This window comes from Quercus suber, unplaced genomic scaffold, assembly GCF_002906115.3.
Source record: "Quercus suber isolate HL8 unplaced genomic scaffold, Cork oak 2.0 scaffold_23, whole genome shotgun sequence".
NCBI lineage: Eukaryota > Viridiplantae > Streptophyta > Magnoliopsida > Fagales > Fagaceae > Quercus > Quercus suber.
In genome coordinates this window covers 1,939,263-2,011,351 of record NW_027069488.1, presented here as the reverse complement: position 1 = coordinate 2,011,351, position 72,089 = coordinate 1,939,263, and the positions used below count along the sequence as shown (strand labels likewise).

General features: G+C 35.0%; 4 protein-coding genes across 4 annotated transcripts; all 4 read right to left on the bottom strand.

The window, feature by feature from the left end:
• Positions 1–454: 454 nt before the first annotated feature.
• LOC112035631 (magnesium-chelatase subunit ChlD, chloroplastic) lies at positions 455–11,481 on the bottom strand. The gene is made up of 15 exons (XM_024068463.2): positions 11,089–11,481; positions 9,609–9,787; positions 8,993–9,077; positions 8,600–8,916; positions 8,390–8,513; positions 7,726–7,818; positions 6,533–6,628; positions 4,520–4,657; positions 4,155–4,355; positions 3,762–3,917; positions 3,416–3,523; positions 1,889–2,023; positions 1,309–1,470; positions 792–912; positions 455–714 (listed from the first exon to the last, which is right to left on the bottom strand). The coding sequence occupies exons 1-15, from the start codon at positions 11,392–11,394 to the stop codon at positions 629–631; spliced, it is 2,307 nt and encodes a 768-aa protein (XP_023924231.2). The 5' UTR covers positions 11,395–11,481; the 3' UTR covers positions 455–628.
• A 1,973-nt stretch (positions 11,482–13,454) lies between these two features.
• LOC112035616 (DDT domain-containing protein PTM) lies at positions 13,455–26,384 on the bottom strand. Its single transcript, XM_065765501.1, has 10 exons — positions 24,475–26,384; positions 23,763–24,377; positions 21,816–22,929; positions 20,992–21,280; positions 20,767–20,891; positions 19,769–20,229; positions 19,148–19,176; positions 17,000–17,614; positions 16,567–16,778; positions 13,455–13,866 (listed from the first exon to the last, which is right to left on the bottom strand). The coding sequence occupies exons 1-10, from the start codon at positions 26,169–26,171 to the stop codon at positions 13,810–13,812; spliced, it is 5,214 nt and encodes a 1,737-aa protein (XP_065621573.1). The 5' UTR covers positions 26,172–26,384; the 3' UTR covers positions 13,455–13,809.
• Positions 26,385–35,641: 9,257 nt separating this feature from the next.
• On the bottom strand, positions 35,642–36,787 carry LOC136064319 (uncharacterized). The gene is made up of 3 exons (XM_065765922.1): positions 36,735–36,787; positions 36,192–36,594; positions 35,642–36,113 (listed from the first exon to the last, which is right to left on the bottom strand). The coding sequence occupies exons 1-3, from the start codon at positions 36,785–36,787 to the stop codon at positions 35,829–35,831; spliced, it is 741 nt and encodes a 246-aa protein (XP_065621994.1). The 3' UTR covers positions 35,642–35,828.
• Positions 36,788–37,958: 1,171 nt separating this feature from the next.
• On the bottom strand, positions 37,959–59,007 carry LOC112035630 (nuclear cap-binding protein subunit 1). Its single transcript, XM_024068462.2, has 19 exons — positions 58,757–59,007; positions 58,535–58,594; positions 57,902–57,958; positions 57,299–57,370; positions 54,418–54,480; positions 53,109–53,285; positions 51,879–52,004; positions 49,874–49,940; positions 49,248–49,447; positions 46,940–47,010; positions 45,965–46,049; positions 44,130–44,198; positions 43,850–43,968; positions 42,686–42,824; positions 41,987–42,487; positions 41,077–41,376; positions 40,082–40,257; positions 39,848–39,959; positions 37,959–38,302 (listed from the first exon to the last, which is right to left on the bottom strand). The coding sequence occupies exons 1-19, from the start codon at positions 58,838–58,840 to the stop codon at positions 38,192–38,194; spliced, it is 2,589 nt and encodes an 862-aa protein (XP_023924230.1). The 5' UTR covers positions 58,841–59,007; the 3' UTR covers positions 37,959–38,191.
• Positions 59,008–72,089: the final 13,082 nt, after the last annotated feature.

Genomic DNA, 72,089 nt, shown 5'->3' with positions numbered 1-72,089 from the left:
TCTCTTCAAATTACATTCAAAACCATACCATGTCATATTTGCAATTACTGTTAACTACGTCAATGGCCGGGCATTTTGAGGGTTTTTTTTCCCCTATGAAAGTGAATATCAAATGAAAGCATTAAAAGACATAAGCATGTCTAATCTATGGGGCAATCTGATATTAACATTTTGGTTAGAGTTCTAATCAATCAGTAAGAATGTGAGCCTGGTAAGTAAGCTTTTGAATGATGCTCCTATATGATTCTATATGTAAATGGTAAAGATTTTTGCTTCAAAAGAATAGAAATCAGGATCTTACCCCACTTCTAAATTCTTCACTAGAAATGGCACCGCACCACTTTTAGCAAAGTTGCCACAATCACTCAGAATGGCAAAGCTTTAATAGATTGCTCTGACAGGACCTCTTCTTTTTGGGGTCAGTGCTTGGACGAATAACATTTGGAATTTAACATAAAGAAGGAAAAATAAGAAAAATTTTATTTCGCTTTGTAATGACATACACTGATACATGTGGGATAGATTACACCATTATAAGGACAAAGAAGAAAAAAAATGTTTGGTAGTAAAATAAATCAGTTAAATTTTGTCAGATTTCAGAGGCCAAAGTAACACACTTTTTAATGGTTCATGAGCTTTTTAAGGCTGATAATGCTTCCTTGGTTGTAGCTGAGATAACGGCATCTGAAGCATTTGGCAAGTAATAATATTTTCCTGCAGAACCAGGATTTTGAATGAGTTTACGTTAGTCTTCACAGAATGAAGAACAATGAGTTTTCAAGTAAACCAACCTTGAGCGACTCTTGCAATTTCCTTGGCAAAACCAGTTGAAACAAACTTATTTTCTGTGTCAATGACAAGAAGAGACATCCCTGCTTTGTATATTTTCCCAGCCACTTCCAGAATCTCATCCTTTATTGAGCACGTAGAGATAATCATTACCACTTAGGCCAAATTTATCACAAAATTCTTAGATTCAAATATGCAAAATTTGTAAGCACCTTACCTATTCTGCACGAGATTTGCAAATGAAGCATTGGAAAGTTAATGGGTTTGACATGCAAGTTAACGGGTTTGACATGAAAGTTAATGGATTTGCGGAAGCAGGGGACATTTGATACTAGCCTATTCTTTTGAATAATCAAATATTCTCTACACAAGTTTTATGCAATCTCAGAATAGACGGACCATTATCAGACAATGATAAGAAGTTTGACCAAAACAACCTTCCAAGTAAGCCATCTATTAGCAGGTCCAACACTGTCATTACTAATGCCATGTGTCGAATTAAAGTATCAAAAAATTTACCTTCAACTCTTGTGATGAAGGTCTTGGGGCATCAGTAGCTGCAGCAGCTTCAGGGTCAGTGGATCTTTTCAGTGATATATTGGCTCTACCATCAGTTATTGCAACAATCATTATGCGGCCAACATCACCACTCTTCTCTGCATTCAGCCCAACCCTGACAGCCTAAGCAAAATTAAGGCAAACGAAAGGTCAGTTAACATTTAGGAACCATAGCTCTAATTACTGGGAGAGATTAGGAAATTGGAAATTATACTGTGCAAAAAGTCAAGAAGCCAATGATAAAATTAAGTGAGAACTTAGAATTGGAGGTTCTTTTGCCATTAATTAGAGACAGAGAGAGGAAATATGTAAATAGAGTTGTGTGATAGAGAACAGGGACATGTCGGTCACTTTGGAATTACAAGGACAAAAATGGTTGAAGGCAAGGGTGGAAGTCATTCACAATATTCAAGAAACAAGTTTCCCGATTTCCACTACAGAGATGCCTAACTAGAATTTACCATTATGGGGTAAAAAGAGGAACAAGATTGAAAAGTTTTTTCAAGATGCCTTTAGTCAAAAAGATACCAAATTCACATACCACGGAAAGGCCATGAGCCAGGGGAGAACCTCCCCCACATGGAAGTCTCTCAAGACGTTTCCTTGCCATTGCAATTGATCTAGAAGGAGGCAGGAGAACTTCAGCAGAATCTCCACGGAAAGGGATGATAGACACCTATTTAAAATCATAAGTTGATACATCATAAAGGTTAATATCATGGAAATTCAAAGAATCTTATTATGTATCTTTTTATGGTTTGCTAATTAGCTGAATGCTTAAGTACATAAATATATTTTAGATGAAATAGTTGCAGGCAGGACATTGGCTTCAACAATATATTTATATTTCCATTCTGTAATGATTACTCTAGAAAAGGGATTTACGGTAGTCATGGTATATACAGCTGTCGTTATAATATGTTTATAATAAAATGGTATGTAAAATGGGATGTTATGTTGTACCCCTGCCTTTGACCATTCAAAATTACTTCCCCATCTTGTCCCATTTAAATATTCTATCATTCACTATACTGCTTTCCATGACTTGCATATACACTATGATGTATATATGCAAGAGCCCACTATTTGACTAGAATGTTAGTTTGCTTCACTCTTGTTTCCTTTCAATTTTATTTTCAGCATGAACTATGTCAATGAACTGAAATCACCATCCTAACCAATTTCTCTTTAGTTCAATGCTGTTGTAGAACACTAGAAGCCTCACATCATATTTTGTTGTGTGTGAAGGCACGCCCAACTTGACATCCTAGTGCCTTGAGCAATAACACAAGATTTATGAACCTAGCTTTTTGGCCTCTACCCACAGGAAGTTGTCACAAGAGGACATTCATTCTCTCTCTCTCTCTCTCTCTCTCTCTCTCAACACAACCCCAAATACCAAATCAATCAACCACCCCATGAGCCATTGCTAAAACCTCAACTCATTGCTCTCCGAATCCACTCTAGCTCCCACAGTTGAAGGCATTGGTGATGCCAGTTATCACCATAACAAACATTGGTGATGCCAGTTATGACCATAACCAACAGAGACCAAGACCAAGACCATCTAATTGATGCCACATCCCATAAGCACTGTTCTATACTTGGGGATCCCACTCTTGAATGATATATACTGAGAACCTTCTCTTGAGAATACTTTATAATAAGCAAAGACTTTTAGAATTAAGCAAATAATTATTTCTATACTTGCTACTAGCTGATCACTGATTTACAAATTCTTTAAAGTAATTTATTATTAGTGCAAAGCAATCAAAACTTTAAAGTTTCCTTTTCTTCATAACTTTACGTCTGTGTTTAAATTTTTTGGAAAAAAGAAAAAGGGACTCCTATGCAGTATTTACATGTCAATTATTTCATAGTTTAAACTCTGTTCATCCCTTTACCAAATAAGGAAAATCTTATCAAGAAATTAGAGTCATAAAAAAATCTAAGTTTAAGTGTACAGAAACTTTTGCTTTAAAAAAAAAAAAAAAACAAAAACAAATGAGAAGCCTTTAATTTATGCAACCATGAAAGCTCATAAATTTTGTTTCCCATTTCAAGTCACCTGATCCCTGCTTGTATAACTTTCTGCAAGTAGCTTAAGTGCTGCACCTTTTGCATTCTGCATTCTATTCAGAGCCATGCTTCCACTTGCATCAACCAAAAATATAACCTGCCATAATTTTTTTTAAAAAATTCAACACAAAAAAAGATTATAAGTGTTCACAGTAGAAAATTTTAAATCAATCATCATTAATAGTTGAGACTATCTGTAAAGAAGGTCCAATATTCTGAAATTGAACCGGACTCTTTCAGTATGATATACTAATACCAAAAGTGATACGAAACAGTTTCAATTCTTTCAAAAAATTGAAGGACAAACAAATGACACAAGACTACAGTTTTACTACCAATGCTCCTGCTTTTCGTGCCATTCTCTTTGCCCTCATATCAGTTTTCTCCACAAAAACTTTCCTATTGCTTTGAGTGTTCTTCTCCCTACGCAACTTCTGATATGGTGCAGCTGCTCTAAGGGTTGCATCAACAGCTAATCTCTTTACAGGGCCCTGTTAAAGAAGAAGAAGCTTGTTAAGAAAAAATGGACGAGTAGAGGAAAATTTCATTGAAAAACACAATTTAAGATTTTTGAGACTCTACAAAGGACTGAAAATTGAATGCTTATTTTTGAAATTTCAAACACACAAAACGAGAATAGGTTGAAAATGGCATAAAAAGCAAAGAGTAGATGTTATGTCCCTGTCAGCAAAAAAAAAAAAAAAAGGTGTGTGGGAGGGAGCGCCAACCTTTGGGAGCATTGGCTTTATATATCGGCCTCTATCCTCGGAAAATATGACATTCTTTGCTCTCCCAGCCTTCCCCCGGCGTCTCTGTGCTTGTTGTGCAAAGAAGAGAAGTTTCTCATCCACTAAACCCCCTTCTGCATCAAAGATAAACTCTTCAGGTATTTGCTCCTGCTCCTGTTCATTTTCTTCATCATTTTCATCCTGCTTATAAAGAGCTTCATGTTAAAAACAAACCTATACTTCACTTTCAAACAATTTTGGAATACAAGACAAAGGGAAAGAGATTGAATTTAGGAGTATGGTAAAGTTAACTTAGCAATAATCAGCCAAAAAAAAGGCAAACCCTAATTTTTTATTTAATAAACCTCTTGTTCGTCCTCCTCATTCTGCTCCTGCTCAGATTCTTGATTTTGTGGAGGGGGTGGCGGGGGTGGAGGCTGCTGATTTTGCTGTTCTGGTGGATTCTCATTGATGATTGAACGAGGAAGAATGACCAATTCTACCTGTCTTAGATAATTATTAGAAAAGAAAGTTTGTGCATGTTACTATGATGCAGATATGAAAAATCGAAACTGTTATGCAGTTTACTTTAATGCAAATGATTTAAGGGAAATGCTTTAAGCCCTTGTTTGCCAGTCTCAAAATAGGATTCCAACTGTATTATTCCTTATGCCCTATCATGTTTCTTTTTCTTCATTCTGTAGATGCAACAAAATGACCAGAGGAAGACACAGCTATTCTACAAAGAACAGAGACAAATTCATCTACCATTAACAGCAGTCTAGAGTAAAATACTATGCACAAAGAATTGCAAGGGAAGCAAAGGTTGACATTGACATGCCCAGATTGTAATATGGGTCTCACAAGAATTTAAAGCTCAGGTTTGAGCGTTTTACATTCAAATGATGATAACGATATGCAGCATATGATTTCCATTTGTTCTAAATATTTGTTATTGTTTTGCCCATTTCAGCAAACTAACTATCAGATTAGCAACAACACTAAAGCTATTATCTATCTTTCACAGCTCTCCAGAACTCACACTAGCCCTTTTTTCCCATGTTTTTTGTGAAGTACACAATCTTAGAAATTATACTTTATTTATTTATTTTAATTCCAAATTCACCACTGAAGCTGGTTATAATTTTGAATGAAAAACCAGTGATTAGGTCGTAGTAAGACTACCGATGTAGCCCCAGTATCTGGATAACTCCTAAAAGAGATTGTTGTCTTTATTAGAGATAGTTTTAAAGTCTTCCAACTAAAGGTATGTGTCCAAGTTACATCTGACGTCAACTGCAATTTGCAAAGGACTCAGCTTTGTAATGGCTCCAGAATTTGTTTTCGGCAAGCTTAGTGATAGAAAATGTATGGTGACCAGAATTTGGTTGTAGCACTAAAAATTCTGTACCAAATAAAAAAGGTTGAAATTGCTAAAAAAATTTACTTTTGTAATTCTTTAAATGGACCAAAATCATTAGTCAACGCATCACAGAATTTGCTCTAATGTTTTCCCTGCCTTGAATTGATGGAGAAATCCAAATTTATTTCATAACTTTTTAATCTTTCCATAGGCAAAGCCTATACTTAATCGTCTATTCCCATTATGAAGCCACTGTAAAATTCAGAATTAAGAACATTCAGAATCTTTTTTTTTTTCCTCTAAAACTTTTAGGACCTTCCTGATGTCCGATATTATCATCATATCTCCCTATTGCATAAACCAGCTCTGCATACTTAATATGGTTTTCCATCCCATCTATTCATGTCCCACCAAAAATTAAGTCTAGCAATTTATATCTTGGCTGACACAAACTACTGACCTACATTTTGATGTGTAAGTTGAGACAAAGTGGATGCTTAATGTTGCAGGCCAGAATAATTGACACTTGTATTGTCGCTTGTAGTAATAATAGCTCAAGATCTTAGCAAAGGAGTTTTGGTAGAGACTGAGCATATGAGCATAAGTGCATTAAAAAAGGCATGCTTTGTTTTCTTTGATAAATAAAAAGTACAAGATATGTGCTACACGATTTTTTTTTTTTTTTTTTGAGAATAAAATAACTTTTTGATTTAATAAAACACAACTGGGCAAAGATTAATAGAGATTTCAATAACAAATGTCCAGTGCTACCATACACGATATGTAGATGAAAAGAAAAACAGGAAGGCAGGAACTATCACGTTATATCATTTCCCAAAGAAAACAAACAAACAGAAAGGAAAAGAGTTTTAAGGCCACCACTCATCAAGGTTGAGAAATTACTATAGCACATATGTTCCAGAGAAAAGATCCAAAAAAATCCAAAGCCACTGGTGCATGCACATAGCTTAAGATAGAAAATCATGTTTGTTATTTTTTCAGAAGAATACTTAACAGCTTTTTTCAGGTCGTCGACATTGACTTTTTCTCGTCCCTCTAGCGCAGCTAAGCATTTTGCAACACGGGCAGCATATAGCTCAGCTCTGTGTCCCTGTAATGAAAAAACATTCATTTAATAGATATGTAATTGTGGTCCAGATTACAGAATCAGTTCAGTATGCAAAAGCTTATATTCATGCACATCCATATATACGTATACATCTACAGACATGTAGACACCACATTTTGTACCCCCTATGACTCAACATGTGCATGCACACACACACACACACACACACACACACACACACACACACAATGGTATCATGATTAAGAAGAGGTAAAAATGTGCTTTCTAAACAATGGTATTATGTTTTGTTGTAACCATTATAATCAGCACCCTTGAATGTTGAGACGTATTTTTCTAAATGTTTGCCAATGAGCTCTAGCTCAATTGGAAATTTTTTATTAAAAAAAAAAAAAAAAAAAAAAAAAAAAAAAAAACCTTTTTCTACATATATATACATGTGTGTGTGAATTTATTTTTAATCACTGTGACACCTTTAACTAAAACCAATGCCAATGTTTTACAAAACTTTTAACTCAAAAGGCAGATGATCCATGTCTCCCACAACATCCATTGGTACATGAAATCCCCTGTTGTCAGTCCCTCCATTCAACATCTAATCCTGAACACTGCACACCATGGAATACCCCCAAGTATAGGAAAAAATGCTCACAATTTCCTCTATATTGCACTATGGAAAGCCAAACTACAATAGAATATTGTTAGAGTTGGATCTTTTTAGAAGAGTTGATTGATTGTTAGTACTTAGTGGTGAGATTTTGGGATAATGTGCAGTATGGATCCACTCTGCTATTTATGCAAAGACAAAACTAGTGCTACCGTTGTCACCAAAAGACTAATGGCAGAACTATGAGCCCAAATGGTGCTACAAAAAAGAAGAAAATCAGCTTGAATTCAGGCATTATTTAATTTAATTGGGTATTGGTCATAGAGCTTAGTAAAACCAGCTTCCTCCTCAATATGGATGATCCTGAATGCAAGTCTTCAAGTCTATTAGCAGCTCAAATTGAGTAGGATGCAAGATTGACATTTGGGCTTGACTTAATTTTATTTTGTCAAAGGAAGTGAATGAAAACCATGAAAAATTTACAAAAACTAAGAAAGGGTTTTACAGTCAGAACCTGGCAACCACCTCGAAGGGCTTCCATTACAATGTACTTCAATTGTTCTCTGCTGATAGTAACATCCTTCAGATACTCTCTCGCCAAAATAATCTGCAATGTGTAAATAAGTACATAAATCAATTTGTTGTTTAATAAAAGAACTAACCTATAAACTGTCAACATTATATATTCCATAACAACAAAAAATAAAACATCTAATAAACATCAGGATAATAGAAAGCTTTGAAATTAAATTATATTCCTGCAAAAACTATGGGTAAATATGTTATGAACATTTACATAATTATATCAGAGTCATCAAATTGTTCAAGTAAATTAAGCACCATGGTTATCAGAAAATAAAGTTAAAAAACTTCTTTATTATATGTGAGAAAAACCTTCTCCTTGAACTGCTGATGTCCAAGTCCAATAAAAAAAGAGGAATTTGTCTTACAAAAGAGAGACATCAAAGCCATTTAACTATCCTTTTTTAATGTCCAAGTAATACCGAACAAGAATTTTATCATCCTTCCAACATAAATAAGTGATGATAAATATAAGATAATTGTTCTGGAATCTGTACTATTTTTGCTTTTCCTTCCCACAACAAAACACCATGTTCTTATGATGGTGATGGGCAGAACCCCTCCCTGTTCTCTGATTTATTTTATTGCATACTTGCCTGAGTTTTTGCCAAGTCTGTTTCTTCCTCAACCATTTTGAACACTTCATTACTACGCTCCTGAAATTGTGTTGCAATTCCAACAGCTGCAACACGATCTTCAAAACTCATTGGAAGATCTGCACTGCAGAAGAAGTGTATCATTAGTAGAAACGGAAAGAGAATCAAGGATAGCTAACTTATTCAATAAGCTAATTACAAGGTTTGTACCTCAAATTAATTGCAATACGATCTAGCAAGTGCTCACGTACGGCACCCTCTTCTGGATTGTAAGTAGCAATAAGGAGTGGCTTGCACGGGTGCCTAAAGCTGATTCCCTCCCTTTCCACGATATTAACTCCTTCAGTTAATACATTAAGTAGCAAATTACTAATACCCTCATCCAACAGATTTATTTCATCAACATATAGAACACCTCTATGAGCTTCAGCAAGAAGGCCTGGCTGGAAAATAGTTGATCCTGTTTTCACAGATTCCTCAACATCAACAGATCCAATGAGTCTGTCTTCTGTGACTCCAAGTGGAATCTGTGTCACGAATTATCTAAGGTGATTAGGCAATGAATATAATCTAAATATGCATGCCTTCTCTCATGAAAAGTACCTGAACAAAAGGAGATCTGACTATTTGAGTCTTAACATTACCAGCAGAATCATATTCTACACGTTCACTTAGGCCATCTTCCCACCTTCAAAAAATTTCAACAGTCACTATTTTGAAAGGAATAAATGTTCATTACCGTCATCACATCATATAGAAGAAAATAAACACAAGAAACATTATTAGGTCAAAATATTATTTTTTTAAATAAGTCAAATAATTTTATTCAGAAAATAAACGAAAAAAGGTACATAATACATGTCCTAACCTGGTCCTGAAATTTACTTTTTGAAGTTCAAGCTATCTAAGAATTCTATAAAAAAAAAAAAAATTATAAAAAAATTATTAAAAAAAAAAAAAAAAAACCATGAGGCAATATTTCCTAAAACAAACTTCCAAATGTTATCATATTTAAATAAGTTTAACCTGAAGAATAATAGCATTTCAACATCTTATCTTAATGCCACGACTCTTTTTACAACTTTACTTGCTTCTCAACTGAAATATGACCACAAAAGTGCACATATTTTATAAAAACACTCTTCCATTTTTCTTGATAATTGGGTCACTACAAAACTTTGTAGCTAAATGGGGAAGGCTAACAAATGTGTAACCTTACTCTTCCGGGCAGGCTAGATCTGCATTTGCTATTGAACCAACAACTACATCAATTGGTGGCAAAATTGCATGTAACCCACGTGCCATTACTGTCTTAGCTGTTCCTCGCTTTCCAGATATAGCAATGCCTCCAATCTCACGGTCAGTTGCTCCAAGCAAAAGAGCAGTTTTTATAGCATCCTGTAAAAATAATTAGTTTCACAAAAGTCAAAAAACAATGTAACTATGTAAGTAACCAACAATAGTTTTTTTTTTTTCTTTTTTGGATCCCAGGTTAACTGATTAAGAAAACCTGTACAGAAGTACCTAGCCAAGTACTTCCCAAACAGAAATGACTTGAAAATTTTTAAGACATGCTGACATAAATTCCCAAACCTGTACAGAAGTATTCTACAATGCACAAAATAATCAGTGTTAGCCCATCCTCTCCAGATAAAGGCCACGTCTTCAATTGAAGCATGAATCCTATCCTTCAACATCTCTCTACTAATGTTATATTGTCATTTTTTTTTCTCTTTTACACATATTACCATCTTAGCGCCTATGTAATTTACAGTTAGATTACATTGAAGGCCTCATGCAACAACAACAACAACAACAAAGCCTTAGTCCTAAATGTCTCAAAATTATGTTTTTTCACTTAAAATTGTAACTTCATCAACCAACATTACCGCACATGCTAATAAAGCACATGAGTTATTCTCATCCTAATAGATCCAAAAGGATGAAGCTCAAAGTCAAAGGCTAAATTAAATTTACCTGAAAGTAAAAAGCTTGTGTTTGCCCACTAAAATCATAGTACTAGTTAGTGGTTACCAAACCACATAGGCAGCATATGATTAGTTACCAAACCACATGGACAGCAAGTAAGCGCAGGAAAACGAAATTATACAAATCATAACATTATAACTGAGCTCGGCTTCAGATTTTCAATGTTAGCAATGAGTAATAGAAATAAATGCCTATTGATAATATACACACATGATATTTAGCATACATGGTTACAATTGAATTTGGTAATAAAATTACCAGTTTATGACTTTTTTTTTTTTTTTAAAATAATTTGATAGTTGGGGGAGGGGGCATTGAACCTTGGATGGCTTCGTTCTCTTGGCATTTCATAATTTGCAAAATACCATGTGGCACTTTGTTTTCTCATGTGGTGTAATCAGAGAGAGTGTGTAATTTCAGGCCTGAGCAATTCATATAATTAAACCCCACCTTCAGTACCGTAAAAAGAACAAAGTGTCAAACCCATTAACTAATCCAATGAAACATAACAAACTAACAAACCCCATTTCCAAAAGAGAAACTAAATAAAACCCACTTACAGTTCAACCACAAAAGACCAAACAAATGGAACCTTTACCAAAAAAAAACAAAAACCCATTAACCAATTCATTCACAAACACAAAATTAACAAACCCAAGACACCATTTTCGAAAGGCACAAACACATAGAGAGAAGAAAAAGATTAGTACTTGGCCAACAACAGCAGCAAGAGGAAAGTAGACCCTTCCAGAAGGAGTAGGAGTATTGGAATCGGGCTTATCAGCAGTGAGTACGGCACCATTGCCGGAATCAACAGCTGCTTCTGCACGCACAACGCGAGACCGAGGACTCCGAAGCCGTCTAATTGGGCTCAAAGAAAAAGAAGAAGCAAAGGAGAAAGGAGAGAGAAGAAGAGGGTGTGATTTGAAACTGAATGAGACAACTACTCTAGAAGAAGAGGATTGAAGCTGAGAAATATATGTAGTAGGAGCTGAGCTTGAGATCCTTAATGCCATTGGAAATTGGCAAATACAGTGAGAAACAGAGAGTGAGAGAGAGAGAGAGAGAGATGTTGAGCTGAGCTCCTTTCTTATCCGTTACTGTTACTGAATTCAGTCTGTTATACGTTGTTCTGATTCCTTTGGATGGCCACTGCTACTCTGTATGCACGCGCTGTTAACTGCGCGTGGACTCATTTTCTTGACCAAGCCACTAAAGTTCGTGTCTGCAGGTCGGGTTTGGTCAGATTGTTTGCCACCTCAATATTGGGTCTTAGAGCATTCGCATCAGTCCGTATAAATTTTCTATCTATTTAACATGGAAAAACCTATTTTTTCTATTTTACACATCTAATTTTACAAAACACACACATCAATTTATCTATTTTACATATTTATTCAATAAAATATTCATTATTTTACATTTTTTTTTATTACTCACTCATTCATTGCCCCTCTCTCTCTCACAGACCCACGGCCACCATCACCACCATCATCACCACCGAGCCACCATCATCACCACCCAACCAGCATCATCAAAAGGAAAACCCACTCAAACCAAGCCGATCAAGATCAAAACCCATTTCATATGGAAAAGATTTGAACAATGAAGAGCAGCAGATTGATGTTAATCGTTTCGGATGCTCTGCACCCGACATTGATTGCCGCACTACACGAATTGACCAATTTTTTATTTGAATGACTTTGGATAAGGCATTTTTGTTGGGTTCAAGTATGACTTGGACAATCCTAAATGTTAATGTGTTATTGAAATCCTAATAATTTTTAATTGGATTAATTGTTTAAATTTTGGGGCTCATATTCTTCATGGTTTTGTTCTCTCTTAAAAGACAATGTGCTTCCCTAAGCAATGTGGAATTCTATAGAATGCAAAACCTTCTTTTGGGTCACTACAATGAATAAAAGAATGTCATTTCTTATAAGCACATCTCCATGTACTTTCCTAAGCAATGTGGGATTCCATGGGGTCTTGCATTCTATGAAATCTCACATCGTCTAAAGAAGCACATGGAGATGTGCTTGTAAGGAATGGCCTCCCTTTAATGCGTAAATGCCTTTTTCCCCATTGCTATGTGCTTTGGGAGAAAACAAAACCGTGAAGGATATGGACTCCAAAGTAGACAATATCTAATTACACTCCATGTAAGATCATTTAGAATGACATGTTTTACGGATCATAAACTTACAATTAATAATCACATGATTATAAATTTGCTGTTATTTTTGTAATTGGGATACATCATTTTTTGATCATTTATTTATTTATTTTCATTGAACCTCTACATTTGAAAAAATTAATCTGGTTTGTATTAATAATTAGTACATTATAGCAATACACTCGTTCATTTTTAAGGGCATGTTCCGCAAATAAACTCTTGATGAATCTCTATTCAACTTCGACCCCGTCAACTCCATGCAAAATTATTACCGAAGGAGACAAACACGAGTGATTTTTAGGGGGGATATTCACACCCCAGGATTTACAATGAGTGAATCCCGCTGGGAGTATATGCAAGATCCATTTCTCTTCTTGATTTTATTCGAAGTTCCTATGCTCATTACCGACTGATCATTGGTAATAATTCCATGTAAAACCCATGATTTGAAAACAAATGGTTAAAAATCAATAATTTACCACCATATTCATATGAGACTATTACATAGTAGTCATTAAATAGATTCTTTTAGTTCTTTTTACTTCTCTGTTCCTTCGTGATGATGAAATTCTTGATAACCATAATCCAACAAGCCCACCTCCATTTTCAACACATCATACCTACACATCAGACCTCAATGTAACCCAGGTTGACACGACTAGCTTTGAATGACATTTTATCAACAAGGAATTTTTTTTTTTTTTTTTTGGGAGAAGTTTATCAACAAGGAATTAATAAGAGAAAATTGTGCTCTCTCTCTCTCTCTCTCTCTGTTAGACCTGTAAAACAATATCACAACCATTTAAAAAAGAAAAGGCATTACTAAAATTTCAACTACCATCCTCACGTCCTAGTCCAAAAATGAAGATTTTTTTAACAAGCTTGGAAGACAGGTATTCATTTTCTGAGAATAATCTAAAGCTTCTAAACTGAAGCACTATGATGATTGATGTCGCTGGGTAGGAACAAGAATATCCAGTAATTGATCAGAAATATCTAACATCCTTAAATGAACTAATTCTATCTTTACCTTTAATTGTTTTTTTTTTTTTCCCAATCAATTGTTAGCCTCAAATTTGAACTAAAACTAAACCAAGTCACTCTTCCAAGTCAGTATTTACCAAAACCCCTCCCAACAAGATAAAGAATGTTAAAAATGTTCTAGGATTTGAATGTAACAATTTTGGACAATACCCATCAGGAATAACTTAGGGCCGAACAGGATACCCAGCATCTGGTGGTGGCACCCGGCCTTTTAGGCCTTCTTTGACTTAATATCATTGATAGCTCTTTTCTGAAGATCACTGAAAACCTGCAAAGATAAAATTTGAATATCTTATATATGTCTCTATAAAAAGCAAAACCCAATAGATTTGTAGTATCAAAGATGGTATTTCCACATTTTAAACGACCTGGAAAACAACAAATACCAATACTTTCTAAGATATAACCCCAAAATGAAAATCCTGAAATAAATTTTTTTTTTTTTTAAAAAAAGGGTAAAGGAGAAATATCAAGAAAATAGAATGTAGTCTTGGGATTAGGTACAAAAGATACCTTTTACATATATTTTCAAGAGCACAGGGTGATTTTTGGAGATGATAATCTGGGCTAAATGTGATGTCACTTAATTTACAAAAAATACCTTCTACATATATTTCCAAGGGCACAGGAATTTTTGGAGATGATAATCTGGGCTAAATGTGATGTCATTTAACTAAATAGTCTGTATAAGTAACCATAGAAAATCACAAAATTTAGGGGCCATATGCCACAAAACAAAAACCACCTAAAAACATATATATTTTATGAGTATGAAACTCACACACGGCATAGGACTTGAACCCAACAGCCCACTCTAATAAGGGTGAAGGTGCACAGAACCTTAAGATGTCACAAAACAAAAACCACCTAACCACATATATTTTGATGGGTAAGCAACTCACACTCCATGGGACTTTTTAGCCCATAACCTCAACCAAGAACCCATTCTCATGAAGGCAGAGGTGCAAATTTCTAAAGATGTTTTTTCTTATGAATTTTATAGTAAAAGACTGTATACTGGATTCTGTACAATAAACATAAACAGCCTTTATTGTTATTATTATTTTTGTTGTTATTATATTATTATTTTATAACCTTTCTGGTGTATCAATGGATTGGAACAGAAACTCTAGCATCAAATGACATACCTAAAACAAACTTTGCTTGTAAATATTATAATGTTTCTATTTCTTGAGCAGAATAATAACTTTTTCAAGGCGTGAACTATATACCTCTCCTTCCTTTATAAAGCAGATTCATTTCCCCACTTGTAATGGTTTTCAATAAACTGCTTTGCTGCCCCGCAACCTTCTGCTTGGTTACACTGCTTTACCCGCTAGCATATTCAATGTTTCTTTTCCTAGAACAAAGAGTTCTTCTTAGTTGAAGATCTCTAGCTATCTGCAGTTGAATCTTTTGAAACCCGCTCATAATTATCCATTCCTTCACTGTTTTTATCCAATGGATATCTCAATAAATAACAAGCATCCCTCTTTACAAAAGAAAAAATGAAACTGAGTCCAAATATGTAGAGGTATTCCCCACTGAATACCAAGAGAATTCAATTGCAAGCAATCTGCAAACAGATTATCAAATCAGAAACCCTTTTTTTTTTTTTTTTTTTTTTTACCCCCCCCCCCCCCCCCCCCTCTTCTCTCTCTCCTTTTTCTTTAAATCAAAACTCACTGTTAAAGATGAGATGGCTTATTTTGTCAGCATCAAGCAGAGTCTATGAACTGCTGAATACCATAAGACTCAACTAGGACAATACATACAATAAAGAAAACATCTAAACAGCATGTTAAAGACGTGAATTTCTACTTCCCAAGCCCTATAAAATATAAAACCTCCTAGTATTTGCTTGGAGAAAACTTTTGAAGTTAAGGGATGAAACCATCTCTTTTATCAAGCATTCAACTGGGGAAGGTAGTTCTGTGTTCCTCTGGCATTCAGATGGACCTTTTATCCCAAGTATGGGTGTAAGGTGATTATGATACACACAAGAAAAACATTAGTTCTTTTCATGCTAAAGTGGCTACTATCAAACAAGGAGCCTGTTGGAAATGTAACAAAGCAAGGACACAAGATCTTGTAATCATTGAAAGCAAATTTTTTCAGTTGAAAATGGAGGCTAGTGATTAAGTTTCAAGGCTTCTTTCTAAATCAGCTAGGTTTACTAGTGCTTCTGCTTGGGAGGCTATTAGATTTATGAAAACTTTTGTTCCCTGCTGGAGTTTGGTATTACCTACGTATGACAGAATTGTGCATTGGGGTTATAAGGGTATTGGTTTATGTGTGTTCCTCAGAAATTTCATTGATAGTAGGTATCATTTGTTTTTTTCAATTGCTCTTTTTCTCGAAGAGTTTGGCTACAGATTTTGGATTGGTGTTTCATAGAGCAACCTGTTTACTGCTGAAGTGAGGTAATTTAGTGGTGTGCCAGAGATCTCAAAGTTGGGAGCTTCAATGTTAAAACTTTGTATGCTCTCTCTTTCTGCTGCAACATAACATTTATGATTGCAAAGAAACGTTATGAGTTCACAATGGCCTCATCAGACCTTAAGAACTTATTTTGAAGTTGATCAAATTGGATTTCAAAGCTAGGATTGTGTTTTGCAAGTGACTAAAGAAGCTTATAGTAAAAAAGTTCTGCGCTGCAATTGGGGAATATCCGATGCTGTCTTTACCAAGGATGCATATGAATTAGCAAGTTATTGTTGATCCAGGGTGTACTTGTTTTAGCTGCAGGGAACAAAAATGGGGACACATAGTGGGGGATCTGGCTGTCAGGTGGATAAGTGGCTGCCTTGGGATTTTTAGGCAACAGTTTGTAAAGGGCCCAAATGGAAAAAATAGTTGATCCTCCATAAAAATGAAAATCTAATGAACCAATAGTTGGTCCTCCTGAAAAACAAAAAAATATATGAAAACTTTGTACAGGTATTAGAGCCAAGTTGTTTTAATATACCTCGCTCAATGGTGGGACATTATTAGAAACTTCATCATTACATTCAACCACAGCATTACTTTGGGCCTCAACCAACTGGGACACATCACTCTTCACATCTAGCACATGGGGGCAGACAGGAGGGGTTCTTTTGCAACATATGTGGCACCTAAATCCGATAAGTTTATCAATGTTCTCTGGAGTGAGTCCAAGAGCATCTTCATGAAACCACTCTGCACAATATCATGAAGAAAAATATGTTATGATAAATTTATGTACAAAGGAACTCAACAGAGCAACAAAATCTTATGTTATTAAAGATTAATAGCAAAAGGATAAGATCTTTCAGCATGCATTCTGTTCCTTATCAGCATCAAATAACTAAATACACAATTGAAATATGAAAGAGTTAACCAAAACAAGAAGAAATAAAGAACTGAGAAAAGTAAAGTACCTTTACAAATTTCACAAGCAATATAATTTAGTGTAGATGAATATCTTGCTTCACAACAAATAAGGCATTTGGGCTGACCCAGAGTTACAGACAAATTCTCAGAAGAGGAATGAATATTTTTCTCCCTAAAATGAGTCACTCGTTCATCATTCGGCTTTCTAGACAACCGGAGACCATTAAGCCAGTAACTATGGTAAATATGAGTTCTTTTCTTCCGCCAAGAAGCTGTTCTTTTCGGTTTCTGAAATGTCTTCTTTTTGGATTTAATCTTTTTCCCTTTCTTGCGTTGTTCAAGTTTTTTATTTTGTAATGACAAGCCTTTAGCTTTCCTTGGTGAACGACGCAGAGGTACAGAAGCTGGAGCTTTTTTACTATTTTGAGATCGTACTTGTACAACCTTTGTTACTTTTTTTCTACTTTTTAGTCGCACTGGTCTGCTAACTTTGGAGGCTTTTTTACGCTTTTGTGTCTGTAATTTCCCTCCTTTGGTGCCAGTTTTCCCTCTTTTTGCAACAACCTTGGTAGACATCCCATTCTGGCATTGGTGGCATGTGTATGTACATTCAGCAGTGATGGCCCCAGCAGATTTCCTGACATGCCTTTTATGAAAAAATCCTGAAATATGAAAATAATCAGGTCACTCACTAAACTCAAAATGTAAAAAGTAACTCCATGACATACATCAACCTTGAAGCTATCACATTAAAAGGTAACAGAAGATAAACACAAGTTATATATGTAAATTATCAATTTATCTGTAATGAACCACACAACAATGTTAATGAAGGAAAGTTTGCAACTCGAAATTATATTTGCTAAAATGAGAGCAGCAGAGGCAGCTAAGCTGCATAAAGAACCTTTAAAAAGAACGTTAATACCACTAACAGGAGCAAAACTGTTGACCAAATCAGTAAAGCTTAGGATTACAAATAGATTCCACTAGTGACATCATTCAGGAGCCTAAGCAAGATGGAGGAAAATATTGGGCTATTTACAAAATGAATAATCTGGAAGGCATACACTTCTTTCTAATGTGTAATTAAATAATCTGGAAACATAACGAGATGATTTCATTATGGCATACACAAACCATGGAGTAACAATGAAATTTTCATTCAAAACCATGTCAACAATTAAAGAATTGGATTTTGGAAAAAACATGTAGGGTAGGAAATCAAACCCGAAGAAATATGTTATCAGAATGGTTAGGCATTTCCAATTATTATTTTGAAAACAGGCTGAGTGTACTAGTATCAAAAACCTCTTCTCAAGCTTCTATAGGTCAGCGGCTAATTATAACACATTGCCCCATAATTTTAGTAATCATTATATATACAATTTGATCATATTGAGTAAATTTCACAGCTTAATATATAGTTGTCCTTTCACTTTTCCACTCCCGCTTCAGGTCTCTCCTTGACTTACCTCAAATAGTCACATTTTAGCAGTGGTATACATCTTTTACAACAAACAAATAAAATCATCTCAACAGACAGTACTTACCAACTATCTATGCCACCTAAGTGTCTAAAGTAAATAATTAAAGGGAAACTAAATTAACAATCTTTTATGGTACAACCTCAGAGTTTACCTCTTGCTTTATAGTCAATAGCAGCTATTTAATAAAGAAATTCTATAGTTCCACAGAAATTTTCTTCAAGACTCATCATAGCTTATCAAAGCCAACTAGGATACAACATAACCAGTGCCACACTGTATTAGTGACTTAGATGTATAGTGCCAAACTAAAAAAAGGTTAAATTCGCTACATTTCTTGTGCCCATTTGATACAGTTCCTGTCCTCAGCTATAAACTAACAACTACACACTAGAACACAATAATTTGTGCTATTACAATACACATTATGCAAGAGACAAGTAAAAATTGAAAAGAAAAAAATATCTAATCCAGTACAAAGAATAAAAAGGGCAACATAAATTTGATCACCGAGCTGATATGCAAAAACATACCCATATCTTCCAAATCCCAATACAGTTAAGCACAATCCATCACAAAAATAATGGAAGAAATTAAATTATATTAAAAAAAAAAAACATAAATAAACTCTCATTAAATTGTACCCAAACCACAAAATAACATAATAGTTACAAAAGGAAAAGGTCGTAGTACAAAAATTCAAAAACTCACCTTTACAATGCTGGCAGCTCACAGCTTCCCTGCCAATATTAAAAACAAATAAATTCATCATATGAAGAAATGAAGCCAGTAAGATGAAAAATTAAAATGGAACTGAGAAAATACTTAACAGGCAAGAAAATCTGAGCATATTTTAGCTCAAACAATGAGAGACTAAGAACATAAGAATTCTTGAGCAAAAACTCTAATCACAAAACTCAGTTCTCAAATTAACCAGAACAACCTATAACCTATTTCACCCTTCTTATTTCCCTCTCCCATACCATCTAATGCCATTCAACCTGCATGAGACATTCAAAATTACAGAAGCATACTAATTTTCATGCATTGTAGTTTTTATTGCTGACATCTTTAGCACACTGCCTGTGTGCTTTGGTTCCTTGTATTATCTTTCTCTTTATTCAATTTAGTATTATTTAGTTATAATATATATATATATATATTACAGGACCATACTTTGGCCAATTGATGTGAACGTGAAAGGTGTGATTGAAATCTAGGGTTCAGATAAAGTAAATTTAAAGTATTCAGGACAACCTATCAGAGAAATTGAGTTCAAGCAATTGACAGGTGTAAGAGATAAATACATGCAATATAAGAAATATTTAATACCTGATCAGGACATCTTTATTGCAGTGCCCACACTGATGATACTCGGATCTTTCTGACTTGGAAAACAAATACGAAAATCCCCTTTTCTGGAGGCATCTATTTGTTACTCTACCAACCTCGGGAAGTTTCCTAGATTTCATCTCATTAGATTTGCGGGCAATTCTTTTCTCCTCAAAATTTTTCAAGAGATACAAGGGAACATAAGATTCAGCCAACCAATATCTCTTCCTTTCACTAGAGGAATCTTCCAAAGGGGACCCATGCCTTTTAACAATGCCAGGGATAACTCTTCTCTTGCCAAAATCAAGAAGATATTTTACCACTTCCCCTTCAGTGCTCTTCCTTCGGATAATAACTTTCTTGAACAATCTGATTGATTTAATAGTTTCCTTGTCCAATGCAGGGAGAGGGAGTGTGTTTTCAATGTTATCCCACTTAATGTTTGAATCAAACTCTCTAACCTGTAAACTTTACATGAATTAGTGGACCAAGAATTACAGAAGATATCCAATTTGCAACCACGTATAAGTGTCAAGTGAGGTCTGAAAAATGTCCTGGCCTGGCAATTACTGTGGTTAAGGCCTATTTTATATACATACATATATATATATATATATCACTGTGTAATAAAAGCCAACTTATACGCTAAAATATTATTATTACATATTTACCACAAATACAAAATAGTTACGTATATAAATTGAGGTCACTCTCATCGAGTGAATGTGTTAAAAAACCGCACAGATTTTGCCAGCAGTAGTGATGGAAGTCTAGAAACATAAGTATTTCTTTTTTGATTGGTAAGTTACACACCTAGTGGGTCTTGAACCCACAACGTCACCCTCCACTGAGAACTTATAAAGGGAGGAGGTGCCAATTGACCTAGGGCTCATTGGCCAAGAAACGCAAGTATTTCAAAGCAAGAAATAATTCAGGAAGGCCATTGCAACACCTAAACATCAGATACCAAAAGAAACTGGAATTTCCAGGAGATATACCTGGAAAGCAAGCTGCTCTACACTTGTTGCTGTCTCAACAGCAGATCGCCAAGCAACATATCTGCCTCTCTTTGCATATTCTGAATTCTCAGGATATAATATGCCCGGTATCTTTACACACCCAGCTGCAGAATTTTAAACTTCAAACAAATTCAGAATAATTATTCAGCTGACTTAATTGTAAACACTACGACTCCAACAAGAAAGAGAAGACAATATGCAGACCTTGTCTGGCCGCCTTTGATGCCAAGGAGCGAGGAAGAACCTTCCAATTAAAAACTTTACGAGAAAGCCTACCACCTCTCCACCATAATATACCCAATCCACTAGCAGCATTTGAAGAAGGATTCGACTCAGGTTCTGAAGACCTAACCCTTTTCCGGTTAATACCATGTTTTGAGGATGCCCGTGATGAACTAATGACAACATGTGCAGCTGAACCCACAGTAGCAACAGAATCCACATGTCTTGACCACTCAGTTGAGAGTGCAAGAGGACGCAAATTTGACTCCAACTGTGGACATTCCATAACAACAAAAATTACCCCAAAAGTTTCAGAGAATGAATTATAAAGATAGCTAATTATAAGAAGTCAGAAGATGCATATGGGGTGCAATTTGGGCCACTTCAAACCAAGGACTGATTAACTCCACCCAAGTAACAGACAAGGAAATCTGTCACTGCACCCCAACCCTCTCCCTTGCCACCTAAGGCAAGGACTAAAGACCCAACAAAAGCAAATCTGTTATTATTTACATAGTTTTATATAATAAGAACCATTAACATGTCCTCCACCCCCGCCCCCGCCCCTAAAATAAACTCCCAAAGAAAACAGCAGACCACATAGCAAAGCATACAAATTTAGAAAGTGAAGCAAGAAGAAAGCTTTAAAATTAAGTTAGAAAGTCCAGCACTACATTTCAATTTGAACAAAATGAATATTGGGTCTAAGTGAACGCCAAAATGACAAGCCCAGCTAATTTATAATGAGTTGTACCCCAAAAGATTCATAATCAAGTTAAAATAGAGAGGAAGCAAAGAATACTCACTGTGAGCAATAAATGTTTAACAGACCCCACATCAGATGCCTTAAGAATACTTTTTTGCCAGTACTTGGTAAAATGTGGATTCAGCCATGGACCCAACAAAAGCCCATGCAAACGATCTTCAACAGAAAGAATATGACAGATGACATCCATGAGATGGCTTTTCCTATTCTTTTTTGATTGAAGCCCAACCACATCACTTTTAGAACCTTCCCAAAGAGTTCCTAAATACATGTTAAACAAGCAATCTCTGTCATCAGTTGGAACTCTGCATGAAAAACACCACCCGCACTTCTCTTTCCTTGCATCTACATCTAGGTTCTGAGTATTTGCCCAACCAAACCTGGTAGATTTCTTCACAATGGCCTTCATCTGTGCTGCAATTATATCCTCCTCTGTTATAATAGTGTTTTCATTGATTTTGTCCGATGATTTAGGCATCAACTCCCCTGCAACAGATGAGGCAGTTTGAGCAAAACTGTAATAGTTAATGTAACCAATCCCACAATTCATAGGGGATCTCTCTCTCTTTCTAGTAGTTACAGTAGATGAGGAATGGCCAGGATCTGCAGCTTCCATATTATTTTCTCGTTTGACATCTATGCTTGTAGATGTCAAAGAACAGCCTCTAGAGAGTCGGCGTCTTCGTGGTTTTTCAGATCTATTTGAATCATGAGGCACATGATTTTGAAAATTCTGAATGTCTACACTCATTTGTGTGGCTCCAGCTGATCCTTCTGGATTCATATGTGGACTTTCTGTTGCGGTCATGGAATTTAACAAGTTCACAGAACATCCGCTATTACAGTTTTCTTTAACTTTTCTTGCATCATCAGTTTCATTCTTCACAGTATTTGTTTTTGAAGATGTCAATGGTGCCGAGGTCATTAAAATAGCTGGGCTATGTCCCTTCGTAAGAATGTCTGAGCATACAGAATGGTTCAGCAGGTCCAAATTACTAGCCCCATTCAAACTGAGGGGGATAACCCATTGCTTGTAAATAGCCATTAATACGGCACCATAGGAAGTATCCGACTCCTTTAGCACTTCAATTACAACATCCAAATCATTTCTATGGTAGTAACTGAATGAAGATTCAGTGTCACATGACTCTGACCTGCAAGTTCAAAATCCAGACATAATATAACCTAGAACAGATCAGGATGATCAAGAGTAGCATGAGAAATTGTTCATCATGAAAGATATGTATTCTGTCTTTTTATGGCAAAAAAAATTTATTAGGAGCGGATGATGCATATCATTATGCCAATGCTTAAGAAAAGGAACCAATGAAATATAATCATTCAAAAAACAAAGTAAAAAAAAAAAAAAAAAAATCAATTCCTAGTCTGACAATACATTTTGAAAGGGGAAAAAAAAAAATCAACACTACCTTCACAAAAGAAAAGATCATGCTACAAGTTCATTTTTTAATCAAAAACTAAATATGACAGCCACTCTACTGTTTAAATCCAACCAATAAAAAACAGACCAAAAAAAAACTGACTCACAATATCATGGCCGCTGAAGAATAATCAAAACTCCAGCACTGATAAGGTGAAAACTGATGAGCCTTTGATAAATAAGTTTCTAATATTTTTCAAGGAATCAACTAATTCATGACAAATAACTAATCCTAAGCCTGACTACTCAAAAATGGATACACAAATTATTTTCTTTGTATGGATCACGAAATTGTAAAATCCATGTTCATAGTGTTTCGCAGTCTCACTACCGAAACTATCCTCCTACCTAGAAAAATAAACCATCCTCGGTAATTAATAAGGCCAAACAGGTGCTGGCTTAAAGGTTTAAGACAATATTATTAGGGAAATCTATATCAAGAGAAGTGACTTATCATAAAAAGAATGATTACTTTATTAGCAGTAGTAGACTAGTAGTAGAAGTTATATTCAATTTAACTATGTAAACAATATAAGAAAAACTTACACCAACAAGTAACCACAGCTGCTAAAATATAGCCGACCATGAGGATCAATTCCCAATAACTCTGCTCCTCGAAGTGACTTGCGCGGTTTCATCCAAGGCTTATGTCTGTCGATGGCACACTCAGGGCAGTACCAGTCACCCTCAGGCAAAAGATCACTAGCAATTCCCACACACTTTGAATGGTATGCAGCAGGACACCCATCACAGCATATTAAGCTTCCATCCATCTTACAAAGGCAGCATTCATCGCTATTCCAGTCAGTGGCATCCTCACCAACCTCCTTGGTCAAACAAGAGCCACCAGAATCATCTACTGTAACTTTCCTTTTCTTGTTAATCCCAAGGTTTGTACTCCGATCAAAAACCATGTCAGGATCAGCTGCCAAAGATCTTCTATTAAGTTCAGACCTTATGACTTCCACTTCAATCATATCATCACACAGACATCGAAGTATCTCAACCTTTACGGCAGCAGGTTGTTTGTAGTAGTCACTTTTAAATAGCTTTAAGTGACTAATATTAAAACCCGGCTTCAATCCTGAACCATGAATCAGTAGGTACTCAGCCATAAAAATCGGCCACGTAATTAAGTCTAACAAATCCCAGTTAAGACTCCTACATCAAAATTTTGACAGAGAAAACAATAAGCACTAATATATTCAAACCAATTTATTTTACTTGGAAATAGTAAGAGGCAAGGAATAAAGAATACCTCAGGCAATTAGAAGCAGATTCAGAACCTTCATTTGAAAGGTTCTCCAAATGCTTCCGCAGAGTTTGCAAAACAGAAACATGAATGCAATCAAACAATGTACTAGGAGACTTGCTCTTCAATACTGCTACAAAATCCTCCAGCTCAAAGGGACTCAGAAATAATAAACTACTAAATGATCTTAAACAGGCATAGACAGAAAAGAGGTCAGGAATAGGAATTTCATCTAAATTCAAATTTTGTGATGAAGGGGGTAATTGCGGCTTTGAGGGAAGAGCACTGATCTTTTCAGATGCTTCGCAACCTGAAATCACCGGCACTTCCTCTGTTACTGCACTAACTGCAGGGGACGGTGCATCATCAGCAGCACATGAAGTCATCGAAACACGATTCTGAGCAGACCCTCTACGAGCACTTCTCCTCAAAACTGTCTCTGTTGTGGATTTCAAATTATCTGATTTTCTCCTTCTCTTTCTCCGGCTACTTCCTTGTTTGCATGGACTTCCTAAGTTGCCTTGGTCCCCGTGAACAACTGTAGCACCAGCCTCAGAAACACCGTCCTTCAACTGAACTTCCACAGAACTACAACCCTCAATACTATTTTCCTTCTCAAGTCCAACCAACCCTAAAGATGCATCTGCGACTGCAGGCTCAAGGGACCCAGTAATACCCTGCATCAATAAGCCCTCATTGATATCTAAATCGGCTTGCTTCAAAAGCCCATTTGCTCCACCATCTTCCTCACATTTTTCTTCAATATCTTTCTTTTGAATTTCTTCAACAATCTCAGAAGATTCGCTAGCCTTAAACACCACTCCACCATCACCATCTGCATCCTTAATTTCCTCACAAACCTCCAAATTCAAATCAAAATCGCATTCCCTCTTCTGGGTTCCCGAACATGAAACCCCCAAATTTCTGCCACCCAAATCATCATCTAAATCACCATTAACATCCAAATTCAAATCAATACAATCCCTTTTCCTCACATTGTCCTCAGGCTTAACATGGGTGTCATCAAACCCATCACTATTCAAATCCACCTCCTCATTCAAATTAAACCCAGCATTCAAATCAATCCCATCATTTCTATTCAAATTCTCCCCAATCCCAATCCCAATTCCACTTCCACTCCCCTTCCCTAGGGTTTGTGCTTCTTCAACATTAACATTCAAATTCCTATCAACCTCCACACACTCTCTCTCTCCCTCCTCCTTCTCTACAAACCCATCTCCCATTTCCAAATTCCCTTCAAACCCATCACCTAAATTACCGTTAGAATTCGAATTCCCACTAAAATTCCCTCCAAACCCATTACTCAAATCACAATTAGAATTCAAATCAGTCACGAAATTAACGCTAGCATTACCTGCACCGCCACCAACCTCGCTCTTCGGCTCGATACGGGGCCGCTTCTTGGGCTTCCGGCCAAGCAGCGAACTTTCCTCGGCCAACAACCCTTGGGCTTGGGCTTGAGCTTGAGCTTGAGCTTCTTCTTTTTCTCCGTCTCCCTCTTCCTCTTCTTCTTCTCGGGCCTGTAAGAGCAAAGTGAGTTGGGAAAAACCGAGCTCCTCGGAATCACCGTTGTCATAGACGATCTCAAACGACCCAGAGGAGACGTCGTAGGATCTCACGGTCCCCGAGAAAACCCCAAAGCCCTTGAAATCTTTCTTCACAGTTCTACCTACAAACTCCATGGCGATCCGTGAGAGAAAATTCGAATTGAGAAAAAAAAATGGCTTCTTTTTCTTTTAATTTTTCAATTTCTTCTTCTTTCTTCTTCGTCTCTGTCCAGAAATGCCTTTTTGGGCACAGAAAAACAGAGAAAGAGAGAGAGAGAGACCCAAAACCAATATTTTGTTTTGTAATTTGTTAAAAAAATGTCTCTCTCTTTCTCTCTCTAAAAAAAATGCTTTTAACGTGCAAATAAGGAGAGAGAAAAGCCCTTGAAATCTTTCTTCACAGTTCTACCTACAAACTCCATGGCGATCCGTGAGAGAAAATTCGAATTGAGAAAAAAAAATGGCTTCTTTTTCTTTTAATTTTTCAATTTCTTCTTCTTTCTTCTTCGTCTCTGTCCAGAAATGCCTTTTTGGGCACAGAAAAACAGAGAAAGAGAGAGAGAGAGACCCAAAACCAATATTTTGTTTTGTAATTTGTTAAAAAAATGTCTCTCTCTTTCTCTCTCTAAAAAAAATGCTTTTAACGTGCAAATAAGGAGAGAGAATGAAAGAGAGGGTAAAAACAAAAAACTTGAGAGGAACGTGAGTTTTTTTTTTTTTGCGAAGTGGAGTGGGTAATAAAAATGAAAGGGAAGATAGAGAAATAAAGGCAGTTTATAAAGTATATATTGTGGAATTTTGGAAAGGAAATAAAAGGCTTCCCCCAAGTGTTGGTAGTTTGGTAGGTAGGAACTAGAAATGGGTAAAGGGGAAAAAACTGCCCCAAATTAAACTAAAAGTGGGGGTCATAACTTGGTGCGAATGGGACAGGGTATCGTGGGACAGCATACAGTTGTAGGGATAATTAGATATTAATAGAGGTGATAATTATAACTCATGTCACTCTTTTTAAATAACTTATTTAGTTTTTTGTCTTATTAATTTGAAAATTACTTATTTTCGATAGCTTATTTGCATAGAAAAATGCTGAGATCATAACTTTTACCATAACTTACTTATGTAGCAAGTTATGAGTGGTGAAGTAAAAGTGGTAGGTCCATATGGCTCCACAGCTCCACTACTCACGACTTGCCATATAAGCAAGTTGTGACAAAAACTATGGTTTTTGCATTACTCATTTGTATAATATGAGACAAAAAGCTAAAGCTAGCTTATTTTTTAAAATGTGAAACTTGTATTATTTGAAATAGAGCTTAAACAAAAAGTAATGTGGGACTCACAAATAATGGATAATTTAAGCAAAAAACTAGTTTATAATTGGTTGTCAAACACACGTGTGTCCATTTGGAAACTTATCTAGTTTTTTGCTAAAAGTACTATAGATAAAAAATAAAAGTTAAATAAAATAAACTAAGTTTCTATTTGGCATTGATTTATAAGTTAGCTTTTTTGCTTTTTGCTTTTATGTACAAATTTTTTTTTTTAAAACCTCATATTTTTTTCACTTTTTCAAAGTAAAAATATATTTTGGCATATTTTCTATTAAAAAAAACTAAATAAATTATTCTCAAAAAGTTAATTAATTGGTGTTTTGCTGAAAATACCGTGGCAAATAAATAAAGCTAACAACTAGCTTATAATTTAATCCCAAATGTACATTAGTGTACGAGACACACAATGCTACATTAGTTAAAAATCATGTTTTAAAACTTCATTTAAAATTGTAAAATCGTGTCATTTCATAAAGTATGCGTAGAAATGTGTATAAAGAGATTTACCCAAACTAAAAAGTAAGTATTTGGTCAACTAAAGGATAAAGCTTTTGTATTTTTCTTTTTGTCCTTCATTCTTTGAAATGCTAATGCTTAAGAGGGTTGTTTCTATATATTCGGTGGAAAATATAATAATAATAATAATAACAATAATAATAATAATAATAATAACTTTAGTGATACAATTTATTCCATAACTTTTTTTCACAAATAGTTGAATAAGTTGTAAATTCTAGAAAACAAAAATGGTGCTAATGATGAGTATATGTAAAAGTTGTAAAATAACTTACAACTTGTCATCTTAATAAGTTATGAAAAAAATTGTGTGCATAATAAAGTGTTGAAAATATAATAATAATTGCTTGGAAGTAAGGAGCTTGCTTGATGGTTCTAAATGTTAATCCATATGATGCATTGGATAAGTTTTGTAAAATAAATATTTAATGGATTATATAATTAAAATTAGATGTATTGACAAACAAGAAGTTAGCTCAAAATAATTATATAAAACAATATTAAATGTAACTTAATTATAGTGGTTTCTGTTAGCTCAATTTATAAAATCTTTTATCGTCTAAAGTTGGGCTTTAAGTTTGGATTCCACAATGTTTCTCCAAAAAAGAAAAAAAAAAGTTCGGATTCCACAAAATTGAAAAACAAAAAACAAAAACTCATTTGTAAAGTCAACCCAATCATCATAAATCAAACACCAAAGTTTCAAATATAGTTTAATTAACATATATGACTTTCTTTTTGTTGACTCATAACAATTTAGCATTATCTGTAACTCTATAAATAAAAATGCTGTACATGGAAAAAACAAGATAACTTTCTAAAGTTAATGCACCAAATATGGAGAAAATTCTCCTGCTTCCATTTTACTAATATACTATAAGTCGGTAACTTATGCAATATAAGAGGAACTTGGAATAAGTGTACCAATTAAATTTTTTTTTTTTTTTACAATTAATATATGCATAGAAAAGGTTATTCTACTATGAATTGTAGATTCAAATTAAAAAAAGTTCGGATTCCACAAAATTGAAAAACAAAAAACAAAAACTCATTTGTAAAGTCAACCCAATCATCATAAATCAAACACCAAAGTTTCAAATATAGTTTAATTAACATATATGACTTTCTTTTTGTTGACTCATAACAATTTAGCATTATCTGTAACTCTATAAATAAAAATGCTGTACATGGAAAAAACAAGATAACTTTCTAAAGTTAATGCACCAAATATGGAGAAAATTCTCCTGCTTCCATTTTACTAATATACTATAAGTCGGTAACTTATGCAATATAAGAGGAACTTGGAATAAGTGTACCAATTAAATTTTTTTTTTTTTTTACAATTAATATATGCATAGAAAAGGTTATTCTACTATGAATTGTAGATTCAAATTTCTATTCATGCATTATCATAAATTACGTGCATAAAAAGGTTATCCCATCACAATTGATAGTAGTTCTTGTAATACTTAATCGTATTCTCAGGTAACCTTCATGACAGAATATCAAATGTGCAATGACCACCTGGGAAGAAGGGAAAATAGTGAAAAGATATAATAAAATAAAAAGAATCTTTTAAAAAACATTTTAAATAGTCATTCTATTTAAAAAGCATTCTATTATTTTGATGTTTAAGAGTTTAGTGAGAGTGAATAAAATGACTATGAGACAATGCTCATTTTATCGTATTCCCTATGAAACATTCCTTCCAAACACACTAAAAGACATGTCGATCACCAAGTTTTCCGCTCACAAGGGGAGATCGGCTCTGAGGTTCGCCATCAAGTCCCTTAACATAAGTATTGCATGTAGGTATATTCTTAAACTTTAGGCTCTTTGTTCATTATCTTGGTAAATTAAGTGATGTTTTCATTTATTTGTGTATAAGTTGATAGTTGAGAGAGGGAGGATTTCAATTCTAGATGTCTCTAGTGGAAACGCCAAAAAGTGACAGTTGACTTACAAGACTCTTGACAATGTTTTCATTTTCAATATTATGAAATTTGATTGATGGAAGTGAAAAATTATGTTACTCATTGTATTTTAAAGGCGTAAATGCACTTTTAGTCTTTACATTTTGGCTTTTTTCCATTTTAGTTCCTACATTTTAATTTTATCACTTTTAGTCCCTAAACCAATTAACGTGTGTTATTTTCGTCTTTTCCGTTAGTGAACTGACGAAAATAGTTGAGGTGATAGCCGGAGGAATTAAAATATTATAAAAAATGCCACATCAATACCTATTTTTTTTTTTAAAAAAAAAATTGTCAATTTTAACTAAATAAAAAAAGAAAACACAGGATTAAAAACAATAAAATCAAATGTCTACGAACACAAGAACACAAACCCAGAAAATCAAACCCAAGAACATGAATTCAAAATTAAACTCATTAAATCAACTTCCTTTCCCACTTAAAATCAAATCAATAATGCAATAAAATTTAAGAAGAGAACAAAGACCAATGCTAAAAGACCCATGCTGAAACCCCATCAATTTTTCTTGTTCTTCCCCAAAGATTCATACCCAAAATCATAAAATCAAAGAAAACCCAGAAATCTCAAACACTCAAAAACCCAAAAACTCAAACAAAACCCAGTTTATTTCAAAGATATTATAAAAAGGAAAGTTTAGTATATTATATATTAATCTCATCTCATCTTCCAACATCAACGTCACTGAACTCACTCTCTCCCTTCAATCTTCATCCGTCCCTTTTACAAGGGTCAATGGGGTGTAAGGATTAAAAACAATAAAATCAAATGTCTACGAACACAAGAACACAAACCCAGAAAATCAAACCCAAGAACATGAATTCAAAATTAAACTCATTAAATCAACTTCCTTTCCCACTTAAAATCAAATCAATAATGCAATAAAATTTAAGAAGAGAACAAAGACCAATGCTAAAAGACCCATGCTGAAACCCCATCAATTTTTCTTGTTCTTCCCCAAAGATTCATACCCAAAATCATAAAATCAAAGAAAACCCAGAAATCTCAAACACTCAAAAACCCAAAAACTCAAACAAAACCCAGTTTATTTCAAAGATATTATAAAAAGGAAAGTTTAGTATATTATATATTAATCTCATCTCATCTTCCAACATCAACGTCACTGAACTCACTCTCTCCCTTCAATCTTCATCCGTCCCTTTTACAAGGGTCAATGGGGTGTTCACTACTACTTGCAAATTGCGATCCCATCTCAGATGTGGTGGTACAAAGATTATTATGACCCTTGTTCACAATTACAACACAGTAGAAGTAGTAGCAATAGCTTATCTAGACCCAGAAAACCACCACCACAAACCCACCAATCATACCACCACCGACCACCACCACATTATAACCCAGCAACCCAAATCAGCCAAAAGTCACGAACTCAGCCAAAACTAGATTCACGACAGCCCATGGCCTAACCCACCAAGCCCATGACAGCCCATTGCTGCTGCATGTCCTTAACCCACGATTCACAACCACCAAACCCGACCCACCACCAACATCAAGAGTAGGGACCATTGAAGACGAAGGAATCGACCTTGGATCTGGCCAGAATGACTTGAATAATCGCCAGTCCACTCGTCGGTGGCGGAAGTACCATTAAGGCACTCGATGGAGAGGACTGTTGGAGAAAAAGAAATAATAGAGAAGCCAAGAGAGGAGTTTGACCCAAGGGGGAGAGGGAGAGAGATAGGGATGGCAATTTAGATCCGACTCGCGGATACCCGGCTTGGCCCGACCCTAATGGAGAGGATTTTACCCGGCTCGATAAAGAATAGGTCAGGTATGGGTTTTAAAAAAAAAAAACACTCGAAGTGGGTCTGGGTCGGGTTCGGGTTTTATTAAAAAAAAAAAAAATCAAACCCGAAACCCGACCCAGTTACAATGAACTTACTAAAAAACCCCCCTCTATATATATAGCTATAAACACAGTAAAACACTACTCCCTCATTTTTCAGCTCACGCCTCCGGCCTCATCACCCTCCTCACTCCCTCATTTCAGTTCACACCTCCTCAGTCCTCACCCTCGTCCCTCATTGCCTCACACAGCAAACGGCCAACCTCACACTTCACGCAGTCACGCTCCGTCTTGCGCTCCTCTTGTCACCCCCCTCACGGACTCACTCTCAGCCACCCTCACGGCCTCACTCTCACTCTCCAGGCACAGCCGATTGTACCAGATCCTTCAAAGCCCAGCCGATCTTCTGATTTTGTTTTCTATTTGTGATTTGTATTTTTTTTTTTAGTAAAAAATATGTATTAACAGAGAAGAGCCAAAAAAACAAACTGATTTGTGTTTCTGTTTATGTTTGGGATTGTGAATTTGTGATTTGTATTTTTTATTTATTTGATGGTGAAAAATCTGTATTAACAAAGAAGAGAAAAAAAAAAACTGATTTGTGTTTCTGTTTATGTTTGGGATTGTGAATATGTGANCCTTTTTTTTTTTTTTTTTTTTTTTTTTTTTTATTTAAAAAAAAAAAAAAAAAAAAAAAAACAAAAAGAGGAAAAATTTGACACTAAGGCATAATGCATATACTTATACTCAAGATCTTACACAAGCGAGTGTAAGATATTTCCTTTTTTTTTTTTTTTCTTCATATTTTAAGCTGGATGGGCCTATTTTTGGCATCTGGGCCTTAAAAAAAATTGATTGTGATTGGGCCATGATTTGGTCCGAGAATTAGGCCCAAATTTGGCCTAGCTGGACGGGGCCCGCGGAGCCCGGTGGGTGCGAGTTCGGGCCTGGGAAAAAAACCCGTTAAGTAAACGGGTTGGGTTCGGGCTGCGGGGCTTGGCTCGCGAGTTTGGTCCAGGTATGGAAAAACCCAACCCGAACCTGACTCGTTGCCATTCGGAGAGATCTAGGAAATGAAAAATGAGTTTTGGCACTGTGTCTGAGTTTAGTGTTTATTGATGATTTTGTGTTTGGTTGACAAGAAAATTTAAGAAAAATTGAGAAAGTTACTACAAGTTTTTTTTCTTAATCTTTAAATCTTAATTCAAGTGAATTTTGATTTTTAATTCAGTTTTGATTTTTTTATTTAGTTAAAATTAATAAATTAATTTTTAAATTTATATGCTGATGTGGCATTTTTATAATATTTTAATTCCTCTGGCTGCCACCTTAGCTATTTCCGTCGATTGATTGATGAAAATCATGGTTTTAAACCCGGACCGGACCGTACGGTCCGACTGGGTTAATTGTGAACCGTTGATGAAAACAGTTTTTTATATACAAGAACCGGGCATTTAAACAATATGAGAGAACCGCTTGAACCGAGGTCTAACATGAAAAACCGTTCAAACCGTAAGCCGGTTCAACCGCATGTCTGAAGAAATTTGCTTTCTAATTTGAAATTCTGGCATGGATCTGAAGTGAGAAAAAAAAAATAATAAAAAGAGAAAATGATGAAGAAGATCCGAAAATGAAGCAAAAAATATAAGAAGCACCGATGGTATGGTAAGATTTAAAAAAGAAAAAAAGAAGAAAAAAGAAGAAGAAGGAGATGAGATGAGTCGCAGATGTGAGGAAGAAGAAGAAGATGTGCTAGGAAATTGTGTGAACTGTGAAGGAAGTAAAGCATCAGAGTAATAATGTGAAAAGATAAATTTGAAATGACGTGGGTGGGTTGGTGGGAGTTAGAATGGTCAAATACCCATTGTACTAGTACACTAGTAGTGCTACTTTATTTACTAAAAGTCCTGAGTTTTTACTTTTTTTTTTCCCTTCTTTTTTATTTATTTTTATATCTCATTGTCTATACTCTTATTTGGATTTTTTAAAAACATTATAGGTAATTCATTAACTTATATCATTTAGGTATAATAAGAATAAGTAATAATCTTTTATTTGAAAGTTTATTTCAATTTTTAAAGATATTTTTGTCAAATTTGCTAATATTTACAAATTTAACATATTTATATTTATTTTATTTAATTATTAAATTAATTATGATATCATCACGGTTTGATCTCGGTCGAATCTCGGTTGAACCTTTAAAACCTTGAACCTCTCCCTTTAACGGTTCTTTGAACGGTCCGGGTAGACTAGTTGATTGAGAATCATAATACATTATCATGCACGATGTATGGTTATCTTAACGAAAACACATGATAATCTTGATGTTGGACAATGAAACAAAATGATTTTAATTAAGTACACGAAGAATGAACAAGATTCAAGATTTTAACATACAAGTATGAGTTGAATTCGCATAACGGGTTCTTGTACGTTGAGCCCATATTCGTGAATGATGAAATTGAAAATGTGCATTTGGTTAATGGTATAAAAGTCTATGCAGATTGCATTTCTTTGGACCTATTTTTAAGTTTAGATTGTGATTTTCTTTAATATTTTTTTATGGGATTTAATTTGTGATCTTTAATGACAGAATTATTGATTATTTGTGATAAATAAAAATGTAAATGATATGGTTATGCATATATAAAATTTTGTATAGTAGTTGTGAATTTTAAACTATTATTAGCCATTACATCATAGGATACCGGTCTTCAAATTGTGTCGGAGTCTAATATATTCTCATACTGCCAATCAACCTTTGAGCTTAGATAGAGAGATATAGAGGAGTCAATACCGTACCAGAGGCTGTATCGGTTTGCTCAGCAGTACGATATATTTCAGATACTGGTCAATACCGGTGTACCGTTTCGGGTTTACCGCTATTTTTTATATTTATAAATAAATATATACATGTATGTGTGTGTGTATATATTATAATAAATATAAAAGTTTACCATAAAACATTTCCTCAATTCAAAACTAATTGTTCATAGTTTTAGACTTTAGTATCAATTAAAAGGGGGAAATTACACTTTACCACCCTAAACTATGCACCAGATTACACTTTGCACCCTAAACTATCCAACTGCACACTTTGCACCCTAAACTATCACACTTATCACACTTTGCACCCCGGTGTTATTTTTGCTGTTATATTTAATAGAATCTTGCTACATGTGACAAACACATGCTCTTTACTTAAGTGGAACAAAGTTAAAAGACTAAAATAACCTTCCTCAAACTCAGTTAAAACAAAACCCAATTTTTTTCCACATCTCCCTCTATCTCACGTGGGGCCATCCTCTTCCTCAGATTCCACGCAACTTCATTTGCATTGTCTCTCAAAAAAAAAAACACACAAAAATCTCAGAGTTTCTCTCTTATCTTCCTTGGCCATTGACAAAGTTCAAATCTTCTATTACAGGTTAGCAAAATTTAACTGCACAAATGTGATTTTGAGAAACACAAAGCTCAAGATGCCCGGATGTAATTCTTGACTGATTATTTTTTTTCTTTTTATCATTCTCTCCTTAGAATGATTTTGATGATAAAAAAAATCTGGTTACATTTCTCTAGGGGAGGGCATGCAAACAAATCTAGTTACATTTCTCAAGGGGAGGGGCGTGGAAACAAATCTGGGTGCTTCGACCATAAAAAAAAAAAAAAAAAAAAAAAAAAAATTCTGGGTGCTTCGTAATTATTTGAAGAATAATCTGGGTGCTTCGACCATAAAAAAAAAAAAAAAAAAAAAAAAAAAATTCTGGGTGCTTCGTAATTATTTGAAGAATTATCTATTACTTTCAATTCTGCCTGCTCCATAATAATGGACTTTATGACTCCCTCAACTCTTGTCTTTTAGTGCTAAAAAAGCCAAATATTCAGGAAAACAAAGTGCTTTGACATTAATAGCTTTACTCATTGTTCGCAGATGACTATGACACAAAAAATAATCCAAATGTAACATAAAATTGTTAATGCCTAGTAAAAATCATTGTTCACAAATTGATAATGACCAAAAAAAAAAAAAAAAACCCCAATTGGAAGGATTACATGTTGTTAATGCCTAATACGTAAAACTTGCACAACCCAACACAAACTAATTATATTTTCTCAAACCCAAGGTTTTTTCTTTTTCTTAGCCTACATCCTTTGAATGGCTTTTTCCAAAGTTGGCACCACCACACGCTCACTGTTAGCACCAATGGAACTTGCAGCAACAGCCCTTGAACCTCCAGCCCTTGAATCTACAGCACTTGCAACAACAGTCCTTAAACCACCAACCCTTGAATCTACATCACTTGCAACAACAATTCTTACACCTCTCGCTTTTGAATCTATAGCACTTGCAGCAGTAGCCCTTGCACCTCCAGCTGCTTGCTTCTTATTTGTTGTAAGTGTCTTCTTAGCATTGGTGGACACTGTACCCTACATTATAACATAAAACAATATATAAGTATCAAGAATTAATGGTGGCAAACATAACATAGAGCACACAAAACTAACCCTGTCTTTTTTGGATGGACATGTTCTGCTATTATGTCCCACCTTCTTACACTCAGAGCACTTGATGATGGTACCAGCCTTGCTTAGCTTATATGGGTTTTTGGGTTCTGAAGGATGCCTCTTTCTCTTTATCTTGGGTCTACCACGTTGTATCTTATCCTTGGGTGGTTCCAAAGGATCTATTGATGTCCTTCTCCACTGTTCCATACTAGCCACAGGGTAAATTATTGGTTCATATGCCTTCATGTATGTCTCAATTGTGTAATAAGGATGCACATAATCTTCAGGTACACTTCCATCAAATAGTATGGCAGATATGGCATGCTGACATGGGATGCCAGTAAGATCCCACTTCCTACAACCACATGTCCTCTTGCTCAAGTTCACAACAAACCTTTGATGTCTATTTATAAAAAAAAAAAAAAAAAATTGACACAAAAATGTTTTTTCTGACACTCTCATTATAGCAAAAGGTCAGAAAGTTAATATATTTAGTTGTCAATTGATTAGTACAAAATAGACAGACAGACTTGCAACAATTACATGCCACTTTCTGAACAGTCAGGATCACCCTCACAAGTCCTTTCGGTAGCCATGAGAAAAGTATGAATGAATTGATTGGTTTAAGGACCTGTGGAAAATAATTTAGTCATATTCTCCATTTGACCCTAAAATATATATATTTTTGCGTTTGAGTGTAGGGAATGTGCACGAAAGTTAATACTAACTTTTTCAAAGTACTCATTTTGTATTTTTAAATTGTTTTGTGTCTCAGTAGCGCTCTTTGATTCTCTTGAAGTTGAATTTGGGTTTCAAACTTTGAATTCACTATCTGCACTGCTTGGACTTTTTGTCTTACTCTCCAATCAAGTGGGCTATTTTGACCAACCTTGGCTTTGAGCATATGCTCAAACCCAACTGGCATATATTTTACTAATGGGGTATTACGATGTTACACACTTTTTTTGAACTGAAATTGTGAGTTGAACACGATTTCAGTTAAAAAAAAAAAGTGTAATTGCTAGTAATTGCTTGTGTGTAATAGCTTTTATTCTTATTGAAGAGCCCCACTGAATTACTAGCTTCCACTTTGAGTTTGAACTTCGAATCCTTTAAAAAAAACGCCGGAAACTGCTCCACCTTGGAATAATAAAAGCGAGCGACACCAGGTTTTCTTTATCTAAAAAAGAAAAACTGAGCTTAAGCCAGAGCTTTATTCCAGGATAGCTTGGGCTCACTTGACAAAGGAGTCTAGCCCAAGGGGCTCGAGCCTTGAAAGCAATTTGCTCATTTGCATGTAGCCTTCACCTCCCTCCGCTAGTTTTTAATTGTTGTTACTTGTATTGTTATATTTGATTGACCACAAAAGAAAAAGGCCATAAAATTTTTATCCAGGATAATTTCAGAATGCTGTAAGGAATCAATAATTATCATTAGTGCGATAACAAGCGTCTTCTACCAAAAACAACTGGTCACAAGTTTGAACCTGAGGAATCAGTCTCCAAAAAAATTGCGAGTCAAGCTATTTACCAATCATCTCTCCCGGATTCCACAAGTGAAAATTTTATGCCAAGAGTACAACCTTTTTTTTTTTTTTTTTTTGACCAGAAACTTAATAAGATTTTCCATATATTTCTCTTCATTTGTGATGGTTGGCATTCCCAAACAGATTTGGTTGTGTCCTCATCTAATAACCTAACATGCATGATTTCTCTCTTTTTTTTGGGCAGTTTACACATTTAAAGGATCTTGAATTTACACAAAACATGCATAAGACATATAATTTTGTATAAAAATTAAAAATCACTAGTTTGTAGACCACAAATCACAATTACTTTTTGCTTACAAGCCAGGGAAAGAAAACCCGAAAATCTCTAGAATGAGTAAAAGGTTTTGCCTAACAGATCTACTAAACTAGATGTTAGAGCATCTAATAAGTGAACTACTCTCCAGTAATATATCAACTCATTCCAGTTTACTTCCTTACACAATAAATCACATCACGCCTGATTGTTTGGTCGACGGAGGCCACAATAAACAGCTTTTCGAAAGAGAGGATGTGTGTTCTCCGTTAATACCTCTGATTCCAACTTCTCAATGTGAGGCCATATCTACCCATGAAAATGTGTATGCAGAAAGGGGGAAAAAGTCGATAAGAATCATTAAATTTATTAAATATAGATTGCAGTAAATTGTAAACATGTAGCAAAAATGCAGCATGAATCATTAAATGGAGAACAAATAATCTGTAAACTAATAGTGTACTTGATATGAACAAAAAAGAAAAAGAGACTTCTTCAAGTGAATACCAGCACTTCTTCAAGTGAACACCAGCATAGGACCACCCTCAAATAATAAAAAGCCAACAAACCATCAACATTCAACAAAAAAGATACAGTTATGTTCACACATTGCTAAAGTTAAGGTGTAAAAAGAAGGCCAGACATGGTAAGCTGGCTAGACAGGACAATTGAGATACTTCATAGACTCTGCCTGTGACAGTTGGCACTAAGAGACATTATGGCCCTGAATAGAACAGAATTGAGAGACCAGAACCCATAGTGAACCACAAGTGAAAGGGAGCTGCTTCCCTAAAGAAAGAATATGAACTAAATGCACGAATGCTTTTACTTATTAAAGGTCATCACGATGAGTATTGTATATATGATATATTTGGATAGGCCCCACCCTGCCCCTACCACGATTGACAAGCATCAGCATTTACATATATTTTGGTAGAATCATTTTGTTGTTCCAGTTAGTTCGAATAGATCTACAAACCATAAAGGTGAGAATCTTTTATTTTGCATGATTTAGTAGAGTCCACAATTATGATCTTTGCTCATATAGAATAATATACTTACCTCTTTTTAAAGAGGAAAGAAGCATTAAAATTCAAATGCATTGTTCTATGTTTATATAGGAGCTCCTTTATTTTTTTGGGATAAGTAATAAACATCATTGAAATTGAAAAAGGATGAAAAGAAAAAAGCAAGGCACACAGGCAGTGTGCTACTGCTAAGAGACAACAAAGAAAAAGAAACTAAACAGCAATGGAAGTACAGAAATCAAGCTTGTCAGGTAGAGACACGAAGGTAACAACACCTGAAGCATTTGCCCATTCAAACAAAGTTTGAAAGAAGAAAAGCTTCAATTCATGAATAAACCTTTCCTCCTTAATCTATTGAATGTTTAAATTAAGACAAAAATAGATCATTATCTGTGCAAAATCAACTCAATATTATCCCGTCACAGTGCAGCCAAGTGGTTGGAGGCGTTGGATGAATTGTAGACCAAGACATCCTTGGTTCAATCCTCTATAGGAGTTCCCTTAGATTACCTAATACACGGTTCTGGCGGGTGGGGTCATGTATCCATGGTTTACTCTCCAGGGGTGGGTCCCAAGGGCCCTACCTTGGTGAGGCTCGACATCATTAAAAAAAAAAAAATCAACTCAATATTAATAGAGCAGCACCTAACATAGATTATCCCTTAAAAATATACCATAGTGTAGCAAAAATGAGCGCATGCAGCAACATTAGCAAAGATATATGGTGTTGAGAGTCAAGAAAATGAGATGAGAAACTGCAAAAAGGAAACTCTGGAAAATACCATAAAGTAACAAAGCTAACTGGTGTAACAGAAACTTTATTTACCTCAGAAGCATATTGTCTTGAGAAGGCCTTGACATAGCCCAAAGTCGACAAACACCACTGCTCTTTTTCACCTATGTTATAGCCATTGCTCGTCCTTCCACCATTTGACTGACTGCCAAACATAAGACAATAGAGATAAGGTACTGTTTACATACATAGCATTACATAATGTGTCAATAGAAGAGGATTTTTTTTTTCCTTTATTATTTTTTTTTTTTTGGGGGGTGGGGGTACCTTTTTTGTCTGCCATTCTCATTGTCCACCTCCATTGCTGCTGATTCTTCAAGGTCAACTGCCATCGAATCTGCATGAGTAGACTTTAATTCCCGCAATGTTCCAGCTCTAGAAGGGTCGGGCAATCGTTCCGTCAATACAATAGAGAAGTTTTTATACAAAGAGAGGAACAATGCCTGTAAATGCAAATCATGGTAGGATCAAATAGAAGGTAAGGATGTGCAAGATCATAGTAACAGAAACTAAAAAGTTGTATTAACAAAATTCCATAAAACAAACACAGAAATGAAGCATCAACCAGTATGAATTCTGCAATCATGTCAACTCAGCTCAATTGTTAAAATGTTGTAAGCAATTGTTAACCACACTTCTATTGCTGGAAGTGATTACTGCAATGGATGTCAGATACACCGTTGGACTGATTATTTAGTTGAACTTAAGCAATAATAAGGTCAAACTGCTGAATGCTGTATACATGTTGCCATTTAATGACGCGTATCTCTGGCCCACCTCCAAAGCGAAGGCACAAAGATCATTACAGGAGTAAGAAACCCAATTTTGTCTTTAAATAACCAAAACAGAAAAGGAAAAGGCTTGGACTGAGAATAAAAGCATTTTATTCACCAATGTTGTAGTTGTAAGTCAAGATGATAGGAGACTGGAATTCAAAGCACAAAAAGTTCAGAAGTATATTAGCAAACAGCAAAATCCTGTTCTAAAAAGCTCCATTTTCACACACCCATGACCCATCCAAGCATTTATTAGCAAAGAATCTCTACTTTTAGCCTATTTATTTAAAACCTGATTCCAATTTAACACGTGCTTCATTTCTTCATAGAATTTCAATCTATTTATGAAAAGTACTATTACATTTTTTTTGTTTCTTCCCAACCCAACCCCCCATCCACACCCTCCAATAAGTGAAAAGCACTGTAGCAAATTAATTGTGTTGGGTGGAAACATGGAAATGTCAGTACTAATTGCATCTCAAATACCTTATTTTCATCAAGGGCTCGAGCAAGAAGAGCATCCTTGGCCTCCAAAGACTCACGTGCTGATACCTCCTCCTCTTTTTTCTTTTCAGCATTGGATTTGAAATGAGTCAATTTTGCAGGGTTTTCACCAAGAACAGGTTCACCATCTACAAGTGAAAGCTTTGACTCTGCAACCTCTAATTCGATTTTTGCCTTTGTTGCAGCTTCTTCAGCTGATATAATAACCTTCTTAAGAGATGATATTTCTTTCCTAAGATCTGAGATACGATTATATGTCTTACTAACTGCATTTCTTAGAACCTGTAGACAGGAAAAAGGAAAGGAAAAATCTATAAGACAAGAGTATAAATAATTTTAAATATAAATATTCCTCTGCAGCAGCATCAGGTAAATAAAAGACCCAAAATATTTCTAAGATAAGATAAGTACAGGGGTGACCCTGCCAAAAGGGGGGACCAGAGGGTGGCTGGAAACATAGAAAGACAGGCAAGCTGCAAGCCCAAGTTGAACACCAGTTCTGTTGTTCAACTAACAACAGAGATCAGGCTACAGAAAATTATCAATATCACATGGAACAATTTCGGACATAAAAATTCATGATCTGTTAAAGGCAACAAGAAACATCGATTTATTGGATTGAAAATGGTATATGAGAGTAAAGCACTAGCAAGCCACATTTAAAACTCAGATACAACTTAACTAACTGTGTAGCTAAGATAGAAATTTAAATTTTCAAAAGACCTTTTTAGCCAATTATAGCTTTTTTCCCTATAGCCTAATTCAACCTTTACAAGTAAATGATATGGTGATCAGACGCCAAAAGAATTTTACCCAGTAGATATAAAAGAAGAATCAAAGTAATAACTTCTATGGGAGACAAAACAGTTGGTAAAAATTTGTGATGGTGTACCTCCCATGGATGATCAGATGTATGAAATTGATCAATATTTTCTGGAGAGAAGACCCATCTCACAATGGCCAAATTAGATACAAGCCGATATCCCATCATCCTATCAATTGCTATAGCTGCCATTTGAGCATTATTCTTCCAGTAATAACCAACTTCAGCTATAAGCATGGCATGCTTATCTTGATCAGGACACAACTTTGCAATTACTTGAACATATCTCTCCAAGACAGTGATCAAATGAGTAAAGCTTTTAGATCCAATGTCAAGGAGAGTTTGCACGACCACTTTAAGAGTAACTTCCAGACCATGAACGGGAAGCACACTTTCTTCAACCCAAGTAATTATTTCATGGGCAGCTGCCCTTCCTTTGACCATGTTACATAGATCTGTAGAAAGTGCATGCTGTTCAGTTCTTTCTCTATCACCTTCAACACTGAATATGAAGTTCGGTCCACCCTTTGGAGGAAGCAGTTCTTCTAAACCAGGTGCATTCTCTATGCTCTATATGCATAAATATTATTAAGGAAATGAGTCAGAAAAGTAACACCTTACAAATGAACTGGAGCTTATGATGAACTATTAAACCATGAAAGACAATTTTACACAATATTAGTATACTAACATGGTAACACATAAAAAATTGATCCATATCCCATCACAATAAATTTATAGAGAGAAGCGTTCAGCATGACTTAATACCTGCTTGACTTTGTCCCAGTATGACAAACGGACTTCTCTCTCCAAAACCTCCTGAACAAACACGCGCTGCGGGGCCCATTTTGGGAGGTCTAAGACATAAGCCCACTCTTCCCATGGCCAGATGAATTGGAAGTTTGATCTACAAGGTTAAAATACCATTAGTGTACACATAGCTTGAAAGTAATCATAGGCTAGGATGAGATTTTGGGAGGGTTAAAAGATTTGTTCAACTTTTATGACAATAATCATAGTTCTAAATGGATAAATTCTTAGTCATGTTAACATTGCTTGAAAGTTAGCGCTTAATCTAAAGAGAACCCATAACAAATATTTATTAATCCAGAAAATGTCCCAAACACAATCAGTAAAAGAAAATATTTGCACATTCCTTGTTTCTAGTGCACTGGACGTCAAATCTCATCATGGCCGGTAATAATTGAACTAGACTGTCCAGTGTGCCAGATATGATATTTTGACCCACCAAAAGAAAAAATTTGAGGATGACAGGTCCTCAAAAAAAACATATATAAATAGCAAAGATTCATGCAAAAATTTATAACCTCAATAATTTCAACTATTTCCTACTTTTTTCGACTAACAAAACATTATTTTGACAGAAATACATCGATGGTGACAAAATTGCAAAACAATCACTGTAGCCTATCTCAAATCGCTGTGATTAAGGCTTGAATTGAGTTGAGTGACAAAATGTGCATACTTTTCATACCATTAGGCCCCAAAATTTGGCACTACTTTAATCCCAAATGATTTCTCATAAGCAAAGACCACAGTGCAATTTTAATTACATAATACTTTCTGTGACTATTTTTTTTTAAAAGAAACATCAATTCCTCCTCTTTTTTTTTTTTTTTTTTTACAAAACATCAATTCCTCTTCTTGTAATCTATAATCATTCAAATATTGTGTTTTTCATCTGGAGGAGTAGACTTCCTTGTATCGTTTATAAAAGTTGACCTTTCAACCCAAATAAAAAAAAAAGAAGATAACAATTCTAGATTGGCAAGATCTGGTAATAGCATGTAATTACCGAAATGAGAAAAATATTTATAAAGCAACATTAATTGCACTACATTAGTATTTAATATAGATTTTGTCAGTCTGGATATCACGAATAAACAAACAGAGTCAGAAGCCTGAACTTACAGGTGATGTGAAAACCAAAGGATGAGCCTTGTCTGACATTCCATATCCAAATCAGCTATTTTCTCAAAAAGAGTGCGGACTGCACCTGCTACAACTGCAGGAAAGGCCCCAGGAAGAGCCTAAGAATAAAACCTAATAGTCAGGCATCTTTAAAAATGCAACAAAAAAAATAATCCAATTTGCCCTTTTGCAACTTATTTCATAGCCTCCGTTAGTTCCTTGCAAGAAAATGAAAAGGAAGGTAAGACTAGGTTTAATTAACATAAAGTTTCTATGGTACCTTACAGAGGTCAATGATGACCAGTGTGTAATATATTGGCTTGAAAGGGGGTTGTGGAAGCATAAGTAACTGCAAAAAGGACATAAAAGTATCATTTAGGACGATATTCTACTAAACAAAACTGTTAACATATGCAGGTACTAAAGCTATACTAAGAACAATTGAATACTGATTCTAAACATAATAGAACTCATCAAATTTTTTTAATTATTTATTTTTTGTAAGTCAAGACTTTACTGAAGATAAAAGGAGCAATTTCCTGCAGCAAGATCATTTTCATATACTTTCAAGGGGAAGGAAAAAGTGGAAATGAAACAAAAATGGAGCCTTGCGTTCCAAAGATAATGACATATATAATCAAAGGACTCTAAAATTGGTTTCCATTCAAAGTCAAAAAAACTAAATTCTTTATATTTTAATATCTATTCAGGCACGTGGTTTTAGTTTTCAAACAACGAAAATTGCAACCAATATCAAGCCTAGTTAAGTGAAGAGGTCAAATCAAACAAAACATTTTCTTCTTGAAGAAACTTTCATTTCTTAACACCAAAAGAAAGTGGCCTGTGATATATCAGATTTGCAACTATTGGCAGATAAAAACATGTTTTCCACCAATAGTAGTTGCAATTTAGATGATTGTTGCTGGTTGATTAAAAGACCCAAAAAATCTGCAAATATATTTATTGTTTTCTTATCTTTTTCACTGCTGAAGCCTTTTAGAACAATTCTTCAATAATCTATATATATACACACACACACACACAAAATAAAAACAAAAAAACACAAAAAGGATGAAAGCAAATTGGCCCTGAATGCTGGAATACAAACAGCAGCCAGATGCTTGTATAGAAAGTATATATAACAGAATCTGGTAATATTCAAAAACTAATTAAATTTTATTAAAAATGATGGGGGGTAACCTTAAATATACATGCTTTTTAAAAGAGATTCTCCTGTGAAGAATGAAGGAAAGTCAGAGTACAGTTGTAAGCATCACAGAATTGAGAATTGTTGCAGGTATTCTTGTGCCTTTTCTATATGCTTTCTTAAATCCTTGACTCAAGATGTTAAACAGTTGCAAATATAAGAACTTGTTACGTTAAAATGCTTTTCTTCTTCTCTATTTAGGCCCATTTCCATCCTGTACAAGCCTAATCAAAATAGCAGGCTGGTGAGCTACGGTGTACATAAGGTTTAACACAAACAAATATCTACCAGCTGAAATCTCAGAAAGCAAACTCTTTATTTGTATTAATAAAAAGTCCAGTAAATTCAAAGGACAAAATTTGGAGTTCCTCACAAATGATTTGTACGCAAAACAAGACTCATAGACTCATCTAGACTATAACAAAATTAAACCACATTTTAGCAACTCCTTTTACGAGGATGCAGTGACAGCATCTTTGTCATGTGTCAGTCATTGAGTTCCTTGTTTCTTGTTTTAGGTGTGTCACTATGGTTTCTAAACCATTAGTAGGTGTCATGCAAATCTATACTGTACATAGATGTGGGACCTCCTTAAAGCTAACACAAAATGACCAAAATGCCTTTAATTAAATAAAAGGAGTTAAATATTGAATATGCTTATCATTGTTATTTAAATAAAGCGATAGCGACAACAGTAGACTGATTTGGCCCACTAAAAGAAATATTTGATAGAACTGTTTAACTTTGATTTGTAAAAGGAGAGGGCAGATTTAGCCATTAAATACAATATTTTACAACACATAAATGTGTAACTGCAAGGAAAAAGCATATTGTTCGCAAGAACTTCATCAAAAACAGGATCTCACCATATTTCCAAACAGCAAAATGGCAAGCTTTCAAAATTTTACCTGGGAGAAAATAGTCTCTGCCATAAGATACTCATATCTGAAAGGTACAGGCAGGCCAACCATGAAAGAAGCGCATTCCTTTCGACTAGCTTTGCATGAACCAATAAATAGAAATAATAAAAATTAAGACTGAAGAGCAAAGGTGAAAAAAGACAAAATTAAATAAAATTAAAAACCTGACACATTAACACATATAAAGTTAATTATGGAGCATAAAAACAAAAATAATTGATGTAGACCAAACAAGTCAAATTAGAGACCGGATATCAGAAGTAAGATTGAAACTACAAGCAAAACAAAATGCAGAATAGACTGACAGAAGATGTCTTGAAACAAATTAACAATTCAAAGAACATTCTAGGGTGTAGTAATCTCTCTCTGGCTCAATATAAAACCATAGCAATATTGTTCTTGAACTAATTTTTATTTGATTGATAAGTTACATACAAAACCAATGAGTCTAGGATCCATGATCTTGCCCTACACTCTGTTCTTACAAGAAGAGAAGATGCAAGTTGAGCTAGAGGTCATTTGCAATAATCTGTTTTAAAGTTGAACTAATCTCCTGAGATGTAAAAACCATATTGTTTTCATGCAATTCCTGAAGTAGATTGATTATTAGTATTATCAAACCAGTTTTTCTTCTTTGGCTTGAAAGATGTGATGCTTTCTGCGTCTTACAATTATATCACTATTTTGTTGGTAGAAATCTCCTAGTAAGAATGCGTAGTGATATAATTGTCTTACAATTATATCACTACGCATTCTTACAAGGAGATTTCTACCAACAAAATAGACCTAATATACCAATATTTCCTCAAGAAATCCAATTTTTTTTTATTTTTTTATGAAATCGTTAGTTTCTAGATAGAAAAATAAAGTGAGCCTACTGATCCAAAAATTAATATTAAGTTGCAAATCACATGGGCCAATAATCATGTGATCCTTAAATAACCAGCAAGGGTGTTTACAAACCTGCCATTAAAGAAGAAAAGCACATCTAGGAGATACTCTTCCACAACGAATCGATCAATAGGTTGAAGGTCCTGTCATTAGAGAGAGCACGTAAAAAATTGTACCATCAATCAATTGAAGATCCAAGAGTTGTGCCAATTTGCAAATCTACAGAAGTAAAAGTTAAGAATACTATACTAATGATATGCAAAAACTCAATATTGTAGCAGCATACTGGTACTAAAAGTCCTAAATTTTTTAAATATATCCATTTGCAGACTTATTATGAGTGCTACATTCTCTTTTAAAAAACTAAGTTTAGAGCTATCCAAAGAAATAAGCAGGAATAGCATAATTAAGTCAAGAAGTAGAAATGCCAACACAAATTGGAAAATCAAAAGGCTAGTAACATCAAATCAAATCAACCACCTTAACGGTGATAGACTACCCCACCCCCCCAAAAAAAAAAAAAAAAAAAAAAAACCCCCCCCCCCCCCCCCCCAAAAAAAAAAAAAAAAAGTCAAAACACGGTCAAATTATGAAGAGCCAAAACTGAATTTAGAAGAAATCAGTCTCAGATACCAACCAAATCCTCCATCCTTTCATACTTAAATTATCAGAAATAGCACAAAGAAATAGGCAGCAGAAAACAACCAGATATTTGCTTCTAATTCAGATTTTTTTTATCCACAAATAGCTACCTAATTCATTATAAGACAAAATTTAGCTACAAAATTGATTGTAGCCTAAGTCTACAAATTTATTCAATATCTTTTTATTGGATGTGAATTTTGATAAATTCACTATTTTGATTACATATTCTTCTTATATCCTCTATGCTTACAAAATTTCTAGAAAATTAAAGATCAATAGTTATGTTATCAATAAATTGCAAGTTTTTGTAGTTTAAAATTATGCATAAAATATAAACTTATAGATCACATAGTAAATAATATCCAATTGACACAAAATTTGATATGTGTATTAAGAGCGTAATGAATATGCAATTTAAAGATTAGATTTTCAAAATATATAGTAATGTTTATTTTATTGAGTAAGGTTGTAGCCTTAGGTTACAACCAATTTTGTAGTTAAGCTTTGTTCTTCATTATATATCTCCTATGAGATTGTTCTGAGTTTAATATTCCTACATTTGGGACTCAAATCAAACTATATATAAATCAATTATACTTGGACTCGAGAAGATTTTAACTTGGGTAATTATTTATACGACTAATATATGCCTTTATAATTAAACAGATTAATCATCCATAAACAAATTTTTTTTTCTTAAATTAAGCAATTAGATTCAACAATTCTCATATGCATATCACAATTTGCAATGGTTTCCCTTTTTCAATTACAATATGCAATGGAACACCAATGTTTTGTTTCATGCATTAACAGTTGAAACAAAGAAAATGCAAAATATTTGATCCCAATAGTTTCAAAGTTATTTCATTCAAATGCACAAGAAAAAGAAAAAAAATTAAGAGCCCATTAATCCTGTGCAAGGGGATCCCTCTTTTCAGCTAGTAAGTTCAACTTCCATTATCCCTATATACTTGGCCGACTCTATTTTTTTATAGCAATAAAAATTACATTACTTATCATCAAAAAAAGAGGGGTCAACTGCCATTAGACAAGAAAACCATATCTGAATACCAATCAGTGGCAAATCCAAAGAGGGTCTTCACATTGGAAAATGTGGGTGTGTGGGTGTTGATATTCCAAATCTTATGTAAACTTATGATGACTCTTTTCTAAGCTATCATGGATATTGCATTCTAACCTAACGCCAAGTAATACAGAAAGGTTATGATAGTATATTATTTCGATATGTAGTTATGATAGTATTTTATGGACTGAAGTAATTACAAAAAAATCAAAATCAGATAGGAGTTGCTCCAACCTCCAGACAGACAAAAGAAGAAAATTTCTATTGCCAAAACAACACAGAGCAACCCAGTAGCACAAGGTTTCAGTAAATACATGTATGCATTAAGGTATTTTCGTATCATTTGGAAGCCAATGGAAAAACTTAGTTTCCCTCCAGAAGGATAAGCCTAAGATTGCTTGTCCAAGCATCAATTAGTATATCTTTAAAGTCACACAGAATAAAAAGGGTATAACATATAGCTCAATCACCTAGATGTCAAAAGTTTGTCCACCCAAGGAGATAAAAGAGATTGGGAGCTAAAAATAACAATACCAGCAGTACTGACTGTAAAATCAATGAGCCAAAGTGTTTGAATACATGGATTAACATAAAGAATGAAAATGTTAGTCCACATATATCTAAACATTAACATCTTCAATTGAATGCTACCTCAGCTTTACTGGCTGGAAATATATTTAGCCTACGTATCCTTTGAGGATACTTTAACTCCGCTTCATGCTTTTGTTGACCATGATTTATCACAGAAAGTGTTGAAGGTGAATGATGTTGCTCGGGGCAGCTGATGGGCACAAACTCATGAGACTTTCCAGCAACCAGCTGAGCTTCAAATGAAAGATGAGGTCTAGGAACTGAGAATTGAAAAGAGAGAAAACAAATCAAGCAATTGAAACTAAACCAAGTAGAAAAAGCATGATGAAAACAAAAGATTGGCTTGTCATAACATGGACTCATCAAAGCACATTCAATATGCAAATATGCACAAGTATAAACACATCCTTGTTCAATATTATATGCTTCTATTAGAATTTAGAAATTAACTATGTTATAAATCTTCTCACAATTCCCCAAATAGAACTGCATGAAAGGAAATGCACTACGTAGTCATTAGGAAATAAATTCAACAATCAATAAAAGTCATTACTAATTTACCAATATATTATCTGTGAGATAAATAGAAGGAATGAATCAGAGAAAGGAAACAGATAAAGATAATAAACACACATCATTTTTCAACCCAAAAAAAGAAAAATTCATAAAGAACAAAGCTCCATTACCACTGTCAAGTTTCCACCCGTTGTTGGATAAATCCTGTACCCGACTCCATAAATCTTCCAGGAAATCCTGAAGGAAGAAAATCAAAGAAAACAGTTGAACAGCTGTACCCATGGTAATCCAAATAGAAAGCAAAAGAAATTGTTATAAAAAATGGCAACAGACATCTAGCTATATGCTATGTGAGCAAAAATTTGACTAATACTAAAGGTCCTCCATAGTGCTTTTAAAAAAAAAAAAAGTAAAAAGCTAGGAACCACAATTCAATTTGCAATTAACAAGCCAATCAAAATTTGGAAGAATTGAAGCTTCACCAATAGAATTGAGAAGGAAGTGTTAATCTTCAGCATCGGACTTCTATGTCCAATCCTCAAAGTTTTCATGGAAAGACTCAATATTATATATCATGTCATGTGAAGAGAATGATAACTTCTATACCTCTATAGTCTATACTTTGTTCGCTATACAGATAAAACCTGAGACCCAACCCAACTCTTCAAGATAGGTAATAGGATACATATTATACTCATTCAAAAGGTACATAAAAAGTTATCTTTCACTAAAGGTTTGTAAAGTTTGATAGCCCAAGGAATTGACTGATAACATTTTCGTTAACAATCACAGAGAAAAATAACATTCTAGTTTTTGAGGAAAGCTGCAAGTAACTCAACCAAATCAACACCACTAACTCGCCTCTATAACTTGACCATGACTTCATTATTCTGTCTTAAAATCATCAGATCATACTGATCAGCAAACTACAACCTCAAAAAGAAAATAAAAGGCCAAAAAGAAAAAGGCTAATTTGGGTGATTCCAACCAAAATTACTAGATGCCAGGTGCTGGAAACAAAGTCCTCAGTCAGAATGTAACTAAAACAGGCAATACAAACTTCACTAATGCATTCTTTCGAAAATTCAACCTTTTATGAAACACATGACTGGAATGGTCCCCACTGAATTGAGAATAGAAGTTAGAGAATACACTTAGGCTAATAAATAAGATATCATCAGTGCATAGCCTTCATTCTACTACCACGAATGAGCACAGCTTAAGCAAAGCAAGGGGAATTCTTCAATAAGGGAATCGCTTTGATTGCATATTGAATATAGATCCATGTCTTTCGTGTTCACACAGAAAAGGAAAACAATCAAGTGATGATGACTATAGCTACCAAGTGCTACTGCTGATACAAATTCATCAGCTTTGACTTGTTTAGGGCACAAATTTTTTAAGTGTTTGCCTTTTTTGGATAAGTCAAAATCTTGTAACGTCATGTATAAAAAATAGATTAGTTTTGGCAAACCTCCAATTTAGCAAAAGCTTTCTCATTATAGTTAATTGGAATAATTTCTGGACTCCTTGAGGGGAAGGAGTGCACCGTCAACATGCTTGAAGGTGAATAAGTCGCAAACTTTGGACTTACCGATCTGCTTGTTGAGGATCACTGCAGCCACCCCAAGCTCACTGTAGAAGGAGAAGAGGTTGCAGAGGCCCTCAGTGGCAGCCAAGCCCACAGATGAAGAGCTTGCACAGGGACACATCCAAGTCCGCCTGGGATCACTAATATAGATCTCAAGTGCTGATCCATTTGTTTTTCTCCTTTTATTCAACTGTTTCAGCCACTTTGTCTTGACCAGTCCAAAATAAAATATAATAGTAATTTTTTAGCTGGACACGCAGGCAGCTGTGTCAGAGGTGTGTCCGTGTCCAACAAACAAGCTGAGCTTTTTGCCATGTCAGTAAAAATTCCTAAATTTATACCCTCTATTAAAGTCTTGCTATGTCATCTTTCCTTTAAATGATATAATAGACAGTTTCATATACAAACACAAACACAATCATAATAAATGGCTATTAATAACTACTATAACTATTAAATTCCTTTTTTTTTTTATAAGTAATTATTAAATTCCATGTTTAGAAAAATAAGAAATAAAACAGAAAGAAAATCATATGTTGTTGAACTATTAACATCCCATGCCAATAAAACCATAAAAACCATACCTTTTCACCACTCTCAGTTTCATCATCATCTTCAAAAAAAGATAAACCAGTGTCAGAAGCATGCCTTCTGATGCTCAAGTAAGCTTCTACACCAACCATGACTCTCTCAATCTCCTCAGGTACTTGCTGCATACAGATGTGCATACCATAAAACAAAAGTGTTTAATTCTTTTTATAATTAAATAAATTCACCAGAAACACAAGGGATGCAACCTTAGTACATAGGAACTATACAAAGGATGGGCCAACAAAGAGATAAGGAAAAACAATTAACATCTAAACTTCAGCTGATCTATAATATTCTAAAAAAAACTTGGGGGAAAGAAGGGGTGGGGAGGGAGAAGTTTTCTGACTGAAGGCATTAAAACTAATGAGAGCAGTTTCTAAGTACAGGCCCAGACTTGATACAAAAAAATAAAACCTCAAAAGAATAGCACAGTAACAACCACATAGGGTATCCTAAGTTTCATCACAAACTTCTTCTATTTTTTTTCCCTGTTACTCACCCCTTCTAAGCACATGTTACCTCTCCCTTGTCTATTATGGCACTATTATTCTCTTGGAATCCTAGGGTGACTTGAGAGAAAAAGAAAAAGAAAAACCATATAATTCACTGTATGCCAATTGTTAGAAGCCAGCCGATTCATATGCCCAAAAACTCCCCTAAAAATATGGTTTTTCGTCCTTGGTGAGGGAACTTGTGATTTAAATTGATCAACGAGCATGTGCGATTGACTGCACAGGACTGCTAATTTTAGTCCCTTAATTTCATTTTTTCTTAGAAACTGATGATATTTCAATTCATCAAAAAATTCCACGCTTTACCCTATGTTTTCTAACTTCATAGCTGCGCACAAACTGTATCCCCATGATAGTCACCAATAAAAAAAATGCCCATGATATTCATAAAGACATTAAATATGAGAAGCAAAAGTATGAATACCTAAGTTTGAGAAATCAAAATTGATGATGCTAATAAGACAGATGTTGAAAGAGACATTAAGCTTTGGGGCAATAATGCAGACAAAGAATCCCATTTTATAGGGATCATACCTTTCTTAAGAAGAATTTTTTATACATATTGAGGTAGGGGGATCTAAATCCTGAATGTCTCCATTGGAAACTCCAGGAAATGCTATTTGACCTAAACGTCATTGGCACCTTTCTTAAGAAGCCAAATTAGCACACATTAAACCAGTAAACACATATGCAGCACCTTAATAACATTACCTCCATCAGTTCTGCTCCTCCCCATGGGAGACAAGATAAAATGCAAGTTATGTAAAAGTCAGCACATGCTTGCCAAGAGGGATTTCCCTTCTCCTCATCTACTGTTGTGGCAGCTGATGATAATAATGTCTCAAATACAACAACCAGGGAACTGGGTTGGATGACTTTACTGCACATCTGTAGATCATAAAATATATTTCAAGTATTTCAGCACCAAAAGATGAGTGTTTGCACATAGTACATAGAAACACTAAAACACAATACGTTGATTCCTAAATTTCATCTTATATCATGGCATAAGCAAACAGTTTTACATTGGGGTGTATGTGCGCACAACAAATGGAAATAAAGGGAAAATAAAGAATGTCATTTCTTCGTATTAAGTGCCCATTTGGTACAGCTTATTATTTTAATTTTTGAAATTGGGTTGTTTGAAAAGGCATTTAAATGGGGCAAAAAATGAAACCATGTTTGTAAGAGTCCAAATTGGTGTATAATAATGGTTAGCATAGAGTTCAAAGACAAAAACAGTAGTTAATATAGGTGTCAGCTCAGCAAGTATTTTACAAAAGAAAAAGAAAAACTAACCAAAAAAAGAGTCCCAGAAAAGAGGGCTGCTACCAAAGCTGTGTCCACAAGTATTTAACACATCAATCGTAAACAGGCAGAAGTCCAACTGATAGGGGTATAATAAACTTCATTTGTACTGTTGATCATGCTTTCTTTCTTCCTTCTAGAGTATATTCTTATTATTTTAGGTGTTGTTATGTTTAACCATATAATAAGTACAAAAGTTTAGAAAATGCTAGTAGGCATTATGCTATGGAAAATGTATCACTACGTATATGGCGCATGCACTTCATAAAACTGTAAACAGTCTCAGTATCAACTAACATCATTTTTTTATCTGTAAGTTACATATGCAATTGATGGGTCTTGGACACACAACATCACCCTCCATGTTGCTCTTACAAGGGGAGGAGGTGCCATTTGAGTAAAAGGTCATTGGCTTAGTAACAACATTAATTTAAAATCCCCATTTATCTATTTCCACATTTTTGTTACGACAGGTATCTAATTTATCCACCCAACAGAAGTATAAACCTAAAAGTCAAGTTTACAAACAAAAACTATTTCAAACTAGAGAAATTATTTTCGATAATTAATAATTTTTATATTGAATTAGAGGAGGTACTGAATGCACACATCTGTGTGCACAAAATAATCCTAAAAAATAACATGCAAAAAGAAAAGGAATCAATAAAGTCTAAAATAGTGTTTAGATACCAAAAGAAAGAAAAGTACATACCAAAACAGTCAGAAATCGCATCAAAATACGAATCCTGTTGCAATTTCCAGAATCCAGGCCATCCTGTACATTAATCACAGAGATAGAGAGCAAAACAGGTGGTCATTCACCAGCATATCTCTCAAAGAATAAGAAAGTCACATCCAAAGTCCAAACAAGATCAAAGAATAAATCTCCCATGGCTTCCATGCTTATGCAAAAGTATCAAAGAAATAAAAGACAGAAATTATTTGTAAAATTTAGATTCCTGATATCCCTTAACCATTTAAACACAAATCTCAAAAATAAAAGATGGTTAATTGTCCTGCACTGATCTTGGCCTTGCCTAAGGAGCCCCAAATAAAGAAAAAGCCAGCGACTAAAGCACCCTAGCTATGGCACATTGTAGACAAAGATTGTTTGTCTTTCCAGAAACCTTACATGTACAACACCAATCAACAGTGATTATGCCACGCCTACGAAGGTTAACCAATGTTAGAATTTTTCCATGAGCCAATGTACAAATGAAAAAAGCTACCTTCCTTGGAATCTTTGTCTTCCATATAGTTTTGTAAGGAAAATCAGAACAAGTTTCCCCTCATTGAGCCCAATAGCACGAGCTCATATCAAACTTCCCCTTCTTAGATAAAGACCATTCCATTCTATCCAAACCTCTCCCAGTGAATTGACTCTTATAAGATCTCAAAGAAATTCTCAACAGATTCTGATTCAAGTCCCAATCATGAAAGGTCCTATTTCTTATAGCCAATAGCTTATAAGCTGGCTTATTTTTCAAGACAGCTTATGTACAGATTTTGAAGCCCCACTTTTTCTAGGAACAATTGTATGTTAAATTTTTAAGCATACATTTGAATTAGCTTGCTAAAAATTTTATTTGCTTATTTACTAAAAGTTGACAAAAGTACAGTTGCACCAAGAAAAAAGTGAGGCTTTAAAATGTTGAACATAAAAAATAAGCTAACAAAAAAAAGCTAATCCAAAAACACTCTAAGCCAATGAAAATAAGTTTATGACACTGTTGAAGCACATCGTTATGTCTACAAATGTACTCTAATATGGTAGCACCTTTTATTTGCAGAAATGGAAAATAAACTAGGGCATAAAAAATTCCAAGACATATCATCACACCAAATATCATGCAAAAGTAGAATCCAACATCGATACCCAACAATATATCTAATCTGCTAACACTGTATATACAGAACGCCAATACAATAGTCACACCCACCTTTCGACAAAGATAAAATTCTACAGAACAATCTACTACTGTTAGAACGGTGACAAAATCCACTCGACTATCCAGGAACTCTTTTTTAAAAATAGGTAACCAAGTTCTTTAATAATAGGAAAAGCCTCATGCAAATAGGGTGTGTCCAAGAGATTCTAAACGGAAATTTAGAGGATCATCAAAATCTTTTAAAAGAAGAAGAAGGAATGCAGCCCAGCGCAGCCATCCAATCTCTATTTGGCATATAGATAGGATTTTAAAAGAGGATTTTAGCATGTTCATGTAGAGCTCTTCGAAAGTGAGGAGGGTTGGCCCTGATAAGGTTTGGCGGAAACTAGCAAGGAGAAGAGGGTTTGAGGTTAGAGGTTTTTATCTTTCTTTCTACACTCCTACTCACTCTTTCCCTTGGAGGTTGGTGTGGCAATCAAAGGTTCCTCCAAGGGTGGCTTTCTTTTCATGGTCAGCTTCTTTAGGTAAGATTCTTACAACTAATAACCTTTGCAAAAGGCATATTATTGTTCTTCATTGGTGTTACATGTGTAAGAGGTGTGGGGAGTCGATGGATCATCTTCTTCTTCATTGTCCTATAGTTTATGAGCTATGGTCCTTGGTGTTGTGTTTGTTTGGACTTCAATGGGTTATGCCTCTTAAGGTAATGGAGTTGTTTGAGTCTTGGCAAGGTAAATTCAAGCGACATCGCAATATAGATTTTTGGAGACTTGTGTTGCATTGTTTGATGTGGCGTATTTGGAGCGAAAGGAATGATAGATGCTTTGAGGGATGCAAACGGTCATTACTAGAGATCAAGTCTTTTTTCTTACATACACTCCTTGATTGGAGTATAGCTTTGTCACATTTTTCTTGTTTTTCCCTCTTTGTTTTGCTTGATCATTGTAGTTTTGGTTCTTGATTTTTGCCCCCACAGTACATCCCCAATGTACTCGGGTTGGATTTTTCTTTATTAATAAATTTTTTTGTTACCTATCCAAAAAAAAATTTATTATTTAAAACAGAATCTGTCTCTCTGATTTCCAACCTCTCCTGCCGCAGAGGCAAATACACTATCTAGTACAAGCTTGTCTTGTCTAGCAAATAAAGGTAGTAAAATATTCTACTCTACCGCAATCAAAGGATAACTATATTTAGTACTATTACCATAAGCATATTCCCAAGTCAGGTTAAAGAAATGCACGTTATCACCTAGAAGTATCTTTCCAGTCACTTGGCCATTACAATTGGACCATGTAAAACCAAATCTACCTTCCTAGATCATGCAAATTTACACTCAAAAACAAGTTAGAGGAATTTTAATTTCTGGTCACATCCAACCCTTCATTCTGAATTAAGCATCCAACTGAACCCTCATACTGCTCAAACCCCAGGTAGCATTTATCAGCAGCAATGATAAATGTGATATTGGCAGCAGATAGCATATATCACTCCATGCTCTATAGCAAAAACTAAAGAGTTAAATTTTTTTGACAAGTAAAAAACTAAAGAGAATTAATATAAATTGGGGGGGGAGGGGGGGGGGGGGGAATACACGAGGTCCTAGATCGTTTACAAATCAAGAATCCAAAACTTAGTTTACTAGCAGAGCATCAAAGGGAGGAAGGCACCATTGAAGCCTGGGCCAGCCACATACTATCTCACCTGAAGATTAGTTTGAGTTTTCTCCACTACTTTCCTAACGAAGTCCTCATTTTCCAGGTTCATCAAGCCAATCTGAAAAGCAAGATAAGGGAGAGGGTAAGAGAGATAAATTCATTTGAATCCACAGGAAGTATCATCTAATATTCAAAAAAAAAACCATTTAGTCACCACACGAAATAAGCAAACTGAGAAAAAAAATTTCAGAATGCGTAACAGAAGTGCAATCGTAGTTGTTGAAATTCAAATTTACATAACACGGCACCACAATATGTGAAACTTAAAAGATATACAATATCTATCATTTAAATATCAACACTAACGCGTTAATTGACCAAGTCCCTTGAAGCTAACTAGTGTTCACCCAAACCAGTCTCCCATGTTACGCATGCTTCTTTTGTTTTAGATGGATAAGTCAAGTGGACAGTGGTGAAAGGTGTTGTGTGTGTGTATATGTGTGTGTGTGTGTGTGTGCATTTATTTTAAGGGATGAAAGCAAACCATACAGGGAAAGGCTGAGCAAGAGTGTGTGTGTGTGCACGCACATGCGAGAGAGACAGAAAGAGGGAGGTAGTAAGGAGAGAAAAATCATGACAACATACTTACCAGTGTCCCAAATAAAGGAATTTTGTGAGGCAACTGTTCAGCACAATCGAGAAGGACCTGTCAAGAAGAACATAGTAAGATAAATATCTCAACAGATGCATAACAGCATAATCATTATGTGATACAGCAAAGAGTATTAAATAAAGTTTTCATATCTGAATAATAAGGAGCAACAAAACAGGGTGTCAAGCATGAACATGAAATCAGAAACGAGAACATAAATATACACCTGTTATGCGTGCAAGGGTAACAACAGAGTCCCGAAAATGTGAAACCATAATAGGAGACCAAAAAGTCTCTGTAGGTTGCAATCCTAACCATATGAGAAATCAATGCCAAAAAAAAAAAAAAAAAACCTACAAACCCACCATTCATTTTCCTTAATGCTCCTTAAATGATCCAATTGGTGGCTCAAAGTTAGAATCTTGAGAAACTAAAAAGGTCCAAGGCAACCACAAAGTGATTTTTTTTTTTCCATTGGAAATGAAATTTTCAAGTAAATAGCATTACCCATTTACCAAAAAATCAGTAAAACTTTATTTTGCTTAATATATTATCTTCCTCACATATTGAAACAGCCATAGAGCATGAATTTATGAAAAATGGAAAGAAAGAAATGAAGATTAGATTTACATTCAAAATTTCTTCCTCAGAGTGCTCCAACTCTCGCCGAAGTACGCCGAAACATGTTTCCTGCACAAAAACCCAAAGAGAGTCGTCAGTCAGTGTTAGAGTTTCAGAAGAAGAAAGAACAAAGTAAATTCACACACACAACACACAAAGAGAGAGAGAGAGAGAGAGAGAGAGAGAGAGAGAGAGAGAGAAGAAGAAGAAGAAGGAGGAGGAGGTACGGACAATGTGGTCTTTGAAGTCGGAGGAGGTGCCGTACTCTGGTGACTTGTCACCGATTCGGAGAAGAAGATCCCTCCAACTGCTCATTTTTCTTGGAGCTCAGAACAAAACGCTAACTTTCGAACTCTGAGAGAGAGAGAGAGAGCAGAGGGATTTGCAGGGTTTTATGATCTGGACTCAATTCGGGACTGAACTTCACGCTTGAGCCCTAATCCAAGCTTCCCGTGACCCGGCCCGGCCCGGCCCTTCTCTCTCTCTCTCTCTCTCTCTCTCTCACTGAAAAAAGAATTATATTTCGCCCTATAATTATGTTATGGAAAAATTATACAGTACTCAGGTGGACCATATTATTTGTCCACCATTCTATAAAAAGACTCCCACTTATTTAAAATTGCGGAGTCAATAATTAGTTTTTATTTAAAAAAAATTTCTAACTCAGTAATTTTAAATAGGTGGAAGTCTCTTAGTAAAATGGTAAACTATGTTACTTGTTCACCATGAAGACCTTATAATTTCTCTATGTTATGGGAGGGTTTTTTTTTTTTTTTTAATTTTTGGTAATTATTGAGTGTTCGTGAAGTATCATAAATGTGTATTCCCTCTTCTCATATAATTATGGACCCTACTAATTAAATTTATGGTGGGATTCACAATTCATGTGAGAGGGAGGTGTATGCACTTATGGACCCACAATTCATGTTCTTATTCAATTTTCAATTTTCATTGTTATTAAGGGTAATTTGCAAATGACACCTTAAAAATTTAGGGTACTTGAATTTTATACCTTAAAGTTTCAGAATTTGAATTTTACTCCCCTGAAGTTTGGGTGTGTTTAGATTTACACCCAAAATTTCAAAATTTCAGAGTATAAAATCCAAACACCTTCAAACTTTAAGGAGTAAAATCCAAACTCCCTCAAATTTTAGAAGTAAAATCTAAATTATGAAATGTCAGGATGTAAATTTTTTTTTTAAATATTTCCCTTCAACCAAAAAAAAAAAATCAACTTTATTCAAGGATTAAATAACCAAATTAATAATTTAACACTATTTTTTTTTGTCTAAATATATTATTAGGGTAAACAGTCATTAGTTAAAGCTTTCTTCTTCTCAAAAAAAAAAAAAAGTTAAAGCTTTCTTAAAAACCTTTTTTTTTTCTTTTTTTTTTACTCTTACTAAATCGTATTATATAAACTTTCTTTCTTGAGGTATTACTACTGAAAAACAAAGATGTCCAAGAAGAGATAAAGAATTGGTTTGGTGCCTAAATAATCAAGCAACATGAGACGTATCTTGGTTTACCTTCTTTGGTTGAGAGAAATAAAAGAACTACCTTCAATGCTATCAACGAGAAATTGGGGAAAGTGTTGGCAGGTTGGAAAGAGAAGTTACTTTCAAAGGCGGGGAAAGAGATTCTAATTAAAGCAGTGATCCAAGCAATACTGACTTATACTATGAGTTGTTTCAAACTTCCAAACTCGCTTTGTGATGATTTAATGGGGATGATTAGGAATTTTTGGTGGGGACAAAAGAAGGAGGAAAGGAAAATAGCTTGGCTTAGTTGGGAGAAAATGTGTGAACCTAAGTATAATGGAGGAATGGGATTTAAGGATTTAAAATTATTCAATAAGGCTTTGCTTGCAAAACAGGGTTGGAATCTTCAAATGGGCAGCAACTCTCTTGTTTATAGGGTTCTTAAGCCTAAATACTTCCCAACTTGTGATTTTATTCATGCCTCGATTGGAAATAATCCTTCTTACACTTGGAGGAGTTTAATATCTGCCCAAAACCTAGTTAATGAAGGTTTACGATGGAGGGTTAGTAATGGAGCAAATATAAAGGCTTGGCAAGATAAGTGGCTGCCATGGGGTTTGACTTATAGGGTCACTTCTCCAAGGTTATTTCTGAGTCTTGATACAAGGGTTGCTGATTTAATTGATTCAAACATAGGAAAATGGAAGAATGAAGCTCTTGACAATATTTTTCTACCTTATGAAGCTGACTTAATTAAAAGTATTCCTTTGAGTGCCACTTTATCGGAGGACAAATTGGTTTGGGTTATAACTAACAATGGAATGTTCACTGTTGGGAGTGTGTATAAATTGCCGGTTTCAATGTTCAAATCTAACTGCCATGGTACTACTTCTGATGGTACCATACTAAGAAGATTTTGGAAGAAAGTGTGGTCATTGCCTATTCCTCATAAGGTGCGTCATTTTTGTTGGCGTGCTTGTCGCGACACTTTACCAACAATAGTCAAATTGATGAAGTGTAATGTTATTGCTAAATCTTTGTGTGTGTGCTGTTTGGAGAGTGTAGAAATGAGTGACCATATTTTCTAGGGTTGTCTGATAGCACAGGTGGCTTGGGTTGCTTCAAAGCTGAATCTGTTGCCTCTTGAAGCTAATATCGTTACATTCTAGGATCTATTATTTCATGAACTGATGACTAATGATGCTAGAAATATCAAACATTCAAACTTTGTGATGATTGCATGGAAATTATGGTGCAATAGGAATGAAATTTATCATAGAGGTGAAGCAAAAAATGGACTGGAAGTGGCTCGGTCAACATCAAGTTATTTGTAGGAATTTTGGTCTGCAACAGAGAAGCATGAATCCATTGTCTCTGATCTGGTTCAGCCTCTCGATGACAGACAAGAAGTACTTCAACACTTGGCTTGGGTCCCTCCTCCCTCGGGTCTATGCAAGATTAATGTAGATGGTGCTATTTTTCCCACAAAGAAGTTGGTTGGCATTGGTGTGGTCATTAGAGATCAGCAAGGCAAATTGTTGGCTACATTATGCAGAAAAATTAGAGCTCAAATGGGTGCACTTGAAGTGGAAGCAAAGGCATATGAAGTTGGTGTTTTGTTGGCAAGACATTTGGGGTTGAGGAATGGAGTGTTGGAAGGAGATTCTGTGATTGTTTCTAATGCCCTCAAGCAAGTTTCACAGCCTCCTACTTCGGTTGCAGCTATTGTGGAAGGAATTCATGTTTTGAGTTTGGATGTTGTGGTAGTTAGTTATTCTCATGCGCCTAGGACTGGTAATAAGCCAGTCCACATTCTAGCACGACAAGCTCAAAGCTTTGTCAATGATGTAATTTGGATTGAAGAGATTCATTGTTGTATTCAGCAAACTCTTATCCATGATGTACTTGTTTCTTAATGTTTAATAATATTTTAGTGTGTGTTTTATCAAAAAAAAAAATTATTTCTTTACTATTTATAAAAGACATCATTTTTCTTCCAATATGAAAATAAAATTAGCTTATTCTTATAATTCATAAGTTTAATAAATAAAAAAACATGCATAAATTAATTGTATTTATATACATATATATACAATACTACATGATGAAGAATATCGGCTCCATTTAAACAATATAATTTACTTTTTTTTTATTAGTGAAAATGTGGGAACACAATTCCCACATTAAGTCCTACAGATGAGGGCGTGATCCAATTTATTTTCAAGTAATACTACAGAGTAAAAACATGATATTTTTTTTATTATTTTTCAAAATGATTAATATAGTCTATTATAATTTGAGTAACATTATTTTCTAGGAGTGTGCAGCCAACCCACCAACCAACCAAAATCGACTTAACCCAACTCAACCCGCCAGGTTGGGTTGGTTTTTAGGACTTAGTGGATTGGGTTGGATTACAAATTTTTTTTTGATAGCGGGTCGGGTTGGGTTTGAGTCATAAAATTCCAAACCTGTCAAACCCAACCCGACCCACCCATATATTTAATATATATATATATATATATTTAAAATATATCATATAATTAATATATTTTTTAAAATAACTAGCTCTTCCTATCTTATATAAAAGTCAATTAGTTCACACAAACTCTAGTAAATTACAATTATTGTTTAGTCATTAGTGTTGTTTGCCTTTAAAGAGTTACATTGATACTAATCTTTCGGTTTTTTTAATATATTTATATGTATTTTTTTTTTTTGCTCAATTTAATAATAATAAAAATTTTGTTCAACCCATGGGTTCAACCTGACCTAACTCGATCCATGTGGGTTGAGTTGGACTTATGTGATGGGTTGGGTTGGTTGATTATTTTTGACCCACCATGGTGGGTTGGGTCAAAAAATCTCCTTAACCCGACCCATGTACACCCCTATTATTTTCACATAACTTTACAACTAACGTCACTTTTATTATGTACAAATCACAACGTGCAATGTCAACGGTTGTGAAAAATATTATAAGCAATAGTTGTATACCTAGAATTATTGTTTATTTTCACTTTATTTAAAAAAAAAAAAATTAACATTGCTAAATTTTTAAAATTTTAACTATTGAATTGCATGTTTTTTACACTTTTAACACACATGACAAATTTTGTACAAATCGAATGTTATTTACTATATGATCCACAAACTTATTTTTTATTTATAATTTTATATTACAGAAACTTGCAATTTAAACAATTGATTGATGACATAATTATTGATTTTTGATCTTCTGGAAAATTTTCAAGCATAGAGGATATAAGAAAAAAATGATTTAATGGTGGATTTGTCAAAATTTACACCCAATAAAAAAATATTGAATAAGTTTGTAGCCAAACTTTGTATAAGGAAGCATATATGTGGTTTAGGAGGACAGGGACTCAATTTAGTGAAGTGATCTAACTAGCCCCAAAAACATTTCAATCACCAAAAAACAAAAAAACACACACACACACACACACACACAAAATTCAGTTCAATCCCTGCTTGTTCAGAGCAAACTAAGCCATTTAGTCAAGTTTGTTTATATCAAAGAGTAACCTCAACCTCAATAGTCTTATTACACACTAGGTACCCATAATAGACACTATCATTTACGGGTTTAAATTTTTTTAAAAAATTATATTACTAGTCAAGGCAGCACGTGCTAGCCATGGGAAAAAAAAGTAGTAATTAGGATCAATTTTAAATTTTATTTGTATCACAAAATAAAAATATAAATCATTTGATTTTTAAAATACATAGAGATTTACATTAATCAAAAGAGACATTAATTTTAAGAATTTTGATAGTTATGTCATAAATAGTTAATCTCAATCGTATAAAACCATGACAAATTCCAGTCCAATATTTTATTATTTTATTTTGACCTATAACTTACACCTCAATAGTTGTGAATAGTTGGGAGCACATATAGCCTTTGAGAGGAGCGGTGAGGCTGCAAACACTGCTGATAGGCCTAACTCTCCAGCTCGGTCAAAGGAGACCACGAGCCCATAAACGCTAAGGACAGAATTTAAGGAGGCACGGTCTTTAGCCTAGATCAGTACCTCCACACTACCCAGCATTCTTATATCTGAAGATGAAGGGCACACTTTGGGCAAACAGTTCACTCACAAAAAAAGTTTGGGTAAAGAAAACATTTCGGTTGTATCGGTGGTAGAAGCAAGGGCAAATTGAGGCCGAGGCGCTGAAAATGTGGGTTCTTGGAAACGATTGCCAAGAGAATCGGTGGAGGGGAAGGATTGTAGTGGTGGAGAGAAGGCTATCAGTGTCAAGAGAAAAGATATGGTTCCTCTTAGAGATCTTCAACAGAACGTGCTCCGTGAAAAAAGGAACAAGATGGAGGCTCAGGTTTCGGTTGTGGGTCAGTTGATGGCAAAACATTTGGGATCGGCGGAGTTTACTAAGCAACTCTGCCGGGATCAATGAGTGCACTAGTCTGGAACTGTCGGGGGCTTAGGAACCGCCGCACAGTTCGAGCCCTTGAGAAGGTAGTGTCTTCTGAAGATCCCATTTTAATTTTTTTAATGGAAACTAAACTTGTTGTTGCTGAGTTTGATGTAATCAAAGAGGGTTTGAAGAGAACCCAAGGTTTGGTGGTGCCGAGCAATCGTAGGAGTAGGGGTTTGGCACTTTTATGGAAGGACCTGTCTGTTTTTGTTCAATCCTTTTCGAAGAGCCACATTGATGCTATCATTAATCAAGGTGCTGGGTCTTAGAACTGGAGGTTCACAGGTTTCTATGGTAACCCGAACACTAGCAAGAGGGAAGAGTCTTGGCTTTTGCTCAAAAATTTGTCTAGTATGAATAGTTTGCCGTGGGTGTGTGCTGGAGATTTGAACGAATTAATGCATAATGGAGAGAAAGAAGGAGGAAGTTCACGGCCAGGGCATCAAATGGCCAAGTTTTGTGAGGCGATAAACTCATGTCAGCTGCGTGATCTGGGCTACATTGGCTAGGATTACACTTGGAGTAGGCGTTTAGGAAACAGGGGATGGGTGAGGGAGCGCCTGGATAGAGTATTGGTCTCCACGGGTTAGGCAGCAATATTCCCAAAGAAGCGTTTATTTCATAAAGCCAACTCTTCTTCTGATCATTGTATGCTCTTGCTAAAAGATAGCTTGTCGACGTCCTAGAGAAGACGGGGACCCAAACCCTTCCGCTTTGAGACAATGTGGCTTAAAAAGGAGACATGTGTTGATGTTGTTACCTCCGCTTGGCTCAAAGGTATGTGCAGGGGATCGGGTTCACCCTTTTATCATTGTCTTGAAGAATGCCGCCTTTCCTTGACTCACTGGAACAAAAATTACTTTGGTCACGTGGGAAAGAAATTAGCTTCATTGCAAACAAAATTGGGGATTTTAGAATGTCAGAAAGGAAGCCCACCAATAATGGAGGAAATTAATCGCACGCGAAGAGAGGTTAACAGTCTGCTGGACACAGAGGAAATCATGTGGCACCAAAGGTCTCGGATTAATTGGCTAAAGTCGGGTGATAAAAACACTTCCTTTTTTCACACCAAAGCTTCTAGCAGGTTTCAATGAAACACCATTGATAGAATCTAGGACTCTACCGGGGCATGGCAGGAGGATATGGATGTAGTTGGCAGAATTTTTGTAGGGTATTTTGATTCTCTCTTCACTACTTCAAACCCGATGGTGAACGAGGAGCTTCTCAATGCTATCCACTGTAAAGTCATAGGTCAAATGAATAGCTCACTACTGTGGGATTTCCAAGCCAGTGAGGTAGAGAGAGCTCTAAAACAGATGTTCCCAACCACAGCACTTGGCCCCGATGGAATGCCCCCGGTCTTCTACCAAAACTACTGGCCCACGGTAAGCTCTGTTGTCTCTAAAACTGTTCTGGATTTTTTAAACTATGGCTTAACCCCCTAAAATTTCAATGAGACCCATATAGTGTTGATCCCAAAAGTGAAAGATCCAAAATTAGTAACAGATTTTCGCCCCATTAGTCTTTGTAATGTGGCGTACAAGATTGCATCTAAGGCCATTGCAAATAGACTCAAAAAAATGCTGCCAAGAATTGTGTGTGAAAACCAAAGTGCATTTGTAGCGGAATGGCTAATCACAGATAATGTTCTAGTAGCGTTGGAAACCATGCACCATATTAGTCAAAAATGGAAGGGGAAGATAGGGGAGATGACTCTCAAATTAGATATGAGCAAAGCATATGATTGGGTTGAATGGAGATGTCTTCAACAAATCATGCTTAAATTGGGCTTCTCAGGGAGGTGGGTGGCACTCATTATGCAATGTGTCAGCTCAGTCACATATGCCATCCATATCAATGGCATTCCCCAAGGTCACATCACTACTTCAAGGGGTCTGTGCCAAGGTGACCCGCTCTCGCCCTACCTCTTCCTTTTTTGTGCGGAAGGCCTTTTTGCCATGCTACACCAGGCTGTCCAAGATCGAAGGTTAAGGGGAATTTTAGCAAGTAGGAGCGGGCTAAAGCTCTCCCACTTATTTTTTGCCGATGATAGTCTTATCTTTGGCCATGCCACCAATGAAGAAAGTGCTAAAATTATGAGAATCCTCAAAGTGTATGAAGAGTCCTCGGGGCAACAGCTAAATAAGCAAAAAACTTCTTTGTACTTCAGCCGAAACGCGGATAGGGGGGTGCAGGAAGATATTAAGACTCTGTTTGAAGCTCAGGTGATTAAACAACACGAGACTTACCTTGGACTTCCTTCACTTATAGGTAGGTCAAAAACCAACTCTTTCGCTCAATTAAAGGGGAAAGTGGTGAAGAAAGTGGCTGGTTGGAAGGAGAAGCTTCTCTCACTAGCTGGTAAGGAAATCCTTATAAAAGCAGTAGCTCAAGCGGTGCCAACCTACACACTGAGCTGCTTCAAACTCCCAAACTCCATCTGTGATGAGCTTACAAGCATGGTGAGTCAATTCTGGTGGGGGCAGAAAAAAGAGGAGAAGAAAATGGTTTGGCTGAGTTGGGACAAGCTGTGTCTCCCTAAGGAAAAGGGGGGAATGGGTTTTTGGGACCTAAAAACTTTCAACAAGGCTGTTCTTGCCAAACAAGGCTGGCATCTACAAAATCACCCTAAGTCCTTGTTTTATAGGGTCTTTAAGGCAAAGTATTTCCCAAATTGCAATTTTGCCCAAGCCTCACTAGGTCGAAACCCATCCTTTGCATGGAGAAGCATCATGTCAACCCAGGAGGTGGTGCAGAAGGGTATGAAATGGCGTGTTGGGAATGGAGATAGCATCCTCCTATGGTCGGACAAGTGGTTACCTTCTACTACTTCACAAAAAATCTTGTCTCCCACAGACCACACCTTGCCTAATGATGCTAAAGTTAGCGCCCTTATTGATATAGAGAAAAAGGAGTGGAATGCTCAACTGGTCAGACAGGTGTTAGGGCCTGAGGAGGCAGACTTGGTTCTTGGAATACCCCTGAGCTTGCATCTGCCTCAGGACTGCTATATATGGGATAGCAACCCCAATGGTAAGTTTACAGTGAGGAGCGCCTACAAAAGTCTAAAGGAGGGGCTTGACAGGGGTAGTGTGGGGGAGTGCTCAGACGGATCAGTGATGAAGCAAATCTGGAGGTCAATTTGGGGTATGAACACGCCAAACAAAATCAGAAGTTTTGCTTGGAAGGCTTGTCGTGGTATTCTAGCAACCAAAGAAAACCTGAAAAGGAGACACATCATAGTTGATGACCTTTGTGAGATATGTGGAAAGGAGCCAGAAAACTATAGCCACTTGTTTTGGTTCTGTGATAAGGCGGCTGAGGTATGGAGTCATAGCAAACTAGTCCTTCCCTTCCAACCTGAGGATAGATGGGGTTTCATTAATGTGATATGGCAAATTATTAGGCATGGCCCCACAAACTCTGATTTGTTGGAAAAAACTATGACTATGTGTTGGGAAATTTGGAAAAATAGAAATGTGCTCAGGCATGGTGGCACAAGAAAACCGGGTAAGGTACTTGTTCACAATGCAATGGCTTTGGTTGAGGAATACCATTCCGCAAATGTAGTGCTTCGCCCTAGTAACCCATCTGAAGTAATCAAATGGCACCCACTTGAGAATCCTAGATACAAGCTGAATTTAGATGGTGCTGTGTTCTCAGTTCAGAAAGCAGCAGGGATGGGTGTGTTGGTGAGGGACTATAAAGGTAGAGTCATGGCAGCTATGAGCAGAAGAATTTCGACGCCCCTGGCAGCATTGGAGATCGAAGCAAAAACTATGGAGGGAGCTACGGTCTTTGCTTGGGAAATGGGCTTTAGAGAAGTGATTTTTGAGACGGATTCGCTGCTTCTTTACCGGTCTCTCTTGGGCACATCCGATCCTCCCTCATCCATTGAGACCATCATATCTAGTATTTTATCTTTAGTTCAAAATTTTAGTTTTTTCAGTTTCTCTCATGTAAAAAGGCAAGGCAATAGGCCAGCCCATATTTTAGCTCAATTTGCGAAACAACTTGATGACTTTCAAGTTTGGTTGGAGGAAACTCCCAGCCTCAATGAGTCCGCGTGTACTCAGGATGTATCCAGTTCTATTTCTGTTTAATGAGAATTGAAATGTCTTTCCATCAAAATATATATATATATATATATCTTTACCAATGGCATGAGTTCTCAATCACCAATTACATAACCAAAATTCTGACTGAGAGAAAGTAATAGTTGCGTGCGAGAGAGTTCAAGAGATGGAAATTGCCAACATTAGATGCTTGCCTTTGCAAGGCTTACTACAGCTTGTTCTAAAACCAAAAAGGAAAAAGAAAAAAAAAAAAAAGAAAAAAAAATCCACTTTCCATCAAATTTCATAGATCTATTATATTGTTATATCATAGATCTTCTCTTTTCTTAATTTTTATTTTGTAAGATCAACTTTAAAGTTTGTTTTTTTGTTAATTAAATCCTGACTACCAATGTCTTCGGGATTGTTGCTTCATGTTTCTAAAGTTCTGATCAAGACCAGTTTTGGTGTGTGTTATCCTTAAACGTGTATAGGAACCAATAACCAGTAGGTCACTACTTGAGACGTTAGGACTATAATGTGGCGTTTGGTACGGGGGAATCCACATTACTCCTGGCATCCAAATTCCTAGGAATCACATTCCTAAGAATCACATTCCTAAGAATGTAACTATTTCTATGTTTGGTTTATTCCCAGAAATCTTAAATGAATTATTTATTTTTCCCATTCTATCATTAGATTTGAATGTGAACTACCAAGTCATTTAAAAAAAATGGTTAAAATTGTCAATTTATAAAAAATACAATTTTCTTTAAGTTTGGGAATCTGGATTCCCACCTATTTTAAAGGGAATCCACATTCCTACTAAGAGGGGTTTAAGGGAGGAATCCAGATTCCCCTAACATCTGATTCCCTAACATGATTTGCAAACAAACATGGGAATCTTTAAACATTCCTAGGAATTCTAAAACATTACCCTGTACCAAACGCCACATAAACGTGTCTAAAAGAACAGAAGGGTCAGCTCCTAAAGGCTGATCCAGCCCATCAATGGGTGCATAATTGGGCTACATAACTTGGGCCTAGATTAAACTTGGGTGGATCACCTTAATTGCGTCCCTCTCAAAATGATGTATTGCATGTTCAAGTTTGGTAATTAAATTCTCCAAAAAAATAGAGAAAAAAATATTATTGGGAGTTTTGTGCATTAGATCATATGACCTCAAATAATGCACCTAATTGACAATGCCAAAATTTGAATGCAATTAAAACTGAAGAAGCATATAAGGTTGGCTCTAAGAAGATGTTAATTCAACTGATAGTATCACAATTAGACTTGCAAACATTAATTACAAACATGCATATACCAGGGAGGTTTTATACATGATGCTAATTATAGCATACTTTTCATTTATTTATCGGGACTCATCCAGGCAATTATATAATACACACTATATTTTCTCAAAAAAGAAAAAGAAAAATATAATACACACTATAAAATATAAATACGAGAAGTATGGTCTAGAGTCTCTCTTCATACATCTAGTTAGGTCCTAGGACCCTAGAGAAGGGTATCACTAGCAAGAAAGTGGCACGTATAGGGACAGCTACTCTTGGCTTATATTTGAGCCCCTTAAAAGCGTTTCAAAAAAATGATGTATCAGTGTGGCAAATAGCTATTGCATTAACTTTGGTCCCATACTCCCATCAGAGGACACCAATGGACCATGTAAGTCCCTGTGTCCGGCGAAAGAAAACAGTATACACATAGTTTTGCTGATGACATTACCCCTTGTTTACATTAATTCTTGTAATGCGATACTCTTGCTTCTTAGTTTCTTTTGGCACTTGGGTTGAAAGTACTTGAACATTTTTTCCCAGCTTTGAAATACTAAAATCTACTAATGATTCTCCTGCATTGACTGGTGTCTCACACATCTCAATTGTGCTTTTTATCACCTTTGCTTCCACAGATTTTTCTTTTACCGAAAAGTGATTTAGAATTTCTGGTAACTTGTCACTTGAAAAGGGAATGGACTTCGCAACTTTTGATGAGGTAAGAAAGTTGCCCCATTTGCAGTATTGGTGAAGTGCAACATCATATTTTTTTCCCCGGACGCAAATCAGTTTCAATGAAAAAGTGGTGTAAACATTTTCCACGCTCTTAAGTTTTTAATTGCTCAAGCCATTAGGATGGGTGAGCCTCGTATCTGGAAAAGACAATAAGAACATATATTTTCGATGCTTACCCATTTTCCATTTTGAGGGAGATAGAAGGCTACTAATAATAACAAACTAATTGGGTTTAAGTATGAAAATAGCACTTTTATGATCTTATTAATTGTTATTGACGTATTTCTTATATTTAAAATCTCTTTATCAATTTACTTAAAAAATGGGAGTAACAACTTAAAGTTATTATTGTATTTTTCCAAAAAAATAATTTAAAAATCAAAATTCTTTCTTATATTCTATCAGGACAAAGTTTGCCTATAACCAAGCTATTGAAAATTTAACCATTTGATTGCATATTCTACATTCTTAACATGCATGTCAAAATTTTTTTTAATCGGATATTATTTACTATTTAATTTATAATATTATTTTTTATGCATAATTTTAAATTACAAAAATTTAAAATTTAAACATTTAATTGATAACATATTTATTGATCTTCAATCTATTGGAAATTGTTCTTAAAAAAAAATCTTATGGAAATTTTGTAAGCATAAAGATATAATAAGAAAATTAATAAAATTGTAGATTTTTCAAAAAATTCACATTTAATTAAAAAAAAAAATTCACATTTAATAAAAAGATAGAGAGTGAAGTTGTAAGTTGTAACTATTGGCTATAAATTAGTTTGTAGTCAAAATTTGTGCATTCTATTATTGCTAAAGTTATTTATTACAAAAGCTCTACAATTGAAATTCTTCTTACTATTGGAAATTGTTCTAAAAAATTTTTTCTAAAAAAAAAAAAAAATCTTATGGAAATTTTGAAGCATAAAGATATAATAAGAAAATTAATAAAATTGTAGATTTTTCAAAAAATTCACATTTAATTAAATAAAAAAAATTCAAATTTAATAAAAAGATAGAGAGTGAAGTTGTAAGTTGTAACTATTGGCTATAAATTAGTTTGTAGTCAAAATTTGTGCATTCTATTATTGCTAAAGTTATTTATTACAAAAGCTCTACAATTGAAATTCTTCTTTCCTATAAAAATATCAATATATATATATATATATCCTGAGAATATTAGTTTTTATTAGATCTAATAGGTTACAACTAATCGTGCTCTCATGCTTTCCTTTTTAATGGTAAAGCAGATGTCTATCTTACAAGATTCTTTTAATGGTTTGGCTTTATTTATTTTAAATTAATGCCTAACACGTTAAATTGAGGCCTCATAAACGAGGCACTCCATGGACCTATATTGATTTTTTTTTTCTTTTCTCTTTTTAATGGATATATATATATATATATATATATCCTAAAGAATGAGGGGTCCCTAATAGTCAATTCATTCAAGAACGTACAGCAAAGATACTTGTAGCAGATTAATACATTTTTTTTAGAAGGAATAGATAAATACTTTATCTAAGCC

Bases quoted from the DNA above. Each gene is read 5' to 3' on its own strand.
- LOC112035631 (XM_024068463.2), bottom strand. From the start codon at position 11,394: ATGGCATTAAGGATCTCAAGCTCAGCTCCTACTACATATATTTCTCAG. The intron at 2,024-3,415 runs GTGACTTGAAAT...GATTTTAAATAG, and splicing joins GTTATACAAGCAGGGATCAG to GTGTCTATCATCCCTTTCCG. The intron at 1,471-1,888 runs GTATGTGAATTT...AATTTTGCTTAG, and splicing joins TGGCTCATGGCCTTTCCGTG to GCTGTCAGGGTTGGGCTGAA.
- LOC112035616 (XM_065765501.1), bottom strand. From the start codon at position 26,171: ATGGAGTTTGTAGGTAGAACTGTGAAGAAAGATTTCAAGGGCTTTGGG. The intron at 21,281-21,815 runs GTGAGTATTCTT...GAATGTCCACAG, and splicing joins TTAAACATTTATTGCTCACA to TTGGAGTCAAATTTGCGTCC. The intron at 16,779-16,999 runs GTACTTTACTTT...GATATTGTGCAG, and splicing joins TGCTTGTGAAATTTGTAAAG to AGTGGTTTCATGAAGATGCT.
- LOC136064319 (XM_065765922.1), bottom strand. From the start codon at position 36,787: ATGGCTACCGAAAGGACTTGTGAGGGTGATCCTGACTGTTCAGAAAGT. The intron at 36,595-36,734 runs GTAATTGTTGCA...TTTTATAAATAG, and splicing joins GACTGTTCAGAAAGTGGCAT to ACATCAAAGGTTTGTTGTGA. The intron at 36,114-36,191 runs GTTAGTTTTGTG...GTTATAATGTAG, and splicing joins GTCCATCCAAAAAAGACAGG to GGTACAGTGTCCACCAATGC.
- LOC112035630 (XM_024068462.2), bottom strand. From the start codon at position 58,840: ATGAGCAGTTGGAGGGATCTTCTTCTCCGAATCGGTGACAAGTCACCA. The intron at 58,595-58,756 runs GTCCGTACCTCC...GTTTTTGTGCAG, and splicing joins CCGACTTCAAAGACCACATT to GAAACATGTTTCGGCGTACT. The intron at 43,969-44,129 runs GTACCATAGAAA...TTTTATTCTTAG, and splicing joins TCATCATTGACCTCTGTAAG to GCTCTTCCTGGGGCCTTTCC.